Genomic DNA, 72,089 nt, shown 5'->3' on the forward strand with positions numbered 1-72,089 from the left:
TTGTTCTGGAGGTTCTGGGCAGGGTAATTAAGCAAAGGAAAGAAATAAAATGAATTTACATTGTAAAAGAAGCAAAGCTTATCTATTTTCAGATGCCATAATCTTGCATATAGAAAATCCTAAAGAACCACCCTCTCCCCACAGAAACTATTAGCCGTCATACAGGGGCTCGACAGGTTTACAGAATACAAGGTCATATACAAAGAGCAAATATATCTCTATACATGTTCACCACTTGTACAATAAAAACTAGAAAACATTGCTGAGTGAAATTAAAGACAGTCTAGATAAGTGGAAAGGAATCTCAAATTTATGGATTAGAAGACTTACTCTTGTGTTAAGATGGCAAAACTCCCCTAATAAAGCCCCATCAAAATTCAAACTACTCTTTCCCCCCAGAAATCAACAGACTGATCCTAGAATTGTAAGAATTCAAAGGGTCCCGGCATAGCCAAAACAGTGTGGAGAAAGAACAAGTACTTACACTTGCCAATTTCAAAACCCACTTCAAGGCTAAAATAATCAAGATATTGTGGTACTGACATAAGGATTGCTTATAGACAGATAACAATAGAATGGAGATGGAGATGCAAGAAACAAGCCCACATCTCTATGGTCAACTGATTATTGTGAGGGGTGCAGAGGCCATTCAGTGGCAAAGAAGAATGTTTCAACAAATGGTCTTGGGATAACTGGATGTTCACAAGCAAAAGAATCAGTTTAGACCTATTCCTCACACTATATATAACAATTCACTAAAAATTGATCAAAACCTAAATATAAGAGCTATAACTATAAAGCACTCAGAAGGAAACAGAGATGTAAATGTTAATGTTGGATTAGGCAATGATTTCCTAGATATGATACAAAAGCACAAACACCAAAAGAAACAAAAAGAGGCAATTTGGAATCATCAAAATTAAAACTTTTACCCTTCAAAGGACACTATCAAGAAAGTGAAACATCCTGGGCACTTACTGGATGCTGGCAGGGAGACTTGAATCCCAGGTGGACCAGAGGAACACCGGAGCACCCCTGTATGGCATGGTGGGGGGGGAGGTGAGCAAGGGGAGAGGATACATGCAGGCTATTTGGGGTCAGTGCTCCTGAGGGGCAGCTAGGGGAGAAAAGGTCTTCCCACACCTGGAGAGACACTCTTACCCAGAGGAGATCAGTGGCGATGGGGAGGGACCCTTGGGGTTATAGGAGAATGCACCTGGTGTTTTTGTCCCCCCTCCCTCCATTCATCCCTTGCTGAGGCCTGGGATCTACTCCTCTGTACCCTGAAACTGGAGGCACTTTGGGGCCTCCTCCAGGCCACAAAGCATAGGCCACAGCCCTGCCTAAGCCCGCCCAGTAAAAGCTTTTTCTACCTTTCTCCCCCCTATTTTGCTATTGTAGTTGTGTCTTACCTTCCAGTGATTGTTTCATTTAATTTTTCTAATTTACCTGTTAGTTTTCTTATTTATTTTATTTTTTATTATTTGTCACTGTCCTCCACCTTTTTTTTTTCTTTATGTTTTGGTGTGCCATGCAGCTTGCAGGATCTTGATTCATGGGCCAGAGATAAGGCGTGAGCTCCTGTGGGGGGAGCACCGAGTCCACATTACTGGACTAACAGAGACACTCAGACTTCATGGAATATTATTTGGAGTGAGGTCCCCTGGAGGTTCACATCTCAACACCTAGACCTGGCTCTACATAACTCTGCAAACTCCAGTGCTAGAATTCTCAGGACAAACAATCAGTGACAGAGGAACACAGTCCCATCCATTAAAAAAATGATATGACAAAAATATGTTACAGACAGAGGAGCAAGGTAAAAAATTATAAGACCACATAAATGAAGAGGAAACAGGGAAACTACCTGAAAAACAATTTAGAGTAACGATATTAAAAATAATCCAGAATCTTGAAAATGCAATGGAGGTATGGACTGGAAAAATACAAGAAATGTTTAACAAAGATTTAGAAGAAATAAGGAACAAACAAAGATGAAAACACAATAACTGAAATGAAAAATACACTAGAAGAAATCAATATGAGACTCACTGAAGCAGGAGAACAAATAAGTGAGTTGGAAGACAGAATGATGGAAATAACTGCTGAAGAGCAGAATAAAGAAAAAGAATGAAAACAATTGAAGACAATCTTAGAGAATTCTGGGACAACACTAAAAACACTAACATTCAAATGCTAAGCATCGTAGAAGAAGAAGAGAAAGAGAAAGGGTTTCAGAAAATATTCAAAGAGATTATAGTCAAAAACTTCCCTAACATGGGAAAGGAAATAGCGACCTAAGTCCAGGAAGTGCAGAGAGTCCCAGGTAGGCTAAACACTAGGAGAAACACACTATGACATATATTAATCAAACTAACAAAAATTAAATAAAAATGAATATTAAAAGCGGCAAGGGAAAAGCAGAAGATAACATAGAAGGGAATTCCATAAAGCTATCAGCTGATTTTTCCACAGAAATTCTGCAAGCCAGAAGCGAGTGGCAGGATATATTTAACGTCCTGAAAGGGAAAAACCTACGACCAAGATGACTCTTCCTAGTAAGGATCTCATTCCAATTCAATGGAGAAATCAAAAACTTTAGAGACAAGCAAAAGCTAAGAGGATTCAGCAACGTCAAACCAGCATTACAGCAAATGCTAAAGGCAGGGATCACAAGAGAAGTAAAAGACCTACAAAAACGAACCCAAAACAATTAGGAAAATGGTATTAAGAACATACATACCAACAATTATTTTAAATGTATGTGGATGAAATGCCCCAACCAAAAAACACAGACTGCCTGAATGGACACAAAAGCAAGACTGGTGTATATGTTGCCTACGACAGACCCATTGCGACTGAGGGACACATACAGACTGAAGTGAGGGCATGGAAAAAGATATTCCATGAGAATGGAAATCAAAAGAAAGCTGGAGTAGCAATGCTCATATCAGATAAAATAGACTTTAAAACAAAAACGGTTGCAAGGGATAAAGAAGGACACTACATAATGATCAAGGGATCAATCTAAGAAGGAGATATAGTAGTTTTAAATATTTACGCACCCAGCATAGGAGCACCTCAGTACATGAGGCAAATGGTAGCAAGTATTAAAGAGGAAATCAACAGTAATACAATAATCGTGGGGGACTTTAACAGCCCACTTACACCAATGAGCAGATCATCCACGCAGAAAATTAATAAGGAAGTTCAATCTTTAAATGAAAAAAATAGGCCAGATTGATTTTAATTGATATTTAAAGGACATTCCACCTGAAAGCAGCAGAGTACACTTTCTTCTCAAGTGCACATGGCACATTCTCCAGGAGAGACCACATCTTGGGTCACAAATGAAGCCTCAGAACATTTAAGAAAATTGAAATTGTGTCAAGCAACTTTCCCAACCACAGTATCATGATATTAGAAAATAATTATGGAAAACCTGTAGAAACCCAAGCACATGAAGGATAAACAGTGCATTGCTAAATAACCAAGTGATCACTGAAGAAATTAAAGAGAAAATTTAAAAATACATAGAAAAAATGACAATGAGAACACAAAGACCGCAAACCTGTGAAACCCAGCAAAACTTGTTCTAAGAGAGAAGTTTATAGCAATTCAATCTCACCTCAAGAAACGAAAAATCTCAAATAAACAATCTAACCTTACCCCTAAAGCAACTAGAGGAAGGAGAACAAAGAAAACGCAATGTCAGTAGAAAGAAAGAAATCATAAAGATCACGGCAGCCATAAGTGAAATAGAAATGAGGTAAACAATAGCAAGGATCATTAAAAGGAAAAGTTGGTTGGTTGAGAAGATAAGCAGTGCTGAAAAATCTTTAGGCAGACTGCTCTGAAAAAAAAGGGAGAGGACTCAAATTAATAAAATTAGAAATAAGAAAGGGGAAGTTATGACTGACACCACAGAAATACAAAAGATCACAAGAGAATACTACGAGCAACTGCATGCCAATAAAATGGACAACCTGGAAGGAATGGACATATTCTTAGAAAGATACAACTTTCTAAGACGGAACCAGGAAGAATTAGAAAGTATAAACGATTCAATCAGAAGTAATGAAAGTGAAAGTATGAGTCACTCAGTCTTGTCTGACTCTTTGCCACCCCATGGACTGTAGCCCCCCACTCTCCTCTGTCCATGGAATTCTCCAGTCAAAAATACTGGTGTGGGTAGTCATTCTCTTCTCCAGGGGATCTTCATGACCCAGAAATTCAACTTGGGTCTTGGGCATTGCAAATGTATTCTGTACCATCTGAGCCACCAGGCAAGCCCAAATGCAAGACTGGACACTATAAAATTCTTAGAGGAAAACATAGGAAAAACACATTTGTACATAAACCATAGAAAGACCTTTATTGACTCACACTCTGGAGTAATGAAAATAAAAACAAAAACAAACAAATGGGACCAAGTCAAACTTAAAAGCTTTGTGCACAGCAAACTAAATCATAAACAAGATGAAAAGACAGCCCTCAGAATGGCAGGAAATATTTGCAAATGAAGCAACTGACAAGGGACTAATCCCCCAAATATACAAGCATCTCATGGGGCTCAAGATCATAAGTACAAGCAACCCAATAAAAAAATGAGCACAAGACTTAAAAAGACACTTCTCCAAAGAAGACATACTGATGGCACACAAACACATGCAAAGGTATTCAATCTCGTTCATTACGAGAGAAATACAAATCAAAAGTAAAGTGAGATATCACCTCACACTAATCAGAATGATCAGCATGAAAAAGTCTACAAACAGTAACTGCTGAAGAGGATGTGCAGAAAAGGGAACCCTCCTGCACTGTTGGTTGGAGTGTAAACTGACTACGGAGTGTAAAGCCACTATGGAAAAGAGTAGGGAGATTCCTATAAAATCTAGCATGAAGTTAAAATATGACTCAACAACGCCATTATTGGGCATACACCCTGAGGAAGCCATAACTGAAAAAGACACATGTAGCCCGATGTTCATTGCAGCACTATTTACAATAGCCAGCACATGGAAGCAACTTAGATGTCTCTCGACAGATGAATTGATAAAGAAGATGTGGTACATATAAACAATGAACTATTACTCAGCCATAAAAAGGGATGAAATTGAGTCATTTGTAGTAAGGTGTGTGAAACTAGAGCCTATTATACAGGGTGAAATCAGTGAAGAAGAAAAAATCCAATTTGGTATACTAACACACATATGTGGAATCTAGAAAAATAGTGATGAAACTACAGAGAAGGAATGGAGATGCAGACACAGAGTGGACTTGTGGACACTGCAGGGGAAGGAGAGGGTGGGATGAATTGAAAAAGTAGCATTGACATATATACACTACAACGAATAAAGTAGATAGTAGGAAGCTGCTGTATAACATAGGAAGCCCAGCCCGGTGCTCTGTGATGGCCGAGAGGAGTGGGATGTGAGTGGGGATGGAGGCTCAAAAGGGAGAGTATATATGTATAATTATGGCTGATTCATGTTGTTGTACTGCAGAAACCACCATAACATTGTAAAGCAATTATCTTCCAACTTAAAAAAAAAAAAAAGCCCTACAATAGGTTATTACCTCACAGCAGTCACAATGGTCATCATGAAAAAAAAAAAAAAAAAAAAACAGTAAATGCTGGAGAGGATGTGAAGAAAAAGGACCTCCCTTGCACTATTTGTTGGAATATAAATTGATACAGCCACTATGGAGAACAGTATGGAGGTTCTATAAGAAACTAGGAATAAAATTACTGTTCGACCCAGCAATCTCACTACTGAACATGTACCTTGAGAAATCCACAATTGAAAAAGAAACATGCACCCAATGTTCATTGCAGTGCTATTTATGATAGTCAGGACATGGATGCAACCTAGATGTCTATCAAAAGATAAATGGATAAAATGTTCGGTATATATGTACAATGGAATATTACTCCGTCTTTGAAAGGAATGAAATTGGGGCATTTGTAGTGGTGTGTATGAGCCTAGAATCTGTCATACAGAGTGAAATAGGTCAGAAAGAGTAATCAAATATCATATATTAATGGGTATATATGGAGTCTAGAAAAATGGTACTGATGAACCTATTTGCAGGGCAGAAATAGAAATGCAAAATTGGACAATGGACTTGTGGACATGGGGTTGGGGAAGTGAGAGGGTGGGATGAATTGAGAGAGTAGCATTGACATATATACACTACCATGTGTAAAATAGATAGCTAGTGGGAAAGCTGCTATATAGCACAGGGAGCTCAGCTTGGTGCTCTGTGATGACCTAGATGGGTGGGATGGGGGAGTGGGAGGGAAGCACAAGGGGGAGGGGATATGTGTGTGTGTGTGTGTGTGTGTGTGTGTGTATACACGTATCCATGTTGTTGTGCAGCAGAGACCAACACAACATTGTAAATCAACTATACTCCAGTTAAAAAATAAATAAATAGCAACAGCTAAAAAGAGTGAAAAGACAACCTATAGTATGGTAGAAAATTTTTGCAAATCATATACATAATAAGGGACATGTATCCATAATATATAAAGGAATCTTACATCTCAATCCAAAACCAAGAAACACAATTAAAAATGGGCAAAAGTCTTGAATAGATCTTTCTCCTAAGAAGATATACAAATAGCCACTGAACACATGAGAAGGTGCTGAACATCATTAGCTTCAAAAAAATGAAAGTCAAAGTCACAGTGAGATACCAATTCACACCTGCTTGGATGGCTACAATAAAACAGCCAAATAAAAACAAGTGGATCAATTAGAAGCCAGATACAATGCTGGTTGGAGTGTAAAATGGTACAGCAGCTTTCCAAAATAATGTAGCAGTTTCTCAAAGTTAAACAAGAGTGACCATATGACCCAGCAATTCCTCTCCTGGGTATATATGCCAAAGAAATGAAAGCTTATGTATACTCAAAAAACTTGTATATGATGTTCACAGCAGCATTAATCATTATTTACTAAAAGCACAAACAATAGAAATATCCATGAGCTGACAGTTGGATAAGTAAATATGGTACATATATACAGTGAAATGTTCAACAATAATAAAATATGAAATACATCATGGATGAACCTCTAAAATATTTTTAAGTCAAAGAAAGCAGTCATAGAGAATAATATACTGCATGATTGCATGTATATGCAATGTTGAGAACAGACAGAAAGTACATTGGTAGATGCCTAGCGTTAGGGTTTCCCATTTGGGTGACTAAAACATTGTTAAGTTTTGTTGATGGTTGCACAGTTTTGTGAATATACTAAATATCACTGACATGTTCACCTTCAAGGAGTCCATTGTATGATTTAGAAAGTAAACATAATTTGCAACAATTTATTTATAACAATAAAACTTTTAAAATTGATTTACATAAATAAACTAATAACAGTTCAGTCCATATCATCGTTCAGTTCAGTCGCTCAGTCGTGTCTAACTCTTTGCAACCCCATGGGCTGCAGCACGCCACACTTCCCTGTCTATCACCAACTCCCAGAGCTTGCTCAAACTCATGTCCATCGAGTCAGTGATGCCATCCAACCATCTCAGCCTCAGTCATCCCCTTCTCCTCTTGCCTTCCATCTTTCCCAGCATCAGGGTCTTTTCACTTTGCATCAGGTGGCCAAAATATTGGAGTTTCAGCTTCAGCATCAGTCCTTCCAATGAATATTCAGGACTGATTTCTTTTAGGATTGACTGGTTTGATCTCCTTGCTGTCCAAGGGACACTCAAGAGTCTTCTCCAACACCACAGTTCAAAAGCATCAATTCTTCAGCACTCAGCCTTCTTTATATTCCAAATTTCACATCCATACATGACTACTGGAAAAAACCATAGCTTTGACTAGACAGAGCTTTGTCAGCAAAGTAATGTCTCTGCTTTTTAATATGCTGTCTAGGCTGGTCATAGCTTTTCTTCTAAGGAGCAAGCGTCTTTCAATTTCATGGCTGCACTCACCATCTGCAGTGATTTTGGAACTCCAAAAGATAGTCTCTCACTGTTTCCATTGTTTACCCATCTATTTGCCTCGAAGTGATGGGACCGGATGCCATGATCTTAGTCTTCTGAATGCTGACTTTTAAGCCAGCTTTTTCACTCTCCTCTTTCACTTTCATCAGGAGGTTCTTTAGTTCTTGTTCACTTTCTTCCATTCCCTCAATCTTCATCTGGCTGAAACTGCTTACCTTCAACTCTCAGTTTACACTTATCTTTCTCTAGGGAGCATCTCTGCCCCTCTGAAATTAGATTCTTTCCTGTTATGTACAGACAAGTCCATATAATTACCTTCTCTGTGATAGAAAGCATTTAGCCAGTTCCTTGTCAGAGCTTGTCTTATTGAACATCTCCCAACAGACTAGGAGTCACTGAGGGTAGAGACTGTGTGTGTCTTTTTCACCCTTGAACTCCAGAACATAACATAATCTAGGAGACACTATTTGATGTATTCAGTGTCATAGTTCAGTATCAGATGTTAGAATGGGGAAATAATCAATTATAAAATCATCCATCAAGTTCCTGTTCATCCAACACGGGTTGAATCTGAATGGAGGCAAAAGCCCTAAATAGATATTTCTCCAAAGAAGACATACAGAGGGTCAAGAAAAACATGAAAAGATGCTCAATTGTCACGAGTTGTTAGAAGAATGCAAGTCAAAACTACAGTGAGCTATTATCTCACACTGGTCAGGACGACCATCACCAAAAGAAATCTACAACCAATAAGCGCTAGAGAGGTTGCGGTAAAAAGGGAACCCTACTGCACTGTTGGTGGGGATATACACTGGTACAGTCACTATGGAGAACACTCTGGAGGTTCCTTAAAAAACTAAAACTAAAACTGCCATGTGACCCACAACTGGGCATATACCCAGAGAAAACCATAGTTCAAAAAGATACATGCACACCAATCTTCACTGAGGCACTGTTTACAATAGCTAGGATATGGAAGCAACCTAGATGTTCACTGAAGGATGAATGGATAAATAGGTTGTGGTACATATATACAATGGAATTTTACTAAGTCAATGAAAGGAATGAAATTGTGCCATTTGTAGAGGTATGGATGACCTAGAGGCTGTCATACAGAATTAATTTAGTCAGAAAGAGAAAAACAAATATTGTATATTAATGCATATATGTGGAATCTAAAAAAATGGTATGGATGACCTTATTTGCAAAGCAGAAATTGAGATGCAGATGTAGAGAACACATGTATATACACCAAGGGAGAAGGGCCAGTGAGATGAATTGGGAGACAGGGATTGACAAACATACAAGATTGCTACTATGTATAATATAGATAACTAAAGAGAACCTACTGTAAAGCACAGGGAACTCTACTCAGTGCTCTGTGGGGACCTGAATGAGAAGGAAATCCAACAGAGATGGGCTATATGTATAGGTATAGTGGAGTCACCTTGCCATACAGCAGAAACTGACACAACATTGTAAAGAATCTATACTTCAATAAAAAAATCTGAATGGAAGAGTTCCGTTAATAAATTTGATATTTTTAATTTTAATGGGTGGAACACGACAGAATTTCATTATAAAACCGACAGATATATCAACATTTACTCAAGTTCAGAATGGGCTAAGTGTAAATGCAGTCTGAGGTCTGGGTATATTGGGGAAAGGTTCCTTTGGTCAGAATAGGACACATACAGCAAGGGTCAAGCCCTTGTTTCCATTGAAGGTTGTTGTGTCTGATTACGGTGCCTGGAAGTGTGGGCACAATTTTGTTACCAAGAGGGGACTTGGGCCTAGGAGAAGCCCATCCAGTAAAGATGGAAACCCAGAAATATGAAGCTGGTTACTCTATGGTTACTAAATTGGCCATGCCTGGAACCACTCTGCCCAAGGACTTTTGTTATATAGATAATTTTCATCATGACTTAAACCAGTTGAGTCATGTTTTCTGCCATCTCAAGATTGTGTCTTAACTAAGTTACCCTAGCTCTGCCTAGTGATTCATTCCTGGTCCCTCTTTGTCACCCGAGAGACAAGGATGAGTCCTCTGCTGGCTCCTGGGGACACTCCCTGGGACTTTGGCAAACCTTATCCATCTCCCTGGACTCCCCTAATACCCACCCAGGCTGTTGCCATTCTTACAATGGCCATGTAGAGGCTGGGACCCCACAGTTGGTACCCTTGGCTATAGAGCAAACAAGAAGAGTTATTTCCATATCTTTACAACATGTAATTTTTATCTCCCCTTACACAACCCCTGAGAAACCTGTATGTGGGTCAAGAAGCAACAGTTAGAACTGGACATGGAACAACTGACTGGTTCAAAATTGGGAAAGGAGTATGACAAGGCTGTATATTGTCACCCTGCTTATTTAACTTATATGCAGAGTACATCATGTGAAATGCTAGACTGGATGAATCACAAGCTGGAATCAAGATTGCCCCGAGCAAGATCAGCAACTTCAGATATGTGGATGATACCACTCTAATGGCAGAAAGTGAAGGAGAACCAAAGAGCCTTCTGATGAGGGTGAAAGTGGAGAGTGATAAAGCTGTCTTGAAACTCAACATTGAAAAAAGCTAAGATCATGGCATTCGGCCCCATCACGTCCTGGCAAATAGATGGGGAAAAAGTGGAAGCAATGACAGATTTTAGGTTTTTTTGGCTCCAAAATCACTATGGATGGTGACTGAAGCCATAAAATTAAAAGACATTTTCTTCTTGGATGGAAAGCCATGACAAACCTAGACAGCATATTAAACAGCAGAGACATCACTTTGCTGACCAAGGTCCACCTACTGAAAGCTATGGATTTTCCAGTAGTCATGTACAGATGTGAGAGTTGGACCATAAAGAAGATTGAATGCTGACGAACTGATACTTTTGAACTGTGGTGCTGGAGAAGACTCTTGAGATTCCCTTGGAATACAAGGAGCTCAAACCACTCAGTCCTAAAGGAAATCAACCCAGAATATTTGTTTGAAGGACTGATGCTGAACCTGAAGCTGCAATTCTTTGGCCACATGATGCAAAGAGCTGACTCATTGGAAAAGATCCTGATGCCATGAAATACTGAAGGCAAAAGAAGGGTGCCGCAGATGATGACATGGTTAGATAGCATCACTGACTGAATGGAAATAAACCTGAGCAAACTCTAGGAGACAGCAAAGGAGAGGGGAACCTGGTGTGCTGCAGCCCATGGGTTGTCAAGGAGTGGGACACGACTTACTGACTGAACAACAACAACAGAAGAAGTCACCTGACGATACAATGATGTGTGTGCCCTGGTGTGTAAGCTACAAGAACAGCATAGAGGACTTCCCTGATAGTCCAGCGGTTGGGAGTCTGCCTGCCTATTCAGGGGTAATGGGTTCTACCTCTGGTCTAGGAACATTCCACATGCTGTGGGGCAGCTAAACCCATGTGCCACATCTACTGAAGCCCACATGCGCTGGAGCCTGTGCTTTGCAACAAGAGAAGCCTCCCACTTGCCGCAACTAGAGAAAGCCTGTGCACAGCAATGAGGACACAGCGCAGCCAAAATAAATTAAAAATGAAAGAACAGCAGGAGCAGTGAGCGGCAGCTGTGCAGCACTGGAGTGGCAAGTGGCTCCATAATACACAGAAGAACTGTGCAGAAAAGATCTTCATGACCCAGATAATCACGATGTTGTGATCACTCACCTAGAGCCAGACATCCTCGAATGTGAAGTCAAGTGGGAATTAGAAAGCATCACTATGAACAAAGCTAGTGGAGGTGATGGAATTCCAGTTGAGCTATTTCAAATCCTGAAAGATGATGCTGTGAAAGTGCTGCACTCAATATACCAGCAAATTTGGAAAACTCGGCAGTGGTCACAGGACTGGAAAAAGTCAGTTTTCATTCCAATTCCAAAGAAAGGCAATGCTAAAGAATGCTCAAACTACTGCACAATTGCAGTCATCTCACACACTAGTAAAGTAATGCTCAAAATTCTCCAAGCCAGGCTTCAGCAACATGTGAACTTCCAGATGTTCAAGCTGGTTTTAGAAAAGGCAGAGGAACCAGAGATCAAATTGCCAACATCCGCTGGATCATCAAAAAAGTAAGAGAGTTCCAGAAAACATCAATTTCTGCTTTATTGACTATGCCAACGTCTTTGTGTGGATCACAGTAAGCTGTAGAAAATTCGGAAAGAGATGGGAATACAAGACCACTTGACCTGCCTCTTGAGAAATCTGTTTGCAGGCCAGGAAGCAATGGTTAGAACTGGACATGGAACAACAGTCTGGTTCCAAATAGGAAAAGGAGTACATCAAGGCTGTATATTGTCACCCTGCTTATTTAACTTATATGCAGTGTTCATCATGAGAAACGCTGGGCTGGATGAAGCACAAGCTGGAATCAAGATTGCCGGGAGAAATATAAGTAACCTCAGATATGCAGATGACACCACCCTTACGGCAAAAAGTGAAGAGAAACTAAAGAGTCTCTTGATGAACAGTGAAGGAGGAGAGTGATAAAGTTGGCTTAAAGCTCAACATTCAGAAAATTAAGATCATGGCATCCGGTCCCTTCACTTCATGGGAAATAGATGGGGAAACAGTGAAAACAATGGCAGATTTTATTTTCTTGGGCTCCAAAATCATTGACGATGGTGACTGCAGCCATGAAATTAAAAACACTTGCTATTTGGAAGAAAAGCTATGACCAACCTAGACAGCATATTAAAAAGCAGAGACATGACTTTATCAACAAAGGTGCATCTAGTCAAAGCTATAGTTTTCCCAGTAGTTATGTATGGATGTGAGGGTTGGATTATAAAGAAAACTGAGCACTGAAGAATTGATGCTTTTGAACTGTGGTGTTGGAGAAGACTCTTGAGAGTTCCTTGGGCTGCAAGGAGATCCAACCAGTCCATCCTAAAGGAAATCAATCCTGAATATTCATTGGAAGGACTGATGCTGAAGCTGAAACTCCAATACTTTGGCCACCTGATTTGAAAGAACTGACTCCTTGGAAAAGACCCTGATGCTGGGAAAGGCCGAAGGCTGGAGGAGAAGGGGACGACAGAAGATGAGATAGTTGGATGGCATCACCAACTTATGGAAATGAGTTTTAGCAAGCTCTGGGAGTTGGTGATGGACAGGGAGGCCTGGTGTGCTACAGTCCATAAGACCACAAAGAGTCTGACACTACTGAGTGACTGAGCTGGTCTGAAAATCATAGTTAAGGCAGCCATGTCTGTACTGAGAGGCCTTTCCTAGGGGAACTTTTCCTAGGGCCTTTTCCAGGCAAGATTACTGGAATGGGTTGCCATTTCCTTCTCCAGAGGATCTTCCCAACTCAGGGATCCAACCCAGGTCTCTTGCACTCCAGGCAGATGCTTTACTGTCTGAGCCACCAGGGAAGCCCAGGGGAACATGTACAGTAAAAGAGAACGTTGTATCAACAAGCTCTGGGGATCAAAAGGAAATCTTGTTAGATCAGTGACATACTCTCCAAAGTCTGCAGTGCAAGAAACCTTCAGTTGTCCTTCCTTTCTTTAACAAGGGGCAATTATTATCCACAGAGCAAGATTATTCTATGAAGGCTGAGACCTGCTTTACTTCCCTTTTGATGCCATCCATTGGAACATTACACTAAGTATAAGTAAGTAAGAGAATAAATAATTTTGGATAGAATGAGAGATGACAGCTACTTTCACACACTCCTGGTAGGACTGGGAGGCAGCTAGAGTATGCATCAAGATTTGAATATAAGCACTGTAGAATTTGTAGATTTTATTTTTAAAATGTCCTCTGATCAAACGGACAGATGTACAATGACTATTAAAGATATTTATTGCAGCTATATGTGAAAATGTGCAAAACTGGAAAAAAATATACACCCACGAATATTTGGTTGTATGTGTGCTATGTGTGCTAAGCCACTTCAGTCATGTCGAACTCTTTGTGACCCTATGGAGTCTAGCTCACCAGGCTCCTCTGTCCATGGGATTCTCCGGGCATGCCCTCCTCCAGGGGATCTTCCCGACCCATGGATCAAATGCGCATCTCTTATGTCTCCTGCATTGGCAGGCAGATGCTTTATCACTAGCGCTACCTGCAGTAGATTCAAGGGATTAGATCTGATAGACAGAGTGCCTGAAGAGCTATGGATGGAGGTATGTAATATTGTTCAAGAGGTGGTGATCAAAAACATCCCCAAGAAAAAGAAATGCAAAAAGGCAAATGGCTGTCTGAGGAGGCCTTAGAAATAGCTGAGAAAAGAAGAGAAGCTAAAGGCAAAGGAGAAAAGGAAACATATACCCTTCTGAATGAGAGTTCCAGAGAATATCGAGGAGAGATAAGAAAGCCTTTTTGAGTGAACAGTGCAAACAAATAGAGGAAAACAATCGAATGGGAAGGACTAGAGATCTCTTCAAGAAAAGTAGAGATACTAAGGGAACATTTCATGCAAAGATGGGCACAGTACAGAACAGAAACGGTATGGACCTAACAGAAGCCAGAAGATATTAAGAAGAGGTGGGAAGAATACACAGAAGAAGTATACAAAAAAGATCCTAATGACCCAGATAACTACAACAGTGTGATCACTCACCTAGAGCCAGACATCCTGGAGTGTGAAGCCAAGTTTGTCTTAGGAAGCACCACTAGGAACAAACCTAGAAGAGGTGATGGAATTCCAGCTGAGATATTTCAAATTCTAAAAGATGATGCCGTTAAAGTGATGCACTCAATATGCCAGCAAATTTGGAAAACTCAGCAGTGGCCACAGGATTGGAAAAGGTCACTTTTCATTTCAAACCCAAAGATGAGCATTGCCAAAAAAATGTTCACACTACCACACAATTGCACTCATTTCATGTGCTAGCAAAGTGATGCTCAAAAGCCTTCAAGCTAGCTTCAGTGGCATGTGAACCAAGAATTTCCAGACATACAAGCTGGATTTAGAAAAGGCTGTGGAACCAGAGATCAGATTGCCAATATCCGTTGAAACATAGAAAAGGCTAGAGATATAAAAAAAAAAAAAAACCCCACATCTACTTCTGCTTTATTCACATCACTAAAGCCTTCGAATGTGTAAATCACAGCAAACTGTGGAAAATTCTTAAAGTGATGGGAATACCTGACCACCTTACCTGCTTCTTGAGAAACCTGTATGCAGCTCAAGAAGCAACAGTTAGAATCGGACATGGAAGAACAGACTGGTTCCAAATTGGGAAAGGAGTATGTCAAGGCTGCATACTGTCACCCTGCTGATTTAATTATATGCAGAGAATATCATGCCAAATGCTGGGCTGGATGGAGCACAAGCTGGAATCAAGATTGTTGGGAGAAATATCAGTAACCTCAAATATGCCATAACACACCCTTATTTGCACAAAGTTAAGAGGAACTAAAGAGCCTCTTGATGGAAGTGAAAAGGAGAGTGAAAAACCTGTCTTAAAACTCAACATTCAAAAAATGAAGATCCTGGCATCTGGTTCCATCATTTCATGGCAAATGGATGGGGAAACAATGGAAACAGTGACAGACTTTATTTCCTTGGGCTCCAAAATCACTGGGACGGTGACTGCAGCCATGAAATGAAAAAACACCTCCTCCCTGGAAGAAAAGCAATGACAAACCTAGACAGCATATTAAGATGCAGAGACATTACTTTTCTGACAAAGGTCCGTATAGTCAAAGCTATGGCTCTTCCAGTAGTCATGTACGGAGATGAGAGTTGCACAATAAAAAAGGCTGAGTGTCCAAGACTTGATTCCTTTGAACTGTGGTTCTGGAGAAGGCTCTTGAGAGTCCCTTAGACTGCAAGGAGTCAATCCTAAAGGAAATCAACCGTGAATATTTGTTTGAAGGACTGATGCTGAGGCTGAAGCTCCAATGCTTTGGCCACTTGATTCAAGGTGCCAACTCATTGGGATAGACCCTGATGCTGGGAACGATTGAAGGAAGGAGGAGAAGGAGATGACAGAGGATGAGGCGATTGGGCGGCATCACCAAATCAATGGGCATGAATTTGAACAAACTTTGGGAGATGGTGAAACACAAGGAAACCTGGTGTGCTGCAGTCCATGCAGTTGAAAAAGTTGGACACAACTAAGCAAGTAAGCCGAGCGCAACCTACAGCCCACCAGGCACTTCTGTCCATGTGGATTCTCCAGTCAAGAATATTGGAGTGCCATGGCTGATTCATGTCAATGTATGACAAAACCCACTGCAATGTTGTGAAGTAATTAGCCTCCAACTAATAAAAATAAATGAAAAAACAAAAGAATGTTGGAGTGGGTTGCCATGCCCTCCTCCAGGGGATCTTCCCAACCCAGGGATCAAACCCAAGTATCCCATATTGCAGGCAGATTACTTACCCTCTGAGCCACCGGGGAAGCCCATTTGATTGAATTTGTTGTTCACTCCCTCAATCATATCTGATTTTTGTGACCCCATGGACTGCAGCTTGCCAGGCCTCCCTGTCCTTTACCATCTCCCAGATCCTGCTCAAAGCTCATGTCCACTGAGTCAGTGATGCTATCCAACCATCTCACCCTAATAAAGCTGTCTAATTCCATGCATGAAGTGATATGAATTTAAAACTATAAGTATGCCTTGAAATCTTCAGGCCACACTCACTAAAACACGTGGCCTATGTATAGAAACTCTTAACATCACAAACAGCATAACCCAGTATTTTTTGGGGGGGTTATTAGAGTATTGTACATATGCTTTTTGTATCAGTCCAGACCCATAAAGGAGCTGATGCCAAAGCAGAATTCCAAATGCAAGAAATTTATTAGCAGAAGTAACTGTGAGAGAAAGTGATATTTCAGGGGAAGTTGGGAGAGCCACTGCATTCAGATCCTGGTGTGAATGCCAGTGAAAGAGAGACAAGGACTAATGCCTGGGTGGAAGCATCTTAAAGGGTGCAACACTTCTCAGTACAGTTTGCAAGGTCACTGGGGAGTCTTTGAGTCAATGTTGGCCATCAACTTCTGCTTCCTGCCAACCCTGCAGAACTAGTGGTAATGTCCCACTTGTGACAATCAAAACCCACCCTCCATATATGAAACAATGGTTGGCAAATCGTTGTACATCAGGCAATGTGAAGGACAGTGATCCCTGAGAGAGAAGAAACAAAAGAGGTGTGAACAGTGACTGTCCCAGCTTACTGCCTAGAGTTTTTAGTTTGCTGCCGCACATGGAGGGGAACCTAGCTGGAGTCAGTGGAGACCTGACTTCAGAAGACAGAGCTGAGGTCTCAGGAGATGAAGGCAACTAGGGGTCAATGGGTGCCAGACAGGAGAATGCTACAAAGCGAGAGAACCCCAGGGATCGTCAAAGTGTCATGTACTCAGCCCATGCATGTGAGGCCAGGGAAAGTACATCTGAAAGAAGTAGAGAGAACACTGCCTCGTGCTTGGACTCAGATGGTCATAGTGCCTTTCTGAGTCAGCCAGAGTGGAAAACCTCAGGATTCATGGGACACTGGGTTAGGACTCAGAAGGCGAGTTCAGTTCATTCCATTCAGGACTCAGTAGTGGGAGTTGAGTCCAGTTCAGTCACTCAGTCGTGTCCGACTCTTTGCAAGCCCATGGACTGCAGCACACCAGCCTCCCTGTCCATCACCAACTCCTGGACCTTGCTCAAACTCATGTCCATCAATTCGGTGATGCCATCCAACCATCTTATCCTCTGTCGTCCCCTTCTCCTCCTGCCTTCAATCTTTTCCAGCATCAGCGTCTTTTCCAAGGAGTCAGTCCTTTGCATCAGATGGCCAAAGTGTTGGAGGTTCAGCTTCAGCATCCGTCCTTCCGATGAATAGTCAGGACTGATTTTCTTTAGCATTGACTTGTTTGATCTCCTTGCAGTCGAAGGGACACTCAAGAGTCTTCTCCAACACCACAGTTCAGAAGCGTCAATTCTTCTGCGCTCAGTTTTCTTTATGATCCAACTCTCACATCCATACATGACTACTGGAAAAACCATAGGTTTGACTATGCTGACCTTTGCTGGCAAAGTAGTGTCTCTGCTTTTTAATAGATGCTGTCTAGGTTGGTCATAGCTTTTCTTCCAAGGAGCAAGCATCTTTTAATTTCATGGCTGCAGTCACCATCTGCAGCGATTCTGGGGCCTAAGATAATAAAGTCTGTCACTGTTTCCACTGTTTCCCCATCTATTTGCCATGAAGTGATGGGACAGGATGCCATGATCTTAGTTTTTTGAATGCTGAGTTTTCAGTCTGCTTTTTTACCCTCCTCTTTCATTTTCATGAGGAGGTTCTTGATGAAACCTCTTGTTTTATCAAGTGATGAAACTACTCCATGGAGTGGGAGTAATGAGTCCAGTTTTGAGCACTGCTCCAGTTTTCCCTAACAAATAAGATTGAACGTAAGGAAATGGATAATTGAGTCATCAAACAGACAAACAAGCAAATAAGTAAGTGAATAAGTAAATAATATTGGAGAAGAGGGTAATGCTTACTTTCACACAATGCTGGTATCAGCTGGAAGCCAGGCTAGGAATATGCATCAAGATGGAAGTGGCTTTGGAATGGGGCAGCGGGGAGAGGCTGGAAACATTTGCAGATGGTTGATAGAAAAAGTCTGGACTGCCTCAAAGAAACTGATGAGAGAAATAGGAATACTGTGTTTTTGCTGAGGTCTCAGATACGCTTCCTGACACTAGTGGTAAAGAATCCTCCTGCCGATGCTGGAGACTCCTGTTCCATCCCTGGGTCAAGAAGATCCGTCAGAGAAGGAAAGGGCAACCCACTCCAGTTTTCTTGCCTGGGGAATCTCACGGACAGAGGAGCCTGGCGGGCTACAGTTCATGGGGTAACAAAGAGTCGGACAGGACTGAAGCCAATTAGCACACAGCACTGGCCAAAGAACCTAGCATGTCTGCTACCTACCTGTTTAAGAAATGAATTCTAGGTAGTTTCTAAAAGAACTAGAAGATTTAGAAAAGTTAATTTAATCTTAATTTCTGAATAATGATTTACTGATTGAATTTAACACATGATGAATAAGAGAAATGAATAGCTTTTGATATTTTTACCCTGCACAATGTTAGGTATGACTAGGTATTTAATAAGCATAGCATATCATGACAAAAATCATTAAAGACAACTAACTTCCTAGTTCTCTTCCATCCAACCCCCAGTGCTGACCATGTCACCTTGAATGGGACTGTATTGTAACAGGGGTCATCGAGGACGTCACTGTGGACTTCAGCAGGGAGGAGTGGCAGCACTTGGACCCTGTGCAGAGGTGCCTGCGCCAGGATGTGACACTGGAGACCTACAGCCAACTGTGCGCAATGGGTCAGTAAGCACGGCTGCCCTCTGCACCTTCCAGGGGCCTCAGAGAGGCTGCTTCCGTTCTCAGCTGCTGAATGCTCTGGGGCATCTGAAGTGTATAATGGTGTCATCTTTGATTTGCCCGAATACTTCAGTCCTTTTACACTTCTTTATTACTCTATTCCCAGGGAAATGGGGTTACTTTCCTGAAGAGCAAATAGGAGCGTGGTTGAAAGGCCCTGAAACCCAGTTAACCGGACCCAATCCCGTATCATGTCCTGTTCACAGGGAACCAAGCTCCCAAACCAGAGGTCATCTTCAAGCTGGAGAAAGAAGACGGCCCATGGACACTGGAGGAGGAAACCCCACATCACGGCTGCTCAGATGTGTGACCTGAGTAGCTGGGGGACGTGGAGTAGATCTGTTTTTCTAGGACAGGCTGATGCCTTTGAAAGGCTCTGCAGATAACCTGTCTTGAAGGTTCTAAGAGCGCCCGGGATTCCTTTCCCAGAGTTCTCCGCGCCATGACGCGCCCGCCTGGAACTCGGGGCACTTTGTGTTGGCTGCAGCCATTATAACAAGATGGCAGCGCCGGCGGAGTGACCAGGGGTCCCTCCTGGCGGGAGCCGGTGGCACTGGTGGCCATGGTATCGCCGCCATAACTTCACGGCTCCCCTTTACCAGCCCCCGAAGTCGCCGCGGAAGCGAGGCCACGGCCACCGCCAGAAGCCAGAGGCTCAGCCGGCTAAAGGTGAGAACCCCCTCAACGGTCTGCGGGCTGGTGAAAAGAAACCGGACAGTAGCGGTGGTCAGGTTCCCCTTGGCCGATTCTGGGCCCTGTAACGCTGAGAAACAGCCAGCATTCCCTGGTTCCTGCCTGCCTTCACAGTCTTGCCCCGTGGACGAGCCCTAGGGGCATCCATCGTCCCCTTAGAGGTGTCAGAGCTTAACCTCAACTCTATCTTTGTCTCTCAGGATGGAGAGCATCAGCCGACCCAAGACTGATTTCATTGTTGGAGGGAGATATAAACTGGTACGGGAGATCGGGTGTGGCTCCTGTGGGGACGTTTATTTGGCGATAGACCTCACCAACCACGAGGAGGTGGCCGTAAAACTCGAATCACAAAATGCGAAGCATCCCTGGTTGGTACATGAGAAGGAGCTCTATAATATTCTTCAAGGTGGGGTTGGCATCCCCCAGATACGGTGGTATGGTCAGGAAACGGACTGTAAGGTGCTAGTCATGGACCTTCTGGGACCCAGCCTTGAAGACTTGTTCAATTTATGTTCAAGAAAGTTCACAATGAAAACTGTACTTATGTTAGCTGATCAGATGATCAGTAGACTCGAATATGTGCATACACACAATATGATACACAGAGACCTTAAACCAGGTAACTTCCTAATGGGTACTGGGAAGCACTGGAAGGAGTTATTCCTTATCGATTTTGGCTTGGCCAAGAAGTACAGAGACAGCAGGACAGGGCAACACATATCGTACAGAAAGGGTAAAAGCCTCACTGGCACACCTCTGTATGCTAGCATCCGTGCACATCTTGGTAGTGAACAGAGTCGCCGAGATGACATGGAATCATTAGGATATGTTTTGATGTATTTTAATAGAGGCAGCCTGCCATGGCAAGGACTAAAGGCTGCAACGGTGAAGCAAAAACGTGAAAAGATTAGCGAAATGAAGAGGGCCACACCTGTTGATGTTTTATGTAACGGATTTCCTGTAGAATTTGCCATGTACTTTGAGCATTGTCGTGGGCTGTCCTTTGAGGAAACCCCGGATTACACATACCTGAGGCAGCTATTCCGCATTCTTTTCAGGACCCTGAATTACCAACATGACTATGGATTTGATTGGATAGTGTTAAAGGAGAAAACAGCACAGCAGGCTGCCTCTTCAAGTGGAGAGTGTCAGCAGGCCCAAACACTTACATTCAGTCAAACTGACAAAACCAAAAGTGAAGTAAAAGGTTTCATAAGCATGAATCAAGGAACAGAGGAGACAGAACAGGAGACTGGAGCATCAAATTCATTTCCCTCTAAACTGGCTCTGGTTAGCAGAGATGGTCTCCTCTGAGTTGCAGGCTTTGTCCTTGGTCAACATGGTACCAAGTTTTCCATCTCACTTGTTCAAGTGGAAAAGTTCACTAAATGCTTGACACACACACATTGGTGGGAAAATTGTGCCTGTGCCAATTTTAATTAAATTCTTTTATTTTGAACTATACTGCTTTGAGAGATCTCATTTCAGAAGAATAGCCTGTACAGTTGCTACTGTTGTTAATGCATTCTGTGGGTTTATCCATCCCTGGGGTTTGCAGGTTGTTCACTTAAAACATTCTTAATATGGTTGACTTCGTTTGCCAGCCAGCTGATATGGTCGTAATCAGTATTCCAAGTCTGAGCATATGAACGACTCTGCTTGCTTACTTGAGCTGGAAATAACAGCCTCTGAAGTGAAAACTTAAGAAAAACTTAGTGACCACTAGATTATCCTTAGGATTTGGCGTTAACTCTATAATGTTCTTGGTATTTAAAAAACGCGTGTTTGTCACAGAATTTTAGTTAACATCTTAAACTGAACATGTATACATGTTGCTTACATAAACGTAGTCACTGTAAACATCTACATGACCTGGGATTTGTTTTTATTTTGAAATGGAAGCTTTTTGGCTTACAGATTCATTAAAAATTGTAAACTGTTTCTTGAAAAACAAAAAAAACAAGCTCTAAACTTTTAGAAGTGCTTAGACAGGGTTAAGGGAAGCCCCTTTGATACTTAAATGCCATCTCCTAGTATGACCCTTGCCAACATCCACTGTCTTCTCTGCTTGGCTTTTTGGCAGGAGAGCTATCTGCCCTTCCCCCATCCCTTTAGTCTAGATCAAGGTGCTACCGTCTCAAGCACCTTGCTTTCTTAGTTATTTTTTTCCTTCCCTAATATTTTGTGCTTCTTCTGTCCTGCCTGCCCCTCCCCCGCCATAGATTTTGTCCTTATGCAGTGGGAATCCATATATCTGCTTCCTTTCAAAACCGCCAATTCCTGCTTTTGCTCCTGCCAATCCCTTTCCATTTCCTCTCCAGCTTCTCACCTGTCATGTAGAACCAGTCTCATTTCATTTCACACATGTCAAGAGTGACATCAGATTCTATACTCTTGCTCATCACCCTATGTCTCATCCTCAGCTGCTAACTTCCTGGTGTTTGCGCTTCAATTTCTCTTATAATCAGCTACTTTGAATGTTAATTGTATCTGTTATCCATGTGGAATTCCATTCTTTGGGGTGCTTGTTCTTATTGTTCTATCCATTTGTAACTGTAGAGTTTTTGTGTTCTCTTTGTTGATGAATACCTTGTTTTCTTTTTACAGACTTTTTTCCTTCCATTCCCTCTAACCGAAGGGCCCTGTCTACTGTCCTCTGCTCTTCCCTTCCTTAAGGGAATCTCCCATCCATTCTGAACACGTTTTATTTTCCTATTCTACTGACTCATATAGTGATACCTTCAGTCCTTGCATTACGACTGTACCCTAGTACCAGAATTTACCTATGTAGAGTGACATTTCTCAGAGCTGTGCAGTTCCTTCATTCTCAATATATTATTAACTGAAATCATATTGCCCAAATCAGATATTTTTCTCCAATATTCTTCACCCTGCAATTCCTCTTTTTTTCCTCTTTTTGAAACTATTTAAATGCCCCCCGCTTTTTAAGTTTCACCTGTGTCACCACAAAGCAAGTCCATGTTTTATCCTGGATTATTCTGTTCTGAATGGGATTAATTGATTCCATTTTTTAACAAGTTCATTTTAGGTGCTCCTGACAGATTTCATTACCTAAACCATGACATTTATCTTGTACTAGCCTTATGAAATAAAATTGCAGTTACTCCCAGTTATGTAGTACATGATAATGAAACCTTCCTCTTAATGACAACAGGCCCCTTGTTTCCAACTGAAACTTATCTTCCAACACTCATGTTTAACTCCAGTTTTCTTAATGCTTCCTACATAGGAAATTTCTGTGTCTAGGCTATTGATTATTTAGGGCTCTATTTAGATACAGGCTTCACCTGTTCCGTAAAATTGGGCCCTTCATCACTCCAGTATCTAATATTCTTTTCCTTTTCTCACCCCCATCATCCCATAGAAACTCAGAACAAATAAAAACTTTTTCCCCTTTTATTTTAATTTTTAATTGAAAACTTTTGGAGAGATGATACATTCACAAAGATTGAAATTCAGAAAGTGTGAAAGAGAAAAATCTCACTCTCACATCTACCCCCCAATTCTCTTCCCTGGGGACTACCAATGTTAATCATTTTTTACTTTCTTTCCAGAAGTATTTCTTTACAAGTAATGCTTTTAGATTGTCTGGTGTATGATTATTTTCCATCCTATATCTATGAAAAATCTTTAAGAATAGAGAAATAACATTTTATCCTTAAATTTTCTAGTGGAAAAATGGAGAAATCAGGTCAAGTACTGACATTAATAGTTTTGTGTAGATGTTTCAGTGGGTTTTTTTAAAAAGTGTGTCAAAAAGAGTTCAAAGAATCAGATTGTTAGTAGGAAGGGGTGAAATGGCTTGAGAACAAAACAGAAATTCAGCCTTGTTCATTAATCACTCTAGTGAAGCAGACAACTCTCACTCAAAAAGCATCAAGGTGGGCAGCATAGTGTCTTCTTTCAAAATTCAGAGAAAATTACATCTCCCTAAAGTTGTGGTGCCACTGGACTAATTTTCAGAGCATAGTGCTCTTAACTGATCTATGAATCATATATATATTTTTTGAACTGGCACAACAGAGCAGAAAGAGCCAGATTAATGGAAGAAGTGTATGTGAGTAATTATTGGATTGGGGAATATGCTGGATTTTTTGAGGACATGTTCATGACTAGCAGAATGCAAACTCACATCCATAGCTATGGTTCCAGACTGATGACTCTACTTATGTGCTGATAAGGAAGTCTGTGGGCTCAGAAATGTTAAAGATAATTATTTTCAGCACAGGCATTAACTTTTTACATTGAATAGTGGTAGCTGTAACTAAATATTATTGGCTCTAGTGAATTTTGTACACATATACTAAATGAAGTAGAAAGTTGGAAAAAGTTCTCAATCCATGCCTATGAATCAGGATGCTTAAGATCTATAGAATAAATGAAATGAGGCTTGTGGATATACAGAGCACAGCATAGGAGTGAAAGAATAGTGAAGTCTGGCAGACATAAGACAAAGTTCTAGATTTCACTATTTTAGCCTAACCAAAAGAAGAAAACAAACTGGATTTCATGATCTGATCAGGCTCAGTATTTTAAAATTTGGCATAATGGGATAACAGCATAGCTCATTCATTCTATTTAATATTAAAACCTATTGTATTTCATCTTCTGTACAAAGCATCCGTGATTTCCCCTTCCAGCTGAGTTGGTACTTTACTTAGGGTAAAAATGAGCTGCTGGAGGAACTAAATGGGTACCAGATCGTCTATGTAAGTGGAGACATGCTGTCTTGTTTTAATCTCTCCGGCATATGGCCCATGTCACCTTGGGAAAATTATATACCTGTTCTGGGCTTTAGTTTCCTCTTTTAAAAATAGGTATAATAGTATCTAGCACATGTGGTTTCTGGGAGAATTAAATGAGTTTATATGTGTGTACATACTTCTGTGTCACTTAGAACAGTGCCTGGCATGTCCTAAAAGCTATTTAAGTACATAGCATGTAGTAAGAACCATACGAGTGTTTTCTGTCATCATCATCGTCATCATCATCATCTGGTTTGCCTGTGTCCAACCTGGATGAGTTGCATGTAACTCCGCCATATTTGGCTAACTGTTTTAAGTTTGAATTTTGCCTCCTTTTTCTCCTTTTAAGAGAGAAACATGGGATTGAAATCATACACTCGATAACTACTGTAAAAGCTTTATTTCACAATGAGAAACTAGATGAACTCAAGAGGAATTATTCACTGTTTCTTTTAATTAAAATGGTTACTCATTTTAAATAAAATTACAATATTGTAAAGTAATTAGCCTCCAAGTAATAAAAATAAATGGAAAAATAAAATAAAGAACAAAGTTCTAAAATAAATAAATAAATAAAAAACTGTGACAATATGATGCCCAGATAAATATAAGGAAAACCAAAATAGACCTTTGTGTCATGTTGCTTTCATCAATAAGAACACATTGAGTAAGTATAGAGATTATGAACATAAGTACACTGGAAAAATAACTTACATGATCCCATAGTTAGTTCATAAGAACAACCCCTTAAAATGATACATTTGGGAATGGTTTGAAGTAGACCTTGAACTTACAAGGTCTAATATAAGTAACATAGGAAAACCTTGAGAAGATTATTGGTTGTAGTCAAATTTTACTTATTCCTTTTCCTATACCATGTCAGTTCTCATCTAAATGAGAAATTCTGTGAACCTAATCAGTGTGGGAAAGCCCTCAGCCAGAAACAAGAACACATTCCTCATTGAAAATTTCTTACTTCATTTGAATCAGTTCTAATGAGATGGATGAAACTGGAGCCCATTATACAGAGTGAAGTAAGCCAGAAAGATAAAGACCATTACAGTATACTAACACATATATATGGACTTTAGAAAGATGATAACGATAACCCTATATGCAAAACAGAAAAAGAGACTCAGATGTATAGAACAGACTTGTGGACTCTGGGAGAAGGCGAGGGTGGGATGTTTCAAAAGAACAGCACTGAAACATGTATATTATCTAGGGTGAAACAGATAACCTGCCCAGGTTGGGTACATGAGACAAGTGCTCGGTCGGGCCTGGTGCACTGGGAAGACCCAGAGGGATCGGGTGGAGAGGGAGGTGGGAGGGGGGACTGGGATGGGGAATACATGTAAATCCATGGCTAATTCATTTCAATGTATAACAAAAACTACTGTAATGATGTAAAGTAATTAGCCTCCAACTAATAAAAATTTTTAAAAAAAAAAAAGAATATTTCTTACTGGGAAGGTAGCCTATGTATGCAGTGAATGTGGAAAGGTCCTCACTCAGAAGCCACACCTCTTTGTCCATCCGATTAGTCATTCTGTGGAAAAACCCTCTGAATGCAATGAATGTGGCGAAACTTTGATTCATCAGAGGCTGCATCAGAGAATTCATTCAGGAGAGAAACCCTGCATATGCACTGAATGTAGGCAGGCTTTTATCCCAAAGACCCACTTGGTTGCACATCAGAGAATTCATAGTGGAGAGAAGCCATATGAATGCAGTGACTATGGGACATCTTTCCCTTCCAAATCACAACTGCATGAGCATAGCAAAACTCACACAGGGAAAAAACCCATACCTGCACAAGATGTGGGAAGGTCTTCTCCAAAAGATCAAACCTCCTTATATACCAGAAGACTCGGACTGGACAAAGAGCTTATGTTTATACTGAATGTGGAAGGGCCTTCACTTACAAGTCAGTCTTGATGACACATCAGAGAATTCATACTGGTGAAAAATGTTATGAATGCAGTGACTGTAGTAAAATCCCTACGCAGAAGTCACACCTCACTGTGCACCTGAATGTTCATCCCACCACTGGGTGGCGTCTCTGTGCTGGGGCCAAAGATTTTCTTAGCCCATTCAAGGACAGGACTGTACTTTTCTCCATGCAGATTTTCTCTTTTTACATTTAGATATTTGTCTAAGTTTGTTGTTGTTGTTCAGTCACCAAGTCGTGCCTGAGTCTTCACGACCCCATGGACTGCAGCATGCCCGGCTTTCCTGTCCATCTCAACATCTAACAATTTAATTTTCCAGATTAATTGAAACATTGAGTTAATTTTAATAATATGATTAGCACTGATGCACCTACCACCCAAAAGAAAAGGTATGGCCTTAACAATAATTCCATCTAACCACGTGTTTCCTCAATTCCTGGCCCTGCCTGTCCTCAACTGAGGTAAACATCATCCTTAATACCAAGTTCACCAATTTTTTATTTCCTTTTAATATAATTTTATCACAACTATACAACATCCTAAATAATTCTTTTTAATTTTATAAAAGTGTGTTACGTTTTTTATACTATTTCGGGAATCACAGTTTTTTTTTCCCCCCCTTAAATTCATCCCTATTTTTGGGTACTGTTCTGGTTCGTTCATTTTGACTCCATTCACTTTTGTTTCCAGGTTTTGCTATCGTGAACAAGATACCATGCATATTCTATGTTTCATGTGCAAGTGGTTCTCTTAGATATATTCCTAAGCATGGACAGGATAGAATGTGCGGACTGGAAATATTCACTGCAGGAAGAAACGCCAACTATCTTCTGAAGTGGTCACACTGATTTACATTCCTTCAACAGGGCAAGAAGATCCTGTATTTATATATCCTCTCCAACAGTCTGTTTTGTCAGACATAATTTTTGCAAGTTGAATGGGTGTAAAATGTTATCTCATTATTTGTATTTCCTGATCACTAATGACTTTGAACATCTCTTCATATGATTATTGGCTCCTTCTTTCTTCTCTGAAGTAGTCTACTAGACTTAGCTTTTTAAAAACATAACCACAGTACTATTATGACACTGACATTAACAATGATTCCTGGTGCTGTATTAGACTAGTATGCATACCAAACATGCTTCCACTGATTCCATTTCTTCTTTCATGTATTCATTCAACAAACACCCAGACCAGGACTATAGGGGCAGAAAGAGACTCTGGGATAATCAGAGACTCTAACCATCTAAGAAAGTAAAAATTAGCTAAGAATGTAAAAGGATGCTCTGCCATTCATAAGGCTGGGGGAACAGACACAGATAAAGTCAGATGAAAATTAATAGGAAATATTATTTCTTTCAAGGACGTCCTGTATCTGTAATACCATAAAGAACTCCTGCTTTGAGGGACTGCTGCTTTTTTACTCACTGAGAAACTTTGTTCTCTACAATCATAAAGTATCAGAAACTGTTTGATATCAGTACAGATAAAACATCACACTCTTGCTGAAGATTTTAAGTCACTTACACACAAAAGAGCAGCTAAGGTTTCCAACCCCAGTGCAGAGACAGGGGGTATCTAGATAGAAAATTCCATATCTATCTTAACTTTATGGTTTCCAAGGAAACAGGATTCTGAATTCACTTTATAGTCCACATACAGCCCTGCTTTGCTTTGAGTTTACCAAAACACTGCTTCATTCACAGTTCATCTGAACTTCACCATTCCTCAGAATTTCATAACTCCATTTTTCCTTTTGTTTAGTGAACCACTCCATGGTTCCTCTGGTGTGTGGTCTCCCTCACTGACTGATAAATTTGTGAGACTACAGATTAATCCCAGATGTTCTCAGGCTAATTGGAATAGGACACCCGTATATTCCAGATTGTTAAACCGAGGCCCAGATGGAATGCCACTAGACTGAGCGCATCCAGCAAGTTCACACCTGGGCTCTTCGAAACACCTTCCTTACTTGAGGATTCAGAAGGGCCTGCAGTGGGATACAGAGCCCTCTACCTCTGTCAGGAGGATTCCATGAAGGAGATATTGGAGCTTGGTTTTGAAGAATACGTAGGCATTCCCAGGAGAAAGGCAGCATGACTTCTTCTTCATCTGCCCCAGTGACATCTCCCAGAGGGCAAGGGCATCTCCAGGATTTCCTTACTCGAGGTGACAAGGGGCAACAAACTGGTTAAAGGGCAGAAGCGGTCTTGTCTTAAAGCTACATTTGCAAAGTAAGGGCACTGTTACTATACACATTTTATTTTTTTTTATTTTTTTTTACGACATATATTTTATTACAAAAAGCTCAGTTGCACGGCATTTTAGAAGGAATAGAACATCTCAGATGGCTTTCCTTTTTTTTTTTTTTTTTGCCAATACATAGGAGAGACTAGTAAAAGTCTACCAATAAGACTAGGATTTTATGCATCCTTAGGTCTTGAGGCCACAAAACAACTGATGGCATCAGGGGCTCTGAGAACCCCACCTGGGTCTCACCCCCATGTAATCATCCAGCCTCTTGTTCAGCTTAATTCATGACATGGGCATGTCCTTTCTGCAAAGCTGGTCATCTTTCCTACCCACAATGCAGGACTCCAGGGAGAAAGTGAAGGCATAACTTATTTTCTTTTGGAAACAAAACAGTCCTAGTGGAAGCAAAACAAAGCCATGATCTAAGCCAGTTGCTACGTATCCTTTCCTAAGTAGAAGGAGTAGTATTGTCCCCAGCAATTCAATGTCAAGGAAGGACAAAGGGGAAGATGCCGGCACTGCTTCCCTGGATGGGGTCACAGCTTCACAAGATCTGAGGCAGCAGCTCTTTCCAATGCACCTGTGACTGGAGGTCCTAAGGACCGCAGAGTCACTCCCCAGTCCTAGAACGCCCTCAGCTACTGGCCCCATCCAAATAGCTAAGTACACACCTGGCCCCTCCGCTTCTCAACTGTGGCTGAAGTGGCTTCATTCAGGGTCTGTTGGTGCAGAGGACGAGAAACAGGAGGGAATCCGCCTGGGAGGGGCCGTCAGTCGGGGGGCCGGGCGTCAGGGGCCTTCTCCTGGACCTCATCATACTGTGGGGGGGGTGTCAAGGGCTCGATGGAGGGAGGAGGCACATTTTTGTCTGGCAGGTTGATCCTAAAGTCTTTGAGGTGAAGCTTTTCGGATTTTATCCTTCTCACTTTCAGCGGCTTCAGGCGTTTGGACAACTTGGAGTTCTGCCTGTCGGGGGGGTTCCCTGGGCTGGTCTCCACGTCGGCCCTGGTTGTGGTGGGGCTCGTCTGATCCAGCCCCGTCAAGGACTCGTACGAGGGGAGAGAGATGCTCATCTGGGGGTTCTGGTCCACGTCCCTTGCTTCCGAGTAGTTTGTGTTCATCACTTCCTCGTAGCTAGGGACGTAGTACCGTGAGGAGGCCTCCTCCTCCTCCTGCTGGCTGTCCTCCTCGTGGGCGTGTGGTTCAACCCCCGGGTGCTGGATGTGTGCCAGCTCCTCGCCCTGCCGCTGCTTCCTCTTGTCCCGGATACTCAGGCAGATGGAGAGCAGGAGCAGCATCACGCCGGCCCCGACCAGCACGTAGGCCACAGAGAAGGTCTTGCTCTTAAGGATGCCGCTTCCTACCTCTGTCTTGTTCCCCTGAGCCGCCGGCTTTTCCGCAGTGCTGAACCCAGGGACCAGGTTCCACATGGCCATGATGACCCCAAGGACCAGCATCCCAAGGCCGATGGCGGTCAGCGCATAGTGCGAGCCATTGGCTTTGGACTGGGCCATCATGCCAGCAGGAGTGGGGCAAAGTCCAGGTTCAAAGAGAGAAAATAAATAAATAAAAAGTAGCAGCTGCAACAAAACGAAAGCCTGAACGAAAGCCCTAGTGCCACACTAAAACAACGGCAGCTGGGCTCTCGAGGGATGGTTGCAAGCCAACGTGAGGCATCCTGTGTGGACGGCTGTGTCCAGGAGGCCTGTGGTTAGCTGGGGAGACAGGTCTGACAACAACTCTTCATGCTAAAATCTTGTGTTAAGGACCCATCGGTGCGGCGGCGGTTCCAGCTTGGTCTCCGTCGGGAGGCCGGGGGCTGGGGGCTCCACGACCCCGGCCCCCTCCCCTAGGCTGCCTGCTTAGGGTGCCACGAGCCCGGGGCTGGGGGATCAGGGGAGGCTCGGTCAAAGGAGCACGGTGGCAGAGAGCGCGCCGCCAGCTCTCGGACTCGGATGGATCTATATACATTTTATTTTATGAAAAAATAAAGGCAATTTTTCCTAAAATACTTTTATTGACATACTGTATTAGAGTAAGGGAAATTTATTTTTAAAATTGGTATAAACTTCTTTTAGCTGGGGTGGCTGGAGTGGGTATGTCGATAATGTCGATTTGGGAGCATCCAAATCCCACAGCCAACCCCACAAGCCCAGCAGAGGGGAAGCTTACACTGGCTCCTTCCCCTTTTCCTCCAGTGCTATATCCTAGGAGGGCCTGTAGGTCCCTGAGTTCTTCCCTTTCGCCCCTCGTGGTATGTTCCAGGAGGAGCCTGCAAGCAGTCCGACTTCTCATCCCCTGTTATCTGCCAGGAGATAACAGCCACTGGCATCTCTGTGTCTTCCCAGAGGCCTCTCAGCTTCTCTGAACATCATTACACAGATCCATAGACTTCAGAGCCAAACATCCTTTCTCCAAGAAGCCCGCCAGAGAAACGCCCCCATTCTTGCTCCCCACCACCCGTGAGACAGGGCCACCGCTCCGCAACGTTGAGTAGAGGCTTCCTCATCCTCCGTACGGAATGGACACTCCTCCAACATGGCGTACCCCACGGGGAATCGCAACTCTGGCGCGGCCACGTTCCCAGCCTGACAACGCTGCCGAGGGGCACTGAATGCCCCAAAACATCGACTCCGTAACAGGGCGGTGTTGACTGTTGGCTGACTGCGGCTTCGAACGCGGTTTTGCGCCTGTGCAGAGCCACGCCCCTTCGTGTGAACCTCCCACCCAAACCCCGAGAAGGGGCGGTGCTAGGGCTGGTGACCGGAAGCGGCTGCAGTTTTCAGCCGCGGTTTAATAGTTGTTGTGAAGAGGATCCCGCTGCTCTGTGTCCGAGCGGCGTGAAGGTAAAGGGGATCCGGGGAGGGTGAGTGTTGGGGAATTCTGTCTGGTCAGTGATGGAGTCGTTGTCTGGCTGTAGCTGGATGATTCGCTTTTTATTTTTCAGGCTTTCCTCTTTTCTCATATCAATGTTAAGGTCTTAAAGTTCACTCTGAGACCCACAGGGTTCGGTGCTTTATATTCTAAGTGTTTTCTAAGAGTGGATTTTTTTTTTTTTTTTTGGGTCCATGGATTATTTAGAAGTGCGCTTTCATTTTACAAAAGTTTACCTTTTTGCTAGACTTCTAAGTTTTCTCTGGTTAGAAAAATGTCTGCATGAAGCTCGTTTCTTGAAATCTGAGGGGACTCATGGCCTAGTCCTTGGTGAATTTTCAATGAATGTTCCATGTATAATTCGAAAATAATATTTGTTATAGCTATCACTTGTGTTGTACAAAATTTGTACTTTTTTGTTTGCTTCTTCTCTTACAGAGAAAGGAGAGATTAAGTCTTCACTGTGATAATGATTTTATTCATTTCTTCTTCCGCTGTCCATGATCCAATTTGAGTTGTTTTGTATGAAGCGGTGAGTCTTAGATCGAGGTGCATATATTTGATGTTCAGTAACTTAAGCACTGTTTGTTAAAAAGACTGCAGTTCCTCCACTGACTCCTTTGGTACCTTTGTCAAAAATAAATTTGCCATACTTTTGTGCAGCTACTTCTAGATTCTTTGTTATGTTCCATTTGTCTATGTGTCTGTCTGCTTTTATGGTGAAAGTATGTTGAATTTTGTCAATACCGTATGAAGTGATACGATTTTTCTTCTTTAGCCTGTTAATATGGGGGAATCCCCTTACTGATTTTTGAATATTGAACCAGCCTTACATTCCTGGAATAAACTTCACTTGCCTGTGGTGTATAATTCTTTTTTTTTATATTGCAGGAATTATTAATTAATGCTTTATTTGAGGATTTTTGTGTCCAAGTTTGTGACAGACATTGGTCTGTAGTTTTCTTTTTCTGTCCTGTCTTTGGTTTTAGTATTAGGATAATAGTTATCTCAGTAACTGAGTTAGGAAGTGCTCTCCTCTTCTATTTTCTGAAAGAGATTATGTAGATGATATTTTTTTCTTTTATGTTCAGTAGAATTCTCCAGTGAAACCATCTGGGCCTGGAAATTTCCTTTTGGAAGCTTTTGATTATGGCTTCAATTTCTGCAGTAGTTAAATAACTGTTCAGGTTATCTGTTTAGTGTCTGTTCAGAGTACCTACATATTTAATAGTGGGTAAATTGTAGGAGTCTATGTTTTGTGAGAAAATTGGACTATTTCATCCATGTTGTTGAATTTATGTGCATAAGGTGGTGTGTGATATTCCCTTACTTTCAATGACTGCAGAATCTGTAGTTATATCTCCTGTTTCATTTCTGATATTGGTCATTTGTGTCTTCTCTCTTTTTATCTTTGTCAGTCTTGCTAGAGGATTACCAGTTTGATTGTCTTTTCAACAAACCAGCTTTTAGTTTCATTGATCTTTCTCTATTTTCAATTTTATTGATTTCCACTCTTAGATTTATTACTTGCTTCCTTCTGATTGCTTTGGGTTTTCTTTGCTCTTCTTTTTCTAGTATCTTATGGTGGGAGCTTACCTTATTGATTTAATACCTTAATTCTTTTCTAATATAAACATTTAGGATTGTAAATTTACCTTTCAACACTGCTTTATCTGCATCCCAAATTGTGATATGTTGTATTTTCATTTTCATTCATTACTTTTTAATTTCCCTTGAGACTTCCTCTTTGATCCATGGATTATATAGAAATGTATTGTTTAATTTCCAAAGTTTGGCAACTTTCCTGTTACCTGTTATTGATTTCTAGTTTGATGCTATTATAATCAGAGAACATAAGCTGTATGATCTCAGTTTGTTAAGGTTTGTTTTATGACCCTGGAGAGTGTCACACAGGTGCTTGAAGAGAATGCGTATTCTGTTAGTGTTTGGCTGGAGTAGGATGGATATACTGAGTTAGGACTCTTTTGTTGGTCCTTTGATTAAGGGGTGCAGGCTTTTCTTAGAGCTTTGTTGTCTGTGCCTGTTGATGGTTCTGAGTTATAAGCTTCTCTAGTGGCCTGTTTGTGATACATGTGAGGGAAAAGGAAACCCAGAGAATTCACTACAGTTGTTCCTTAGGCCCTGAGATCTGTGGACCGTGCCTTTTCTTTTTAACTTTGAGTCTTTCTATTTGTATTTGTTGTTATATGTCATTTCCCTGCGCCCCACCCCCTCCCCGGTCTCTTCCACATGCATTATTCTGTTCCATCTGTATTTTCCTGTATTAAGTTTGTAAATTTAAATTCTGCTAGGGAAGCACCTGTTTCACATCAATATAAACTATGTTGCTATACAGTTATGCATAATATCCTACAATAACTACTTTGAAACACTGCCTTATCTGGGAATGATTCGCATTCTGTCTTCTCTCTCTGTATATGTGTGTGTGTGTGTGAATATATATGTCTTTTAACTCTTCTTTATCTCATTTGCTAGGGAGTTATCTGTGACATTGGTCGTTTTAAAGGATCAGCTCTTTGTTTTCTTTAAACTCCTATTATATTCTTTTGATTTATTTAGGGCTTTTCTTAATTACTGTTTTCCTTTGGGGGGGTTTCTTAATTGTGTTTTTTTTCCTATGTTTTAGAGTGAATACTTAGCTCTCTTTTGTTCTTGTTCATTTTTTCTTATTTATTATTTTATTGAAGGGTAATTGCTTTACAGAATTTTGTTGTTTTCTGTCAAACCTCAACATGAATCAGCCATAGATAGGTATACATGCATCCCCTCCCTTTTGAACCTCCCTCCCATCTCCCTCCCCATCCCACCTCTCTAGGTTGATACAGAGACCCTGTTTGAGTTTCCTGAGCCATACAGCAAATTCCCATTGGCTGTCTATTTTACATATGGTAATGTAAGTTTCCGTGTTACTCTTTCCATACATCTCACCCTCTCCTCCCCTCTCCCCATGTCCATAAGTCTATTCTCTATGTCTGTTTCTCCATTGCTGCCCTGTAAATAAATTCTTCAGAACCATTTTTCTAGATTCTGTATATGTGTGTTAGAATACGATATTTATCCTTTCTCTTTCTGACTCACTTCACTCTGTATAATAGGTTCTAGGTTCATCCACCTCATATACACTGAGGATACCAGGGTTGAAAAAGACATGTGTATCTCTTTTGTTTTATGTATTTGTATAGAATATTTACTTTGTTGGTCTTTGGGGGCAATTTGATACATCACCAGTGTATTACAGCTGAGCCATTAATCTTGTGGCTTCACCACTGTTAACTGGTTCATTTTTACGACACTGCTGAAAAATCAGCTGTTTCTGTAGAGATTAAAGATAAAAACTTTTTGAGAAATGTGCAAGCTCCTTTTGTATACCTACAGAAGATTTTCCCACTCTATTAGATTTTTCATCTCTCACAATATTTATTTTCTTTAAATTAGTGGTAACTGGTTTTGCTGTATTTTTTACCTTAAAGTTTTTTGGCTGGCTCTATGGAATACATTCTTGGACTTCTGCCCTCTTAGTTTGTCCATGGCCATGGTCTTTGATACCCTCATGCAGCTGCTCAAGCTCCAGGTGATGCCATCTGCACCTGTTATATTTATTTTTAATTAAAAATAAAGCCATTAAAATATATACATCTCACTCTGTATACAACTTTAGCATGTCCCATGACTTCTGGTAAAAGTTGTGTAGCCTTTGTATTGATTTCTGACTTTGATCCTGGGTTATTTAGGAAAGTGTTCTTTTTCTTTTTTCTTTTTCCCTTGTGGCTCAGCGGGTAAAGAATCTGCCTGCAATGTGGGAGACCTGGGTTCGATCCCTGGGTTGGAGAGATCCCCTGGAGAAGGGAAAGGCTACCGACTCCAGTATTCTGGCCTGGAGAATTCCGTGGACTGGATAGTCCATGTGGTCGCAAAGAGTTAGGCACGACTGAGCGACTTTCACTTTCTTTTTCTTTTAAAGCAGATTTATTTATTTAGTTCTATAAAAGAGACATACATATATATATATTCAATACCTTAAAATTCATCAATTTGAAGTGTACGGTTCAGTGATTTTTAGTACATTCACAGAATTGTTTAGTCAACACCACAGTATAATTTTAGAATGTTTTCAGTACCCCAGAAAGAAACTTTTCACGCATTAGCAGACATTCATCATTCATGCCACCCTACATCCCCAGCCCTAGGGACCTTCTGATCAGTTTTCTGTCTCATGTGTTTGCCTATTCTGGACATTTCATATATATGGAATCATAAAATATGTGGTCTTTTGTGACTGACTTCTTTCCCTTAAGATAATGATTTCAAGGTTCATTTATGTTATAGCATGTATTGGTACTTCTTTTTTTATTGTCAAATAACATTCCATTGTATGCACACACCAAAATTTGTTTATCTGTTCATCAGTTGGTCGACATTTAAGTGGTTTCCTCTTTTTGGCTACTATGACTAATACTGCTGTGAATATTTGTGCACAAGTTCTGGAGTGGACATGGCCTTTCATTTCTCTTGGTAGATAGTAGGAGTAGAACTGCTGGGTCATACGATGACTGTATATGGGTAGCATTTTCAGGAACTGCCAACCTATTTTTCAGAGTGGCTGTACCATTTAAAAATTTTACCAGTAATGTCTGAGAGCTCAAATTTATTCACATCTCACCAACGTTAGCTACTGTCTTTTTTTTAGCCATCCTAGTGTATATGAAATGGTTTGCTACTGAATAGAACATTATGGTTTTCATTGTATTTCCTAAGGCATAATGACGTTGAACCTCTTATACTATAAGATAACATCTTATATACTATATGCTTATATACTATATATACCTATAGTATATAAGTATATACTACAGTATAACATCTTATACTATAACATTCAGACATCTACCAGGTTTTTTTCTGGCCATGTTATTTGATAGAATTGTGTAAAAAGTTCTATAAGCATAAGAAAAGAAAGCATATTCTCTCTTTCTCTGACACAACGTCATCTTTACGTGTTTAAAATTTAACCTATTCATACTTTTCATTTTATTTTACTTTTTATTTTGTTTACTTTCTTGTTTCTTTTTCATCTTGTTTCTTAACTTCTCTTAAGTTCCTCCTCAGTTTTTTGGTACTTTCCCTTTCCCAGCAAGGATGACTAAATCTGTAGTGCCTGGATTAGTTGATCATAATGAAATTGTGCCTCAGCTTGGACAGGGAGACACCTTCCCCTCCCTAGTTCCCTCAACAGGAGAAACAGTTTTTCCTTCTGGATGTTTTTGTGGTAATTAAAAATTTTAGTCCCAGACTGTTAGTAATTTCCTTATGGCATATATCTTCTGTCTTAAGATAACTTTACTTAATATTTTTTCCAAATTATAATGTTTTCAACATCTGTTTAATAATAGAACCATGTTTATTTTGAGCCTCCCGCATATAAGGTACCATGTGGTATACCACTGAGAATGTGAGCTTTGAAGCCAGGTAGACTGACTTCAATTTAACATCTCAGAACCTCTGTTTCTATATGCATACTGTGAGATAATAATAATTACAGCAGTACACAAAATAATGTGATTGATGTGCACGTTAAATGAGATACCTCCTTCTTCATATTACATGATTCCTTGTAATAACTGTACTTGCTAATATGAATTAAATATTTATCTGGGCCAGTCTGTTGCTGAGTTCCTTAAAAACATCAACTCATTTAATTCTCACAGTCCCTTGAAATAAATATGTTTGATTTGCTTTAGGGAAAGAAAACCTGAAGAAACATTTTCATATTCATATAGCTAAAGGATGACAGAGCTAGAAATGAAGCTTTTGTTAGTTAGTTTTAGTCTAAGTGTCATGGTCACACTCATTCCCTTTTGATGAAGGACTCGAATAGGTCGATGTGAATAGGTTCAATAGGTTGAATAGGTTGATGTGACTGTCTACTCCACAGTATTCCGTGCCATGAACAATCCTTTGGTGCTCTCAGGAAGCACTTGTGGGGTGAGTGCAGGATAACTGACCACGTGAACACTGTCTTTCCAGGTTTCTTGGAATCTCTGCTGAGCCCTTGGGACAGACCCTGTGGTGAAGGCTGCAGGATCTTCCATTTCCAGCATCAGCAGCTGTGGTTAAGTCCACACGTGCCCACCTGACCTCGGGTTCCTGGGAAGAGCAGAGTTGTCAGCAAGAGAACCTGGGGGTAAAGCCCAGCAGGAAGATGCCAGGCAATCGGAGTGATGCTGGGCCGTCCCTGACCCTGACTACAGGGGGACGTGACAACTCCTGTGAGGTAAGGAGTAGGAAGAGGCACCCAGGGACAGAAATTCTCCAGAATGAAAGATAATATCTCATTATTTTAATTTGTATGGCTTTTTTTTTTAAATCAGGCAATGTAATCAGGGGATTTTTATTGCTGATTTATGTATGTGAATTTCTTTCTGTCCATTGTTGATTTATTTATATTAAGTTAAGGATTTTTACAGAGGTTTTTTGAAGAGTAAGGTTAATAACCTTTTATCATTCTTATATATTGGGTTGGCCAAAAAGTTTGTTCGAGGTTTTCTGTACGATGTTATGGAAAAAACCCAAATGAACTTTTTGGTTAACCCAGTATTTCTGTGAATATTTTTTGCCACTTTGTAATTTGAAATTAGCTTCTAGTTTAGTTATAAGTGACAAAAGGTGCCAAAGAGTTCTCAAAGTCTTCTTCTTTTTTTTTTTTTAACCACAAATAAGATCTTTTATTTGTCACCATTAAGAGTCTGCATTTTAAACCGATTCTTGGACTGGTGGTTCGTATCCATCAGCTCGTTCAACTTTAGCACCTGTCTCGTCCCCAGTAGCTTTTCCAGAACTACTACCTTCACCATGTAGCTCCATGAGTTTTCCCAATTCAAATTTGGGCTTCTTCAGCATTTTTACTTTTCTAACGAAGACATCATGGAGCGGATAAATAGATTGGCAAGCCTTTTCTATGTCTTTTCCAATGCTATCTGGAATCAATTTATTGACCACCTCTTTCAAGTCGTTTGTCTGCACCTCTCGGGTCATGATCTCCATCATCTTCTTACGGATCTGGCGCACCTGCTGGTGCTGGGCGTAAGAGGTCTTCCGGATCTGATTGTTGCGCTTTTTAGTAAAACCCACACAGAACAGACGAAGCAAGTAACCATCGGTAGTCTTGACATCAACGTGAGCTTCAATCATGGTCTGCCATTTTTTGACCATGGAGCACATTTTGTCACGGGTAAGATCCATACCATGAAAATTAGTCAGGCAGTTTTTGCCCTGAACATCCTCAGTAATTAGCTTGAATTTTCTAAATGCTACTTCATCATTCTGCAGATCAGCAAGACTCACTTCAAAAACACGACCTTTGAGGCCATCAGACGCGATTTTGGTTCCTTGAGTTCTCGTGACCAATGTTTTCCCAATATTCCTTATATTGAACATAGCTGGTGCTTTCACATCATACCAATCTTTTTTAGAAAATGGGTCAACCACTTTCTTCTTGGCTCCCTTTTTGCCTCCTTTCGTAAGGCGCTTGTTCTTGCCGACCGCCATGGTGCAGCTCAGAGAGCCAAAAGGGTCAAAGTCTTCTTAAAACAATGACTCTTCCCTGATTTGTTTCTCCCAGATTCCAGCTCCCTAGAAGCAAGCTCTCTTAAACTTTTTAATGGATTTCTTTTTAGTTTTGAACATTATCTATTGACTTTCCACTATGGAAGGTAGAGATTTAGCTTTTCCACGCGCCTCCACTCGTATACACATTTGCCTCTACCTATCACTGTTCTGATTATTAGATCTATTGTGTTTATTATTGCAACTGTTTATAGTTGAGTCATGTAGTATCCATGCTCACTGTTTCTTGACAACTTTTACTTTTCCCTGTAATTAATTGTTTTTCAATGGATTGATCATTTCTTTGCTTTACTGTATACATATCAATAATTCAACTCCAAATTCTTTCTAGTTATTGAAATCTCCTCTCTGTATGTTCAGACATAGACGTTAAAGAATCTGCCTGCAATGTGAGACTCAGTTTCAATTCCTTGGTCAGGCATATCCCCTGGAGAAGAGGACTGGCAACCCACTCCAGTATTCTTGCCTTGAGAATCCCATGGACAGAGGAACCTGGTGGGCTACAGTCCATGGGGTTGCAATGAGTCAGACACACACATAGCGACATTACTTGTAAATAATTACTTATAAATACTCATAGCAGGTTTACTATGAGCCCAGCACTGTTAAACACACACTACATCTACTAACTCATCTTTGTTGCAATCTGGAGAAGTAGGTACCATTGCTATTCTCATTTTCTATAAGGGGAAACTGTTGTTTGTTATTTAGTTGCTGAGTCGTATCCAACTCTTTTTTTTTCTAGAATATTAATAACACTTTATTTCCTACCTTTATTTTTTTAATTTATTTATTTATTTTATATTGTAGTGGTTTTTGCCATACATTGACATGAATCAGCCATGGATTTACATGTGTTCCCCATCCCGATCCCCCCTCCCACCTCCCTCTCTGCCTGATCCCTCTGGGTCTTCCCAGTGCACCAGTCCGAGCACTTGTCTCATGCATCCAACCTGGGCTGGTGATCTGTTTCACCCTAGATAATATACATGTTTCGATGCTGTTCTCTTGAAACATCCCACCCTCGCCTTCTCCCACAGAGTCCACAAGTCTGTTCTATACATCTGAGTCTCTTTTTCTGTTTTGCATATAGGGTTATCGTTACCATCTTTCTAAATTCCATATATATGTGTTAGTATACTGTAATGGTCTTTATCTTTCTGGCTTACTTCACTCTGTATAATGGGCTCCAGTTTCATCCATCTCATTAGAACTGATTCAAATGAATTCTTTTTAATGGCTGAGTAATATTCCATGGTGTATATGTACCACAGTTTCCTCATCCATTCGTCTGCTGATGGGCATCTAGGTTGCTTCCATGTCCTGGCTATTAGAAACAGTGCTGCGATGAACATTGGGGTGCACGTGTCTCTTTCAGATCTGGTTTCCTCGGTGTGTATGCCCAGAAGTGGGATTGCTGGGTCATATGGCAGTTCTAATTCCAGTTTTTTAAGAAATCTCCACACTGTTCTCCATAGCGGCTGTACTAGTTTGCATTCCCACCAACAGTGTAAGAGGGTTCCCTTTTCTCCACACCCTCTCCAGCATTTATTGCTTGTAGACTTTTGGATAGCAGCCATTCTGACTGGCGTGTAATGGTACCTCACTGAGGTTTTGATTTGCATTTCTCTGATAATGAGTGATATTGAGCATCCTTTAATGTGTTTTTTAGCCATCTGTATGTCTTCTTTGGAGAAATGTCTGTTTAGATCTTTGGCCCATTTTTTGATTGGGTTATTTATTTTTCTGAAATTGAGCTGCAGGAGTTGCTTGTATATTCTTGAGATTAATCCTTTGTCTGTTTCTTCATTTGCTATTCTCCCATTCTGAAGGCTGTCTTTTCACCTTGCTTATAGTTTCCTTGGTTGTGCAAAAGCTTTTAAGTTTAATTAGATCCCATTTGTTTATTTTTGCTTTTATTTCCAATATTCTGGGAGGTGGGTCATAGAGGATCCTGCTGTGATTTATTCAGCTCTTTGAAGCTCCATGAACTATAGCCCCCCAGGCTCCTCTCTCCATGAAATTTTCCAGGCGAGAATGCTGGAGTGGATTGCCATTTCCTTCTTCAAGAGGAAACTGGGGCATAGAGAAAAACTATCTGGCCCAAGTTAACACAGCAAGTAATAGTGGGGAGTGCTATCTCAACTCTGGGTATCAGTGTCTCCTCTTTGAAAAAATCTCTCCTGGACCTTGTTGACTTGCTGAAGGCTGGTCTGGTTGCTCTCTCACCTTCACGCACAGCTATCATTTTGGTGTCTACTGTGTGCTATATATCAGGAAATCCTTTTTACCTCTGTCTTGTATCAGATTCCCTTCCCTGAGAATCCAGTTTTTTCCTTCCTGTTTCCTAGATCCTGTGTCTTCCTCTTTCTTGGTTTACCCCCTAATTTGGGGGGTGGGGCACATCCTTCAGTATGTCCTTGAAAATGGATGCATGACAAGTGAACTTCACAAAGCTTTGCACATCTGAAAATGTCATGTAAAATGTATTTATGTAATATATATAATTGTATAATGTCAGGAAGCATTTAACAAGAGGCTTCCTGTGTGCTGTTTTGGATCTGTCAGGAACCCTCTGGCCCTTACTGATTCCTGAATATTCAGGAATTAAGAGGAGAGGCACGCCTTTCCCGGGGCTGAGGAATCCAGGCATTTCTCATTACAGTGATAAGTACCCTCTTCCTTTTTATGAGCCAAATGGTAAAAGGTGATTGTTTGCAACTCTCTTTGATAGGGATCATCTTATGTTTTGTAAGTCTGGAATTTTAATCTTTGTCTTTGGTGAGAGTAACCACCTTGTAAGACAGTGTATATGCCCACGCCATGCTGATTAAAACACCTTTGCTCCATCAGAGCTTTGGGCTCTCGCTCACGCTCACGCTCTCGCTAATTCCTTGGAGCGGGGAGGCCAGCTGAGCTCACTTTCTTGCCTGGGCTTCTAAGACCCTCTCGAGAAGGCGCACTGCGCCTTCACCCACTCGAGAGGGCGCCCGGTGCCTCCGCGCAGCAGCGCGAGCCCTAAGAACAGGGCTCTATTGGCTTTCCGCGTAAACCAGGGGATATCAGCCTCTCTTCTCTCCGGACCACCAGGTTCCGGTCCATTAAAGGACCAACAAGCGCTATCAGCCTCTTCCTCTCTCTTACTTTCTTATCGTCGACTCCGGACCACCAGGTTCCGGTCCATTAAAGGACCAACAGTATAAATACCTTTATAGAAATAAAAAGTAATAAATACCATGGAAATATGTTTATTTGGCCCTGATAATAAATTTATTTTTTTGGCTGAGTGTAGAATTCTAGGTTGGAATTTTTGTGTAGAATTTTACAAACCTGTTTCCAGTCTAGTCCTTTTCCCACTCATACACACATTTTTTTTCTGCTTTTCAAAAAATCTGTTATTTCAGTTGTTGATCCTCCATATTTTAAATCCTTTGCTCTACTGATTTCCATTTCTTTCTCTTTGCTCTCCTTCCTAAAAGTTTTTTTTTTTTTAAACTTTATCTCCCAAATCATCTTCTGTGTCTTCTCATTAATGCTACTCTATATTTTTGGAAGATGGAGGGATACTCAAGATACTGGGATGGTATCTTGAGACTGAAAAATGAGGCAGGCAACTCCATATAATCAATGGATCAGTTTATTGTTATAGGTAACTTACTCACAGTGTGGGATCAGGGGGTCGATCAACCAGAAGCATTCACAGCTGCCTCCTACACAGCTGAGGGACGACTGGGACAATTTCACAGTTAACCTAGGGTCTGGGTGGGGTATGTGCATTCCTAAGTCAAGATTTATGAATGGCAAGTAGTGTTATGGGCACTGGGAATACCTCAGTGAAGGTCTTCATTATTATTTAAAGACCAATAGAGCCTAGAGGCCACAGGATCTAATGATCATTAAGCAATATCTATTAACTATCCATACAAAGCCCTTGGTGACAGAGAAGAGACTTACTACACAGTATAGCCCTAGGCAGGGTCAGTGCGGAAGCCCAAGATGGCATCTATTATGATAACAACTATACGTATTTTTTTTATATATAATTTTATTTATTTATTTGTTTAGGCTGTGTTGGGTCTTTGTTGCTTCACAAGGGCTTTCTGTAGTTGCAGCGAGTGGGGGCTACTCTCTACTCGCAGTGCTCGGGCTTGTCATTGCAGTGGCCTCTCTTGCTGTGGAGGAGGGGATCTAGGGTGCATGGGCTTCAGTAGCTGCAGTTCCTGGGCTCTAGAGCACAGGCTCAGTAGTTGTGGCATACAGGCCTAGTTGCCTTGTGGCATGTGGAATCTTCCTGGACCGGGGATTGAACCCATGTCTCCTGCAATGGCAGGTGAATTCTTTTTTTTTTTTTTTTTAATTTTATTAATATTAGCCATGGCAGGTGAATTCTTTACCACTGAGCCACCAGGGAAGCCCATGTTTTTGTTTTAAATAGCTCTTTTTCTTTTCAGAATTTTTGTTTAGTATCTTATCATTCTACTACTAATATACTAATATTATTCAACTACTAATATAATAGTTTTTAAATTTAATTTTTAAATGACAATATAGTCAGATGGCTGAAAAATAAAAATTTTAAATCTATATAACATTTTAAAATATGAAAAGCTATATACAGTTTAAATTCTCTCATATTTTTCCTATCAATTCACATCTCTTTATTTTTTATTTTTATTTAGTTTTTGGCTGCACCATAGGGCATGTGGCATCTTAGTTCCCTGACCAGGGATTGAACCCACGCCCCCTGCAGTGGAAGCATAGAGTCTTAACCACTGGACCGCCAGGGAACTCGCTGTTTACCTCTCTTTAATACATATAACCAAGTTAGTTTTCTCTGCATGAATTTCTTTATGTAAGTAAAAGCATTTGAGTGCACACTGTTATTTTTTCTTTTTTTAGTTCAGGAAAGGTATCCCATAAAACAAATTCTTATCAGTTTTTGGTCATTTTAAATCTTTTGGTAAAATAGAATGTGAGTTATAAACCATGCTGCCATGAACGTTTTTGTTCATGTCATGTATGTGTGTCCACCCTCTCTTGACTGTACTCATAGGGATGGAGTTAGTGGGTCCTAGATTGAGCCTATCTTTTAAAAAATATCTTTGTTGTGAAATATAACATATGTACAGAAAAGTGTGCAAAACAGACATGTACAGCTCAGTAATTTTTCACTGTGTAGGTCTAGAAAATGTCCATCGTTAGCATTCCAGAATTTCCCTACTTCCAAAGGTAATTACTCTCCTGACTTCGATGATAACTTATTTCCATTGAAAAGAGAATCACAAGCCGCAGAGTGGAAGAAGAGACAGACAACAGAGGACTTGTACCCAGGATGCATAAAGGACAGTAGAACAGTAAGAAAAAGCAGATGACCCTGTAGTCAGAGGGGTTATTTGAATAGGTGTGTGACAAAGGAAGAAATCCAGATGGCTAGCACCGCCTGAGACGGTACTCAGGGTAATGCAGGGAAATCAGGGAAAGGCAAAAGTGAAACCACAATGTAATCCTACCATACCTCCACCAGAATGGCTAAAGAGTTTGTATCAGTAGCTCATATAGTCATCTCAGCACATATAGTTGCTAATGTATTAGCTCATATCAGCAGTCCATAGACTGCTGGTGGGAGTGTAAACTGGTACAGTCACTTTGGAAAACATTTTAGCTTTCTTCATCAAAGCATGTGTAGACCGTATGAAGAAACTCTTCTAGAAAATACCCAAGAGAAGTCCTTGGCTAGTGTACCAGGTGGTTGTTGTTCAGTCGCCCAGTCGTGTCCAACTCTTTGACCTCAGGCATGAGGAGGCTCCTGGGCAAAGAGCTGGCAATGTTCTGTTTCCAGACCAGAGTGGGAATTAGGTAGGTATTTGCCTTGAATAATTAGTTAGGCCAAATATTTAGGTTGCATGAATTTTTGTGTGAATATTATATTTTGTAAAAATCTTTTGAAAGAGAATACATGCCCTCCAATTTTGACCTGAATCTCCCATATACCCTTTCCAAGGGCAGCTACAAGGACACACACACACACACACACAGACACACACACACACACTGCTGTATCCATTTCTAAACTTCTAACACTTTTCTCATTTATTAATAAATCTTAGTGATGTATAGATAATTAAATAAATAAATGTAAGAAGTTGCCTCATTCTTTTCAAGGATGAATCTTATTCAATTATATGGATATATCACAATATAACCATCCCCCTGTTAACAGACATTTAAGACATTTCCAGGCTTCCCTGGTGGCTCAGATGGTAATGAATCCACCTGCAATGCAGGAGACCTGGGTTCCATTCCTGGGTTGATTTTTGATTGTTATAGCAAAATGGCCTTCTTTGTGGGTTTTTTCAATTGTATAAGAATGCCTGTTTTCAGCATACTCAAGACAGAACAGCGTCTTGTCATATTTTTCTTTTTGGCCCATGTAATAAGTTAAAACATGGTATCTTACTACAGATCTAATTTGCATGTCTTGTAACACGACTGATGTTGAATACATGTCATTCTGTTTTTTTTTTTTCCATTTATTTTTATTAGTTGGAGGCTAATTACTTTACAACATTGCAGTGGTTTTTGTCATACATTGAAATGAATTAGCCATGGATTTACATGTATTCCCCATCCCGGTCCCCCCTCCCACCTCCCTCTCCACCCCATCCCTCTGGATCTTCCCAGTGCACCAGGCCTGAGCACTTGTCTCATGCATCCAACCTGGACTGGTGATCTGTTTCACCCTAGATATACATGTTTCGATGCTGTTCTCTTGAAACATCCCACCCTCGCCTTCTCCCACAGAGTCCACAAGTCTGTTCTATACATCTGAGTCTCTTTCTCTTTTTTTGCATATAGGGTTATCGTTACCATCTTTCTAAAGTCCATATATATGTGTTAGTATACTGTAATGGTCTTTATCTTTCTGGCTTACTTCGCTCTGTATAATGGGCTCCAGTTTCACCCATCTCATTAGAACTGATTCAAATGAATTCTTTTTAATGGCTGAGTAATATTTCATGGTGTATCTGTACCACAGCTTCCTCATCCATTCGTCTGCTGATGGGCATCTGGGTTGCTTCCATGTCCTGGCTATTATAAACAGTGCTGCGATGAACGTTGGGGTGCACGTGTCTCTTTCAGATCTGGTTTCCTCAGTGTGTATGCCTAGAAGTGGTATTGCTGGGTCATATGGCATATCTATTTCCAGCTTTTTAAGAAATCTCCACACTGTTTTCCATAGTGGCTGTACTAATTTGCATTCCCACCAACAGTGTAAGAGGGTTCCCTTTTCTCCACACCCTCTCCAGCATTTATTGCTTATAGACTTTTGGATAGCAGCCATCCTGACTGGCATGTAATGGTACCTCATTGTGGTTTTGATTTGCATTTCTCTGATAATGAGTGATGTTGAGCATCTTTTCATGTGTTTTTTTTTGCCATCTGTATGTCTTCCTTGGAGAAATGTCTGTTTAGTTCTTTGGCCCATTTTTTGATTGGGTCATTTGTTTTTCTGGAATTGAGCTGCAGGAGTTGCTTGTATATTTTTGAGATTAATCCTTTGTCTGTTGCTTCATTTGCTATTATTTTCTCCCAATCTGAGGGCTGTCTTTTCACCTTGCTTATAGTTTCCTTTGTTGTGCAAAAGCTTTTAAGTTTCATTGGTCCCATTTGTTTATTTTTGCTTTTATCTCCAATATTCTGGGAGGTGGGTCATAGAGGATCCTGCTGTGATTTATGTCGGAGAGTGTTTTGCCTATGTTCTCCTCTAGGAGTTTGATAGTTTCTGGTCTTACGTTCAGATCTTTAATCCATTTTGAGTTTATTTTTGTGTATGGTGTTAGAAAGTGTTCTAGTTTCATTCTTTTACAGGTGGTTGACCAGTTTTCCCAGCACCACTTGTTAAAGAGGTTGTCTTTTTTCCATTGTATATCCTTGCCTCCTTTGTCGAAGATAAGGTGACCATAGGTTCGTGGATTCATCTCTGGGCTTTCTATTCTGTTCCATTGATCTATAGTTCTGTCTTTGTGCCAGTACCATACTGTCTTGATGACTGTGGCTTTGTAGTATAGTCTGAAGTCAGGCAGATTGATTCCTCCAGTTCCATTCTTCTTTCTGAAGGTTACTTTGGCTATTTGAGGTTTTTTGTATTTCCATACAAATTGTGAAATTATTTGTTCTAGTTCTGTGAAAAATACCATTGGTAGTTTGATAGGGATTGCATTGAATCTATAGATTGCTTTGGGTAGTATAGCCATTTTGACAATATTGATTCTTCCAATCCATGAACACGGTATATTTCTCCATCTGTTTGTGTCCTCTTTGATTTCTTTCATCAGTATTTTATAGTTTTCTATGTTTAGGTCTTTTGCTTCTTTAGGTAGATATACTCCTAAGTATTTTATTCTTTTTGTTGCAATGGTGAATGGTATCGTTTCCTTAATTTCTCTTTCTGTTTTCTCATTGTTAGTGTATAGGAATGCAAGAGATTTCTGTGTGTTAATTTTATATCCTGCAACTGTACTGTATTCGTTGATTAGCTCTAGTAATTTTCTGGTAGAGTCTTTAGGGTTTTCTATGTAGAGGATCATGTCATCTGCAAACAGAGTTTCACTTCTTCTTTTCCTATCTGGATTCCTTTTACTTCTTTTTCTGCCCTGATTGCTGTGGCCAACACTTCCAAAACTATGTTGAATAGTAGTGGTGAGAGTGGGCACCCTTGTCTTGTTCCTGATTTCAGGGGAAATGCTTTCAATTTTTCACCATTGAGGGTGATGCTTGCTGTGGGTTTGTGATATATAGCTTTTATTATGTTGAGGTATGTTCCTTCTATTCCTGCTTTCTGGAGAGTTTTAATCATAAATGGATGTTGAATTTTGTCAAAGGCTTTTTCTGCATCTATTGAGATAATCATATGGTTTTTATCTTTCAATTTGTTAATGTGGTGTATTACATTGATTGATTTGCGGATATTAAAGAATCCTTGCATTCCTGGGATAAAGCTGACTTGGTCATGGTGTATGATTTTTTTAATATGTTGTTGAATTCTGTTTGCTAGAATTTTGTTAAGGATTTTTGCATCTATGTTCATCAGTGATATTGGCCTGTAGTTCTCTTTTTTTGTGGCATCTTTGTCTGGTTTTGGAATTAGGGTGATGGTGGCCTCATAGAATGAGTTTGGAAGTTTACCTTCTTCTGCAATTTTCTGGAAGAGTTTGAGTAAGATAGGTGTTAGCTCTTCTCTAAATTTTTGGTAGAATTCAGCTGTGAAGCCATCTGGTCCTGGGCTTTTGTTTGCTGGAAGATTTCTGATTCCAGTTTCGATTTCCTTGCTTGTGATGGGTTTGTTAAGATCTTCTATTTCTTCCTGATTCAGTTTTGGAAAGTTATACTTCTCTAAGAACTTGTCCATTTCTTCCAAGTTGTCCATTTTATTGGCATAGAGCTGCTGGTAGTAGTCTCTTATGATCCTTTGTATTTCAGTATTGTCTGTTGTGATCTCTCCATTTTCGTTTCTAATTTTGTTAATTTGGTTCTTCTCCCTTTGTTGCTTAATGAGTCTTGCTAATGGTTTGTCAATTTTGTTTATTTTTTCAAAAAAACAGCTTTTAGCTTTGTTGATTTTTGCTATGGTCTCTTTAGTTTCTTTTGCATTTATTTCTGCCCTAATTTTTAAGATTTCTTTCCTTCTACTAACCCTGGGGTTCTTCATTTCTTGCTTCTCTAGTTGCTTTAGGTGTAGAGTTAGGTTATTTATTTGACTTTTTTCTTGTTTCTTGAGGTAGGCCTGTAATGCTATGAATCTTCCCCTTAGCACTGCTTTTACAGTGTCCCGTAGGTTTTGGGTTGTTGTGTTTTCATTTTCATTCATTTCTATGCATATTTTGATTTCTTTCTTGATTTCTTCTATGATTTGTTGATTATTCAGAAGCGTGTTGTTTAGCCTCCATATGTTTGAATTTTTAATAATTTTTTTCCTGTAATTGAGATCTAATCTTACTGCACTGTGGTCAGAAAAGATGACTGGAATGATTTCAATCTTTTTGAATTTACCAAGACTAGATTTATGGCCCAGGATGTGATCTATTCTGGAGAAGGTTCCGTGTGCACTTGAGAAAAAGGTGAAGTTGATTGTTTTGGGGTGAAACGTCCTATAGATGTCAATAAGGTCTAGCTGGTCCATTGTGTCCTTTAAAGTTTGTGTTTCCTTGTTCATTTTCTGTTTAGTTGATCTATCCATAGTTGTGAGTGGGGTATTAAAGTCTCCCACTATTATTGTGTTACTATTAATTTCCTCTTTCATACTCGTTAGTGTTTGCCTTACATATTGCGGTGCTCCTATGTTGGGTGCACATATATTTATAATTGTTATATCTTCTTCTTGGATTGATCCTTTGAGCATTATGTAGTGTCCATCTTTGTCTGTTTTCACAGCCTTTATTTGAAAGTCTATTTTATCTGATATGAGTATTGCGACTCCTGCTTTCTTTTGGTCTCCGTTTGCGTGGAATATTTTTTTCCAGTCCTTCACTTTTAGTCTGTATGTGTCTCTTGCTTTGAGGTGGGTCTCTTGTAGACAGCATATATAGGGGTCTTGCTTTTGTATCCATTCAGCCAGCCTTTGTCTTTTGGTTGGGGCATTCAACCCATTTACATTTAAGGTAATTATTGATAGGTATGGTCCCATTGCCATTTATTTTGTTGTTTGGGGTTCACGTTTATACAACCTTTCTGTGTTTCCTGTCTAGAGAAGATCCTTTAGTATTTGTTGAAGAGCTGGTTTGGTGGTGCTGAATTCTCTCAGCTTTTGCTTGTCTGTAAAGCTTTTGAGTTCTCCTTCATATCTGAATGAGATCCTTGCTGGGTAGAGTAATCTAGGTTGTAGGTTATTCTCTTTCATTACTTTAAGTATGTCCTGCCATTCCCTTCTGGCCTGAAGGGTTTCTACTGATAGATCAGCTGTTATCCTTATGGGAATCCCTTTGTGTGTTATTTGTTGTTTCTCCCTTGCTGCTTTTAATATTTGTTCTTTGTGCTTGATCTTTGTTAATTTGATTAATATGTGTCTTGGGGTGTTTCGCCTTGGGTTTATCCTGTTTGGGACTCTCTGGGTTTCTTGGACTTGGGTGGCTACTTCCTTCCCCATTTTAGGGAAGTTTTCAGCTATTATCTCCTGGAGTAACTTCTCATGGCCTTTCTTTTTGTCTTCTTCTTCTGGGACTCCTATGATTCGAATGTTAGGGCGTTTCACATTGTCCCAGAGGTCCCTGAGGTTGTCCTCATTTCTTTTGATTCTTTTTTCTTTTGTCCTCTCTGCTTCATTTATTTCCACCATTTTATCTTCTAACTCACTTATCCTATCTTCTGTCTCTCTGTTATTCTACTCATGGTTCCCTCCAGAGTGTTTTTGATCTCATTTATTTCATTATTAATTTTTAATTGACTTTTAAAAATTTCTTCTAGGTCCTTGTTAAACCTTTCTTGCATCTTCTCAATCTTTGTCTCCAGGCTATTTATTTGTAACTCCATTTTGTTTTCAAGGTTTTGGATCATTCTTATTATCATTATTCTAAATTCTTTTTCAGGTAGGTTCCCTATTTCCTCCTCTTTTGTTTGACTTGGTGGGCTTTTTTCATGTTCCTTTAGCTGTTGGGTATTTCTCTGCCTTTTCATCTTGTTTAGATTGCTGTGTCTGGAGTGGGCTTTCTTTATTCTTGTGGTCTGTGGTTCCTTTTTATTGTGGAGGTTTCACCCAGTGGGTGGGGTTGGACGATTGGTTTGTCAAGGTTTCCTGGTTAGGGAAGCTTGTGTCAGCGTTCTGGTGCATGGAATTGGATTTCTTCTCTCTGGAGTGCAGTGGAGTGTCCAGTAATGAGTTTTGCGATGGGTCTTTGTGTTAGGTGTGACTTTGGACAGCCTGTATGTTGACACTCAGGTCTATGTTCCTGCGTTGCTAAAGAATTTGTGTGGTATGTCTTGTACTAGAGCTTGTTGGCTCTTGGGTGGTGGTTGGTTTTAGTGTAGATATGGAGGCTTTTGGATGGTCTCTTATTCCTTAATGTTCCGTGTAGTCAGGAGTTTTCTGGTTTTCTCAGGTTTTGGGCTTAAGTCTCCTGCCTCTGGATTTCAGTTTTATTCTTCCAATAGTCTCAAGACTTCTCCAACTATACAGCACTGATAATAAAACTTCTAGGTTAGTGGTGAAAAGATTCTCCACTGTGAGAGACAACCAGAGAGATTCACAGAGTTACATGAAGAATAGGAGAGGGAGGAAGGAGATAGAGGTGAGCAGGAGGAGAAAAAGGGGACTCAAGAGGAGAGAGACAGATCTACACAGTTATCTGTTCCCAAAGTGTTCTCTGTAGCCCAGACACCCACAAAGATTCACAGAATTGGATTGGGAAGAGAAGGGGAAAGGAGGAAATAGAGGTGTTCTGAGGTAGAAAACAGAGAGTCAAAAGTGGGAGAGTAATCACCACACTCCTGAATAGAAATGGAAACTGAACATTGGATTCTTAGATGTCCAAAATTTATATCACCTACTGAAAAACAAAGATTAAAAATCTAGTGTTTAGGTTAGAGTCTTTGAAATACAGTATTTAAAAACAAAAACAAAAACACACAAAAAAATTAGAAATGTATGTGAAGTTTGGTTTAAAAATAGGGTTTCTCTCTCTTTTTTTTTTTTTTTGGCAAGGTTATAGTGAAATGAAAATGAAAATTAAGGAATAATAGAGGAGTATTAGAGGACTTTAAAAGGAAATAGAAGAGAAAAACAAGAAAAAGAAAAAAACTTTTTTTTTCCTAATTAAAAAAATCGTAAAAATATATGAAAATGAAAGTTGAGGAGTAATGGGGGAGTAATAGGGAATTTTAAAAGAAAATAAAAGAGAAAAAATAAAAAATGAAAGAAAAAGTTTTTATTTATTTTTATTTATTTATTTTTTTTAATAAATTAAAAAAAAAACATATATATCTAGCAATTCCTCTGGAGTTGTTGCGGTCAGTGTAGGTTCAGTTCAATTTCAGATAGCTCCTCTTTCCAGCTTACACTTCTAAATATCTATAGGCCCCTTCCGGTGTAGTCGATGTTACCTTCAGATTTTAATCTGTTGCACCGGTCCTTTCTGAAGCAGTTCCCTTTGTTTATTTTGGCTTCTCTTCGGTGTCTAATTTCCGCCCTGACACAGGCGGGCGGAGGTGATCTCTTATTTAGGTTCGCTAGTTCAGTTTAGTCCTGCTACGGGGAGGGCGGGGCGCTGCAGACAGATACCTCTCCCTGTGGCTAGCACTCACTGGCCACACTGGGTTTGCCCCGCTCACGGGTGTCAGTGCTTTCCCCGTCTACACTGCTCAGGCTCGCGGCTGCTCTATATGGAGTGGGCCCTGCGTTGAGTGCGGTTCCAGTTTTCTGGTTCTCCACAAAGGCGCGGATTTGGTTGCGCCTGCGTTTTGTGCCTTCCCCGGCCTGAGCGGTTCAGGCAGCCAGAGGCTTGGGCGCACTCTCCCCGGATGCGGCGCGCCTTTTCCCTCCACGGTGAGTGGCTCAGGCAGCCAGAGGCTTGGGCGCACTCTCCCCGGTACGGCGCGCTTTTCCCCTCCGCGGCCCGAGCGCGCGCCGCCAGTCGGATCTCAGGAAGTCTTTAGATAGGAACCGGAGGCCTGTTTGCAGTGTGGGAGGGGGTGGCTTCTCAGGGGCTGAGTTTGCCCTTTTCCCCTCCCCCCTGCCTCCTACCTCCAGCGGGGATGGGCCGGCTCTTTTCTGGGACTTTCTCGGTCCCTTTGTTTTGCGAACCGCAGGCAGTGAGTTCCGGCCGGTTAATTTTGTCCCACCGTTTAAAAAAAGCTCCCTCCGATTGCTCTCAGGGTCTTCAGGCCGTTCCTTACCCTAAGCAATGCCGCCCGCTCCTCTCCGTTCCGCCCACACTTGTTGTTGGCGGGTGCCGGCATCTGGGGTACTTTTCTGCTGGGAGTTGCTTTTAGGCACGTAATCTGTGGACCTTATTTAATTTTTCCTCCCAGTTACATTGCCAAAAACTTCCCCCAGTCCCGCCAGTGCGAGGGTTTCCTGGTGATTGGAAACTTCCTCTATTAAGACTCCCTTCCCGGGACGGATTACCGTCCGTGTAGCTCTTTTTTCTCCCTTTTTATCTTTTATATTTTGTCCTATCTCCCTTTGAAGACAATGGGCTTGTTTTCTGGGCGCCTGATGTCCTCTGCTAGCGATCAGAAATTGTTTTGTGAAATTTGCTCAGCGTTCAAATGTTCTTTCGATGAATTTGTAGGGGAGAAAGTGGTCTCCCCGTCCTATTCCTCCGCCATCTTGGCTCCTCCCCCCGTCATTCTGTTTAGAGACCCATTTATATTACTTTTTCTAAGCTGATTTTAAATTTCCTTTGCCCATTTTTCTATTAGGTTGTTGCTCTTTATATATTAAAGACAGTGGCTCTTCATCTTTTATGTGTGTCCCAAATATTTTCCCTCAACTTCTCAATTGCCTTTGAAAAGAAAAATTCTGACATTTTCTCATGCGATTCACAAAGTTGTGCTTATCAATCTTTTGTGTCCTCCAAGTTTTGTGCCATAAGTAGATGGCGTTCCCTATTGCTCATCTATATTTAAAAATAAAATTACTTCAATTTTCTTTATTTTTCCTTCTGTCTTTTTTTTGGGGGGGGGGGTCATGCCATGTGGCATGCAGGATCTTAGTTCCCTGACCAGGGATCAAACCCATGCCCCATGAATTGAGAGCAGGGCATCTTAACCACCAGACTACCAGGAAAGTCCTGTGCATTTTCTTTTTAGTGCTTTCATGTCTTTGGTTTTGCTTTTACTTCTGTGACTGTCTAGATTTTTGATGGTTGTTGTAAAGTCTTAGGTGGGAATCAGTCTTCATTTTCTTCAACATGGTTACACGTTTGTCCCATCACTATTTGTTGAATAACCTATAGTTTCCCCACTAATGTGCTGCACTTCATCATATAGACACACATTATAATATATAATCGTGTGTGTATTTATGAACCTTATTCTCTTCTATTGATCTAATGATCATAGTCTATATGATTCTAATTCCTTTGCATTTATAGTTTATTCTAATAAATAAGTGGGCTAAGTCTCTGATTACTCTTCTTTTTCAGAAATTTACTGTTTCCTGGACTGTTTTATTTTCCATACACATTTTATTGTCTGCTTACCAAATTTAAAAAGAATCCTCTTGTTGTCAGTGAATTTGTATTAATCTTATATTTTTAAGAGGGCCATTTGTCTCTTTATAATAATTCAGATTTATTACTAAAGTACAATGCATGTCTGTACTTTCTTCAAGTAATCTTTGCCTTTTCGATTAGCATGATAAAGTTTTCTTCAAGTATATTTTTGACCTCAGTGCTTGTTTCTGTTATCTAAATGAAAAATGACAATGCAAATGTATATGAATGTATATCATTACAAATTGGAACTAAAATGAAGAGGGACACATAAGAGGTAGTTGGGGAGTGAGTTAAAGGAAAAGTGAAGAATCTTATGGTTCTCTTATTCTTGTTCAGGAGAACAATATAGATAGACCTATCTACATTACGCATGTTAGAGAAACATGCGTACAGTTATGGTTCCCTTTTCTCCACATCCTCTCCAGCATTTATTATTTGTAGATTTTTTGATGATGGCCATTCTGACTGGTGTGAGGTGATACCTCATTGTAGTTTTGATTTGCATTTCTCTAATATTAGTGATGTTGAGCATCTTTTCATGTGCCTGTTGGCCATCTGTATGTCTTCTTTGGAGAAATGTCTGTTTAGGTCTTCTGCCCATTTTTGATTGGGCTTTTTGTCTGTTTTTTGGTTACTGAGTTGTATGAGCTGTCTGGATATTTTGGAAATTAAGCCCTTGCTGGTCGCATCATTTGTAAATATGTAAGGGAGCCAAATGCCTAATCTCAGTTAATCATTCATGAGACAGATAATGGGGAGTTAAAGGGTCTGTGTCTGGCCTTGTCCACAGATTCAGGCACCAGGAGAAAGCTCTGCATTTGGCCTTGCCACAGGTAAACAAGGGAGTCATTTCCACGTTGTATGGGGTCACGGGAAAGAGTGGACAGCCAGACTGACCTAACTCATGTGGGAAGAATGGTTCTTTGTGGTAAGTCATTTCTCAAAAAGGAACACAGATGAGGGGTGAGGATTTCTTGACTGTGACTGTTTGGGGGGCTTAGGTGAAGTTCAGCATTGTCACAGGTTGTCAGTTCTGTCTGAAAACTTGAGTCTAGTCCTGGATGTCCATGCCATCAGACACATGGCATTCTTCTGCCCCATAGAATTGCTGAGCGATGGCCAGTGGAAATGGTTCAGGAAGACATTCGGAGGTGTTCACAGGTGTTCTGAGTGTTCGATGCAGGAGCTGGGGCCCTCCCTGCTGTTTGTGACAGACTTCTTAGCAAGATAAAGGGGAATGGTGATAATATCCCAGTCATAGGTATTGGAAGACCTGACAGTCAGTGAACTTTAAGGCTCTTGCAATTTGGGGGAGATGTGCCAGGGCATTCTTCTTTGTGAGGAAGGCTCCAGGGGGCGGTTCTGAAAGGCAAAGATCACTGATGCCTTTCACTTTCCTGTACTTCTGAGGTCTAAGGTGTTTCCTCGTCAGGTTCTGTGTTGTTGCTCATCTTCTACTGACACAAAATCATTATGACCCATTCTGGTAGCTACGAAGTCACCTAACCCCCCAATTTTCTCCTACTACTTACCAGACCTTTTATCTGAATGGATCATGTACAAGAGAGACAAGGACAGTTTTCATGAACTCACAGAGATCCGTTAGGTTGTGTACTTGGGCCTGTGTGTGTCGCTGTAGGGGGACATAGTAAGCAGTGTACTGAACCAAGTAGTAATTAGCCTTTCAATCTAGGACAGTGTCCATCCAACGGGAGAATCCAGGTAGCTGAACCAGAATTAAATTTCAGTCTCTCAGGCTCCCCCACTGCTGGCTGGGCTGCCATCCAGAGGGTTAGCAGCCAGGCTGGTCTAGGTCACTCGGTGAAAGAAAGATTATACCCAGGATGTTCACCAGAGGATCCCACGTTGTCAAAATATGTCCCTGTAACCCCTGATCTTAGTTAACTACCCCGGGAGTAGCTGAAAAGAGCTGATTCCTTTCCAGCCACATTCATTGACCCAACTGCCATAATAGGGTGTATGAACCAGAAGTAGGTAAGGGTGGTAGACTCTGAAATCCTTTGGAGTCCATTTAAACATTTTTTAGACATATCAATTTTATTTTTCCAATGATCATTATTATTGCAGAAAGTGCTTAATAATACATAGAAAGTAAAAGCCTCTTTGTAATCTCATCCTGGAGAGTCTGCCAAGGAATTATCTGAAAATTTCCAGGAAATGTTTGGTTGATTCTTTCTGTGATATTAGAGGTGGTTAGCCTGATCCATTCTTTATTAGGTTCCTCATTAGTTTTTTATCTGATGATTGCTTTTTATCATTGCCTAGATCATTAATTCACTAGGAGTTACAAACTCGTAATGTTCTAATTCTGTCATTCCTTCTGGATTTGTTGGCTGGAATATTTCTATAAAGAAGAACTTTCTCTCATCAACTAGCTGTATTTTCCCTTTTTCTTTAACTGATAAAAAGCTCAAGGGGCTTGCCCCCAGCCAGGCTCGGGGTTTATGGATGCTGAACTTCCTCCTGTGTTCCCCTTAACAGGAACCCACTGAATCAGAGCTCTATTCTGGCTTATGTTGTTTTAGCACTGGCATTTGCACTGTGTTGTTTTTATGCATTTCTCGTATCCCCTCAGGCAGCATTTAGTCATACTGAACTGTCTGGGCTGCCATATTTTCTCCTGAGGGTACCAGTTATTGTGTTTAGGGCTCCTACTACGTAGGTTTGATTGATCAGTTCCTAATTTGAGTCCGTTTTTGAGGAGGCCGTTCCAGTGCTTGACCATACCAGATGCCAGTGGATGGTAGTGAGTGTGGAAGTCCGTCAGATACCTTGACTATCAGCCTATCATTACATGACTTTTGCAGTAAAAGGCGTACCACTCTGAGGCTGCAAATAAATAGTCCAGGATGCTGAATACCTGACACTGATTAATTCTAAGGGCCGCAGTGGAGTGGCTGGCGTCAGCTGAGCAGACTGAAATAGCAACACTTCAGCGTGAAAAAATATCAACAGTTGTATGCAACAGCATACAGTGAAATCCCTGAGAACGGGTTCTTGAGATGCGATGCTGTGTGGCAGGAGCAGGCAGGCCCACAGTTCATGCAATGTGCTCTTCCTCATCCCAACAGACCCTTTTTTAGAAGGAGTGACAGTTTGGCCGGTCATGGTAAGTTCTGCATCAGTAAGATATAGTCTTGTAATTTGTTCCCAGTCTGTGATGATGGACGTGTTTGTTGCCACGTCCATGTGATGATGGATGCAGAAAAGCAATAGCAGTGATCTGGGCCCTGAGAGCTCCATCAACAGTATGATGCTAGTCAGTGGCATCAGAGAGTGGACCATTACCATGAGACCTACATAGGTGACCCAGACCATTCAGTTAGCAGCCTCGATTTGTTTCCATGACTCACCATACTAAAGAGGGCCATCCAGCCTCCCAGCCGGTAGTCTTCCAAGTGGGAGACTGAACAACTGGACGTTGGCTGTAGCTTCAGAGTCAATAGATTATCCAAGGGAGTATTGGCCAGAGTTATAAGAATAGCCTTGAGTTCTGCCTGCTGAAGGGAGCACCCACATCTATTCTCAGTTCTGCTAAGGTTGAAGAGCCACAGAGTAAAATGTTAGATTCCAGCTAAGCCCAGTGGTTAGTGGATCAGGTTCAGGCATTTGAGGAATCGTCTATGAATCAAGTGCCCCACAAAGCCCAGCAGCCTTGCTCTATGGTTGGCAGAGTGGGAAATAAATTTTCCCCCAAAGGGATAGCTGTCCCATTTTCCTCTGAAGCCAAGATGCTGCTGGAGCCGGGCCAGCTGTGCTCTTGAATATATTCTTTCCATTTGACAAATGGAGGATTGTTGGGTCCTTCCCGCCTTGTCAGTCATCGAGTCTGAGTTGACCTACCCCCAGATGGGACTATCAGGCTAGATGGCCTCCATGGGTCAGGTGTTCGGTTTGGACAAGGGCCCAGTGGAAAACTAATAGCTGCTTTTCATAAGGGGTGTAGGTAGTAGCTGTGTAAGGGAGAAGAAAAGCTGGTACCCTAAGGAGCTTTTCCAGATGGGCTTCCCTTTGCTACTGGCCCCAACAGGCAACACCATCCGTTACACAGACTGGTAACTCAGCAGGGTCATTGAGGCTTTGAGGACCCTGAGGATAGAGAGCAGAGAATGTGTCACAGCATGCCGGATAGCATCCTACACTGGCCCATTGGTTTGGCCCCAGTCAAAGGACATCGCAGTTTAGCAAATATGAAGGATCTAGTAGAATGTCCAGGCAAGGCACATACTGTCTCCTTTTCCCAAAGAGCCCAGGGTGGTGCTGGACTTCCTTTTTTTGTGTAGGGTTCAAAGAGGTAGGTCTTCTTTGACTGCAAGAGGAATAGAGCATCATGAATCCATCCAGAGGTCCCAGGCACTTTATTTGCATTTTGTCAGGGCTTACCAGCCACCTCTGATGTGGCAAAGGCATGATAATACTATGGGTGGAGCCAATGAGACTGAAGCTAACCAATACCTCACCTATACATTGAGAAGTTTGGACAGCGGAGGGTAAAGGCAGTCTTGCTAAAATCTGACCCACTCACTGGTGGTGCTCTCATTACCCCTGGGAAAGCACTGCCAACGTGTATGGAAGGTCTTGGCATGTGAATGCCAACTGGCCATGGTGCTTGGTGTGAAGAACTGTGAAGGGGCGGAGATTTTAAGCTAACAAGCTGGTGTGCCACAGTTTCAAGTATGCTGACAGAGACCATGAGACTCCTGAGTCAGTGATGGGATACTTTATAGTCGCAGAAAAATCAGGAGCCATAGTCAGCATGTTTGCATTTTAGGGGAAAAAAAGTTAAAGCTCCTGGCAACCCATGAAATCTCTTCAAATATAAAATAGAAAGAAAATGGTTTTGTTATTGAATAAGCATCAAAGCAGGGCTTCCTGGGTAGCTCAACTGGTAAAGAATCCACCTGCAATGCAGCAGACCCCAGTTTGATTCCTGAGTGGGGAAGTCCCCTAGAGAAGAAATAGGCTACCCACTCCAGTATTCTTAGGCTTCCCTGGTGGAAGGCCTGGTGGAGGTCTTTCCCTGGTGGCTCAGATGGTAAAGAATCCACCTGCAATATGGGAGACCTGGGTTCGATCCCTGGGTTGGGAAGATCCCCTGGGAGGGCATGGCATCTCACTCCAGTATTCTTGCCTGGAGAATCCCCATGGACAGAGGGGCCTAGTGGGCTGCAGTCTATGGGGTCACAAAGAGTTGGACACAACTGAGAGACTAAACACAGCACAGCACACAAGCATCAAAGCAGACCACAGTGTGCATCACAAGCAGTTAGCTAAAGAGATTGCAAAGACAGAAGGAAATCTCATTCATCCTTTTCCATGACAGAGCCTATAGAGTCCATTACATGATGGTTTTCAAGACACGTGATAATTTATCAAGTCCTCATGCAAGAGGACTTAACAGGATGATTTGTCCTACATTCTTTTGTAGTTCATCCTGAGTTCAGCTGATAATGGCAGTGGCTATCTGTGCTAGTTAATTGCCTTTATCCAAAGGCAAAATTGAACTTCTCTTTTCTCTATGACAGTCAGAGAGTTCCAGCTTACAGCCATTCACGTAGGATAAGGTGACAGGGAGACAGTGTACCGTCTTCCTTAATGTTTACATGTCAGTGAGGTGGCCCTTAAGAAGACCCTTAAGAAAATGCCAGGTCCTTAAGAAAAACATTCCTGGGTTATTATGCTGACAAAAGGCTTTTTTTTCCCCCATATTATTTTTATTCGTTGGAGGCTAATTACTTTACAATATTGTAGTGGTTTTTGTCATACACTGACATGAATCAGCCATGGATTTACATGTATTCCCCATCCCGATCCCCCCTCCCACCTCCCTCTCTACCCAATCCCTCTGGGTCTTCCCAGTGCACCAGCCCCAAGCACTTGTCTCATGCATCCAACCAGGGCTGGTGGTCTGCTTCGCTCTAGATAATATACATGTTTTGATGCTGTTCTCTCGAAACATCCCACCCTCACCTTCTCCCACAGAGTCCAAAAGTCTGTTCTGTACATCTGTGTCTCTTTTTCTGTTATGTATATAGGGTTACCGTTACCATCTTTCTAAATTCCATATATATGTGTTAGTATACTGTATTGGTGTTTATCTTTCTGGCTTACTTCACTCTGTATAATGGGGTCCAGTTTCATCCATCTCATTAGAACTGTTTCAAATGAATTCTTTTTAATGGCTGAGTAATATTCCATGGTGTATATGTACCACAGCTTCCTTATCCATTCGTCTGCTGATGGGCATCTGGGTTGCTTCCATGTCCTGGCTATTAGAAACAGTGCTGCGATGAACATTGGGGTGCACGTGTCTCTTTCAGATCTGGTTTCCTCGGTGTGTATGCCCAGCAGTGGGACTGCTGGGTCGTATGGCAGTTCTGTTTCCAGTTTTTTAAGAAATCTCTACACTGTTCTTCATAGCGACTGTACTAGTTTGCATTCCCACCAACAGTGTGAGGGTTCCCTTTTCTCCACACCCTCTCCAGCATTTATTGCTTGTAGACTTGACAAAAGGCTTATTTAACGGTTTAAAAGATTTACATATATTTTGATATACATGTAAGTGGCAGAGCAAGCGTTTACAAATACCAGTTTTCTCGAGGAAATACTCTTAAGAAAAGGGAGAAGATCTCTTTCAGTAACAGGGAAAATTCCATTTTTAAAAATCCTTGCACTTTCACTTTTGTAATAACAGCACATTTTTCTAATTATTTCCATTGTAATTTCTACCTTTGTCTGGGCAGTGTGCAGCCACCTAAATATCTAGGAAGTCCGTATAATAGCAAAATAAAGCAGTTAGGAAAATCACCATAGGGTGAATTTTAAAAGTCAGTGCAGCCTTCAGAATGGGAGAAAATAATAGCAAACAAACCAACTGACAAAGAATTAATCTCAAAAATATAGAAGCAGCCCCTGCAGCTCCATTCCGGAAAAATAAATGACCCAATCAAAAAATGGGCCAAAAAACTAAACAGACATTGCTCCAAAGAAGACATACAGATGTCTAACAAACACGTGAAAAGATGCTCAAGATCACTCATTATCAGAGAAATGCAAATCAAAACCACAATGAGGTACCATCTCATGCCAGTCAGAATGGCTGCTATCCAAAAGTCTACAAACAATAAATGCTGGAGAGGGTGCAGAGAAAAAGGAACCCTCTTACACTGTTGGTGGGAATGCAAACTAGTACAGACACTATGGAGACCAATGTGGAGATTCCTTAAAAAACTGGAAATAGAACTGCCATACGACCCAGCAATCCCACTGCTGGGCATACACACCGAGGAAACCAGAATTGAAAGAGACACGTGTACCCCAATGTTCATTGCAGCACTGTTTACAATAGCCAGGACATGGAAGCAACCTAGATGTCCATCAGCAGACGAATGGATAAGAAAGCTGTGGTACATATACACAATGGAATATTACTCAGCCATTAAAAAGAATACATTTGAATCAGTTCTAATGAGGTGGATGAAACTGGAGCCTATTATACAGAGTGAAGTAAGTCAGAAAGAAAAACACCAATACAGTATACTAATGCATATATATGGAATTTAGAAAGATGGTAATGATGACCCTATATGCAAGACAGCAAAAGAGACACAGATGTAAAGAACAGTCTTTTGGACTCTGTGGGAGAAGGCGAGGGTGGGATGATTTGAGAGGGTAGTGTTGAAACATGTATATTATCATATGTGAAGTGGATCGCTGGTCCAGGTTCGATGCATGAGACAGGGTGCTCAGGGCTGGTGCACTGGGATGACCCTGGGGGATGGGATGGGGAGGGAGGTGGGAGGGGGATTCTGGATGGGGAACACATGTGCGCCCGTGGCTGATTCATGTCGATGTTTGGCAAAAACCACTACAATATTGTAAAGTATTTAGCCTCCAATTAAAATAAATAAATTTAGAAAAGAAAAAAACACGAGAGATCATTTACCTTTCTCAGATTGAAAATAGTTGAAAAACCAGAGAGAAAGTTTACGTTTCTAAGGCATCTTTGCACCTCCTGATGCCTCTCTTGCAACAGCTGCAAGGATCAGAAACATCATGTTCTCTTCTGACAGCACCAATATGTCTACTGTTTGAAGGGACCTCCACTATGATAGCTTATGGTACAATACTGTCTGTCCACTCCTATCTTTGTTAACTAAGGTTTTTGTTTACAGATATTGCAGGTGTCAACTAGGTGTAAGGAGGAAAGCTGTATAATAAAGTTTACACTGGGGGTGGGGGGATAAAGAATAAAGTCAGTGCAAAGAACCTACTCTATAGCACAGGGAGTTCAGCTCGGTGCTCTGTGATGACCTAGATGGATGGGATTGGGGGAAGGCTGTGGAAGCGAGGTCCAAAAGGAAGCAGATATATGTATACATATAGCTGATTCAGTTTGTTGTACAGAGGAAACTAATACAACATTGTAAAGCAACTGGACCACAATTTTTTACAAAGTGCAGTATACATGTTGGAGAAAAAAACCTTTAAATATGTCTTACCAGTGGTTATAGCACATTTCTTGATTAGCAATTGTGAAGAAGTTCTCTGTTACTCATATGTTACTTTTATAAATTGTTATGTTATCTTTGTTGCTTGCTCTTTCAAATGATTACTTATTTAAGTACTGCTTTGTAGTTCCTAAAGCACTCCTTTGCATTCCTTAAGCACTCGTTTGAAGGGTTCCTAAGTAAATGGCAACCCACTCCAGTATTCTTGCCTGGAAAATTCCATGGACAGAGAAGCATGGCAGGCTGCATTACAGTCCATGGGGTCACAAAGAGTGGGACATGACTGAACAACTGAAAAAAAAAAAAAACTTATGAAGTCTTACCCAATCCAAGCCCAAGGAGTAGCTCTCTGGAGGCCTGATAGTTAATTTTTAATTGAGTTTTTTCTTATAAGGTCCAATGAATTTCTCCTGAATTCTTGTCTTTCAATAATTAGCATCACACATACATAACTTAGCAATGCAGTAATGGTTCCATCTCCCCAGATAATATTTCCCAGATGCAAAACACAAAGACACCCATAGTCATTTCTAGTATATTATTATGAAGCACTCTTTGAAGGGTACAGATTGAACTTTCAGTGCTTAATGTATTTGGCTTTAATTATTTTGGGGCTTCTCTTATGGCTCGGCTGGTAAAGAATCCGCCTGCAATGCAGGAGACTTGGGTTCGATCCCTGGGTTGGGAAGATCCCCTGGAGGAAGGGAAAGGCTACCCACTCCAGTATTCTGGCCTAGAGAATTCCATGGACTGTATAGTCCATGGGGTCGCAAAGAGTTGGACATGACTGAGCGACTTTCACTTTCACTTAATTATTTTAAGTCTTGAGGAAGAGCCCAGCCTCTGAGCCATTGCTTGCATTAGTCCAAATCAGTAACAGGCATGCAAATCTCCACGAATAATAGGCATCTTCTTTTGTTTATCCGTACCAGGACTGGAGAGAACGTGCATCCTAAAATCAATTCAGTGTCATAAGACCTATGCGCTGCAGTTGCTATCTATAAATGCTTGATTTCTGTTCGTCTATTAATTAGGTGATTTCACACCATCCTTCTATCCCTACTGGTAAAGCCATAGTCTAACACTAATTCACTGAGTGTTTGTTCCTTTGAATATGAATAGTGCTGTAATTCTGAACTAGTGATGCTGTTCTGGAGTTATTTGATAACTAATTGCTTCTAGACTGTCCAGTTGAGTGGCTCTGAGACCTATATGGTGATTTTTGCTCTATTATTACATCATTCCAAACAGTCCAATTCCCATATGTTCTCAATTTTTATTTGACTTGAGGTTCCACAGCTTTTAAACATTTTGCATGACATCCAGTCTGCAGTTGTATTATGTGCTTTTTAAATTATTCCAAAACACTTAAGTTTATTATTCAAAGTCTCACTGTCAAAAGAGTTAGCTGCACCTGTGCCTGTTCCTGTTTCTTCCAGGATTGTATTCTAATAAGTCTCCTTTTGCTCTTGTACAACCCCAAACAGGTCCCTTAAACAGACTTCATAATGAGAGAGCTCAAGAGATACATGTCTGGTTTTGAAGACTGGTAGTAGCCTCAGATATATTCAGAGAAACTATCCACCAATAATCCTGTGGGGCTACTAAAATGGGCTCAGGGCATTGCCATGTTCCATACGTAGTAGGGAGATCTCTTTTATATATATGTATATGTAGATATAGATATAGATATGGGTATGTTGATAGGTTTCTCATCAGTTTGTATGAGGTAAGTGGCTCTAGGAGTAAAGAACCCGCCTGCCAATGCAGGAGACACAAGAGATGTGGGTTCCATCCCTGAGTCGGGAAGATCCCCTGGAGGAGGGCATGGCAACCCACTCCAGTATTCTTGCCTGGAGAATCCCATGGACAGAGGAACCTGGTGGGCTATAGTCCATAGGGTTGCAAAGAGTCAGACACGACGAAGAGACTTAGCACAGACAAGCAATTTACTATGACTGTCTTTACAGCTATCAGTAGTTTTATTGAACCAATCTCCTACAGTAGTAAAGGTGAGAGAGCAACAGTTCTCTTGATTGTAGTATAGTTAAGAGAATTCTTCTACAAAGATCCTTCCAATCAAAGTAGTTAGCAAAAACATTTTTGTGTCAAATTTAGGGCTGGGGTATCTTGATTCATATTAGTTACTTTGCTTTGGTATTATCAAAAATTACTCATGGAGATGGTTCCACCTTTACTCTGCCAACAATTGGGTTGTTTTAAATTTTAAGTCCAGATTATGTCTGTTCTAGGAATACAGTATGGAATTTATCAGAAATATTTAATTGTGGAGACTATTAGTTGGAGCATAGAAAAAAAAAACAGTGTGATATATGTTTTCTAGTAAAATCTGATTCTTAGGTAATTGAAATAATCCTCCTATGACAAGGACAGCAAGGCATCTATGAGAATAGTAATGTTTGCTTGTAGGGGATGAAAAAAAATAACTTTCTTTCCACTCTAAGTTCTTGGCCGAGAGCTCTTTAACAAAAGACAAATTAATATGAGAAAACAAGTTTATTAACTTATATACCTCAAGTATACATGGGCGTTACCCAGGGAACAATGAGTAGTAACTCAAAGCTGTGGTTTACTACGCTTGCTCATATAGCATCTTTAACAAAAAAAAGTAAATTTTGGGGGAGATGACGGGACGAAACAAAGCAGTTTTAATCTTCCAAGGGCAGCATACAGTGGGAAGGTAAATATATGGGAGGAGACTAATGGTAGATAAAGGGTAGTTAATAAAGTTTGTTATGTAGGTGCCATCTCCAGGCTGAAAGGATCTAAAGTTGCCTCCCATGATTAACTTTTTTATTCTTTTTAAAAAATTTTATTGGATATAGTTGCAAAAACAATGTGTTATTTCCTGATGTGTGGCAAAGTGAATCAGCCATACAAATACATAATATCCCCTCTTTTTTGGACTTCCTTCCCATTTAGGTCACCATAGAGCTCCATGATTAACTTTTGTCCTCCTGGTAGAGAAGAGAGACATTGTTGAAAATTTATACCTTTTAAAAATGTTTATTGTAGTATAGTCGATTTACAATGTTGTGTTTGTTTCTACTGTACAGCAAAGTGAATGTTATGCATATACATATGCCCATTCTTTTGAAAATTTTTTTCCATCTAAGTCATTACAGAATGTTGAGTAGAGTTCCCTGTGCTATTCAGTAGGTTCTTATTAGTTATCTATTTTCTAAATAAATAGTAGTGTATATATGTGAGTCCCAGTCTCCCATGAAAATTTTTATCTTGCTTTTAGGCAAATGGGAGGGCAGGGAGCTTTTTCTTGTACCTGCTTCTTCTCAACTGCATTCAGCTCAAAATAATCCTTATGCCAAAGTGGCGTATTCTGCTACCCTTCAGCCTCTTTTCAGTTGAGCTCAACACCAGTATCAATCACTCTAGAACACTTAAATTTCAAGTCCTTTGTGGGAGCAACAGTCCAGTCCTCCTGAGGTCCTGCCTTCACAGGAAAAGCATGGATCCATTTTTTTTTTAACTTGGATAGCCTACATGGGGAATGAGCATTTGGAAAGGTTTCTTCCAGTGTGGGGACAGCCTGTCTTTTCCTGGGACACTTTTATGTAGATGAGATCTCCTTTTTGATAGATGTGGCAGACTTTTTCCAGGGAGTCCTTCCAGGTTTTTATGACTTCATGTCTCAGAGTTTCTGAGGAAGAGAGAAACCCTGTTAAGACCTGAGTGTGATTATGGGAAGATTCAATTAAATTAGGCACAGGACATGGTCTCAGACCAAAATCTATAGACCTGCTATTTATAAGTTCAAAGAGAGTGATTTCATGCTTGCTGGCAAGGGTGCTCTAATTTCTAACAAGCTAGTGGTAAAGCTGTAGGATTTTTTACCCTAATTGGTTACTGAATCTTGGCCACTAAGTTTCTTCAGAGTTAGATTCATTTGTTGTATTAATACGTGTCCACAGGATTAAGAATGATAGGGTATATGATAGCTTATAGAAATCTGAAAACATTTTATAATTCCTGAACAACAGTGGAAATAAAGTGACTTTCTGTCTGATTCAATATGCCTGGTATCCCTAAGGTGTAAATTATATTTATTAAGAGAACCTTTACCATTGCTTGAGCATTGTCTTTTTGAAGAAAGGAAAACTTCAGGCGATTGTGACATCATACACATCATAAGTAGACAAAACCTTCTGCCAGCATCGCTTCTATGAACTCCAGCTACTAGCAGTTCCTATTGGCTAAGTTGCTTGGGGAAGCGTCTGGTGCTTACCATGGGAGTAGCTTGTACAGAATTCTGCTGACAGATAACACATCTCTTTAATACATTTTGAGTAAGTTCACCTTTTTGATAGTTGTAGTGAGAGTCTCATGCCTTTAAAATTGCTCTTACTTAACTGATTTTGTTGATGACACAATGATACCAGCCAAGTATACAGACCATGGAATAGGAATTATATTGTTAGGTACTTTCCATAGTATAGTCAGACTTCTTTTTAGCCTTTTTCTTAACCCATTTGTTCATTTCCTTTTAGAAGGCATATTATTATTATTATTATTATTATTATGGTTTTGAACCTTTAATGAGAAAAAAAATATAATATCGAGCTCAAAAACACTGTGTGTGGTGTGTCACTGGGTCAAGGGTTAGGGATACACAGGATAGGACTAGCAAACAAGATATGTGTAAACAAAGATACACACGGGCATAGAGTGAAAAACCGGTGCCTGGCACAGTTTAAGTCTCAGTTTCCTCATTGCTCAGCAGCATATTGGGGATCCCATGACTGATGGGGAGTAGATGTCCCAACTCTGGACATTGCAGGGTGCCCTCCAACACCTCCACCTCCAGCAGCACGTGGTGCATCTTTCTCAGAAATTCCTCGTTATGCTCATATCCCTGAATCGGCTCTTTAGGCACCTTGATCAGATGCAGGGTGTCCACAACCTCCAGAAGCGCCGCCCACTCCACTTTGGGTATCATGCGCACTATGAAGTCAGGGTTGAACTCCACAGGTCGGTGGCCTGGAGACATAGGGGGAAGCCATGGGGCCCCACCCCCTGCACTTGCAAGCTCAACAGGTTCAGAAGGCATATTATTTAAAACAGAATGAAAGTTTCTTGTTGTATTAGAAGTGGGGTTTCTAAGTTGAATTGGCTGTGTTTTAACAGTGACTTTTGCAGCTCTGTCAGCAAGATCATTGCCTTTAGAAATTTGGTCATTCTGCCCTATGTGGACTCTACAATGGATTACTGATGTCTGAACAGGTAGCTGCGAGGCTGCTAATTACTTGGATATTGATCTTCCATGAGATATTTTAGTTCCCACTGAAGTCAATCCCCCCCCTTTTTCTTTTCAAATTTGTCTCATTACACAACAGACACCAAACACATATTTACTATCAGTATGTAGGCTTTCTTTGGGTCTTGAACCAAGATTTGCAGCCCTAGAGCTGCAAATTAACCTGGCTGTTAGTGCAGATTAAATTCTAGGCAAAACATAATCTTCCAAGATTTATTGAGCAGTCACCCCAGCATATGAAGCCTCGAGATGGACCCTTTTCATCTTGGATGTGTGGCACATCAGTAAACATTATCAAGTGTGCAAATTTTTTTGTCTACACCATGCATCTTGCAGGATCTTAGTTACCCAACCAGGGATTGAACCTTCCCCCCCACCGCCACCCACCCCCCGCACCCCCCCACCCCCACCCCCCGCAGTGTAAGCGCAGTCCTAACCACTGGACCCTCAGGGAATTCCCTCATGTATGCAGTTTGAACAGGAGTATCAGAAAAATTTACTTGCTGCCTAGTGTCTTCTGCTACTACCATTGTATGCTTGTTTGGTCTTTTTTTATTTTGTTTGTCTTTTGGATTTTTGTATGTTTGCCATACTACTCAACATGCGGGATCTTAGTTCCCTGAAAAGGGATCAAACCCATGCCCCCTGCAGTGGAAACTTGGAGTCCTAACCACTGGACTGCCGGAGAATTCCCACCGTTGTACACTTGTGGTCATCTCTTTGGTTAGGAGCTGGTAATAGAGTAGCAGGGTTTAGGAGATTGCATCTTTTGAGCATAGCTGTGGTTGCCAATGGGGTGGGAGTGGGGAGGGAAGAAGGGTTGGAAGTTTGGGGTTAACAGATGTAAATTATATATAGGATGGACAAACAACAAGATCCTCTTGTATAAGACAGCAAAGTATATTTAATATTCTGTGATATACCATAATAGAAGAATATGAAAAAGAATATATATGTGTATAACCAAATCACTTTGCTGTACAGCAGATATTAACACAACACTGTAAATCAACTATACTTTAATAAAGTTTTTTTTTAAAGAAATATAAAAATAGAGATTGCATCTTCCAAGTACAAGATTCAGATTGGATAGTCATGCTTATTCACAGTTAGTCAAATGGCATACTGATAAGTGCTGAATCTTAGGCACCTGTAGGATAGCTGTCACAGCCTGTGAGATGTACACGTAAGTGACCCAGGGCAAGGGTGTGTGTCTTTTCACTAAGTGTGGTGGCTGTTGCTACCAGTTGGAGGCATCCATGCACTCACAGTGTCACAGTCTCCAGAAGAACTGAGAAAGGTGTCTTTGGTCTATAGTCTAATCCTACCTTTTGAGTTAAAATTCCACTAGCAGTGCCTTTATTTTGCTGACAAAACAAGTGGGAAGGTTTTTCAAAATTTGGAATCCTCAAAGCTGGGGGAGAGACTGTAGCCAGTTTCAGCTGTTCAGAAACCTCTTCAAATTCTAGGGGCCAAATCAGAGCCTTAGGTTAGTATTCCACCAAAAGTTTTGCCCTCTCTGCAGAAGCTGGAATCCACTGTCTGCAATGCCCTACCTGTGCCCCAAATTGTCTTAAGTCATTTTATTGTAGTAGGCTCCTTGATCTACTAAATTACAGCCTTACCTGACAACAGATACCACAACTATTTCCCTTGAGTTTGGCAGTATTTGAATTTGTCTAGGGAGGCATTGTGCCTCACTGAAGTAAGGAATTGTAACAAAGCCGAAATGCCAACTTTGTGTTACACTTCAGTTTTGGAGGCTACCATAAAATCATCTACATAATGAATAATTATAGATATCCCTCCATGGGCCAGATTCCCCTAAGCTTTCCTCTGAGTGGCTAGAGAAAACAATAGAGAGTCTTGGAACCCACAAGTAATTCTTTGCCATAAATAATGGAGTCAGGGCTTCCCAGGTGGTATTAATAGTCAAAAACTTACCTGCCAATGCAGGAGACGTAAGAGATGCGGGTTCAATCCCTGGGTGGGGAAGATCCCCTGGAGGAGGGCATGGTAACCCACTCCAGTATTCTTGCCTGGAGAATCCCATGGACAGAGGAGCCTGCAGGGCTACAGTCCACAGGACTGTCCGCAAAGAGTTGGACACAACTAAAGCGACTTAGCACATGTTACTAAGTAAAAGCAAATAAGAATTTACATTCATTAGCTACAGAAACATAAAAAAGAGCAAAACACTGAGAGAAACTTTACAGACTATGGTCCCAAAGTCAGGATAACTGGTAGGGCTAGAAATTGAAGCAGTTAATGGAACAACAGGTTTATTTACTTCTCTAAACTCTGTATGAATCTACATGGTGGTTGTCCATCTTCAAATTTACCTTCCTTCTTTACTGGAAGTATGGGTGAATAAGAGGGTGAATTCCCTTTTTAAAATTATTCCTGGCTTTTCTAATTCTTTTATAACTGACTTTATTCCCTTGAATTGGGCTTTCAACAAAGGATATTGTTTTACACATGGCCATAGCTTATCCTTTTAGTAAGCTTCTGTATCTTTTTTAAGCTTCTGTATCTTGAATTAAACCAGTATCATTGTTCTCTAGGGCCCAAAGTCATATATTGATTTGTTTCCATTTGGGGTAATTTTCTAGCACAACCCTCTTTTCCATCCCCCTTTCCTCTCTGAAGGCACATAAATAACCAAACCAGTTGGGATAGCCATAAGCATTCCATCTTGTAGCTTTTATCTTGCACAGAAAATTTGCAAGCAGATCTCTTGCTAGTAGTTTTACAGGAGAAGGTGAGAAAGCATACTTGTCATCAGAGGACCTGAAAGAAACTGGAAGAAAAGGAGTGAGTAGAAGGCTGATCTGAAATGTCAAACTTCACCACTAGATGGAAAGTGACAAATTTCTCAGGAAACTGCAGAATAAACAGCACCAATTGTTTTTGTATAGTTGCTAAGTTGTGTTGACTCTTTGTGACTCCCTGGACTGCAGCATGGCAGGCCCCCCCGGCCTTCAGTATCTCCCAGAGTTTGCTCAAATTCATGTCCATTGAGTCGGTGATGCTATCTAACCATCTCATCCTCTGCTGCCCCCTTCTCCTTTTGTCTTCAATCTTTCCCAGCATCAGGGTCTTTTCCAATGAGTCAGCTCTTTGCATCAGGTGGCCAAAATATTGGTGCTTCAGCTTCAGCATCAGTCCTTCCAATGACATATTCAGGGTTGATTTCCTTTAGGATTGACTGGTTTGATCTCCTTGCTGTCCAAGGGCCTCTCAAGAGTCTTTTCCAGCACTGATATTTATCAGAAAAGGCAAGCATAGATTAACCTGAGGGCAAGGTATGGAAACTTGTGGTTCACCAGTTTCTACCTCCAAGATTCCTTCAATAAGTTAATTTTGAGCCTTTTGGCTGTTATTCCCTAGCTGAGGGTTTTGTCCTGGCCTTTCCTGATTCCTTATTCCTGCAAGGTCTGCATTCTCAGGAGTCTCTTTCTACAGCCCCTCTTAAGTGTCTTGGCCTCATGTAATAATGGCATACAGGTTTTCCACCTACCTCAGCCCCCTTCACA

At 40.9% G+C, this 72,089-nt stretch overlaps 3 protein-coding genes and 2 pseudogenes across 3 annotated transcripts; 1 reads left to right on the forward strand and 4 right to left on the reverse strand.

The window, feature by feature from the left end:
* Nucleotides 1-19,812: 19,812 nt before the first annotated feature.
* Nucleotides 19,813-21,627, forward strand: LOC110123347 (casein kinase I-like). Its single transcript, XM_020871211.2, has 2 exons — nucleotides 19,813-20,004; nucleotides 20,229-21,627. The coding sequence occupies exon 2, from the start codon at nucleotides 20,230-20,232 to the stop codon at nucleotides 21,340-21,342; it is 1,113 nt and encodes a 370-aa protein (XP_020726870.2). The 5' UTR covers nucleotides 19,813-20,004; nucleotide 20,229; the 3' UTR covers nucleotides 21,343-21,627.
* Nucleotides 21,628-29,358: 7,731 nt separating this feature from the next.
* LOC110123344 (transmembrane protein 51) lies at nucleotides 29,359-31,698 on the reverse strand. Its single transcript, XM_070463185.1, has one exon. It carries the CDS (start codon nucleotides 30,517-30,519, stop codon nucleotides 29,773-29,775), a length of 747 nt encoding a protein of 248 aa, XP_070319286.1. The 5' UTR covers nucleotides 30,520-31,698; the 3' UTR covers nucleotides 29,359-29,772.
* A 3,431-nt stretch (nucleotides 31,699-35,129) lies between these two features.
* LOC110123346 (ribosomal biogenesis factor-like) lies at nucleotides 35,130-35,431 on the reverse strand (annotated as a pseudogene).
* A 3,174-nt stretch (nucleotides 35,432-38,605) lies between these two features.
* On the reverse strand, nucleotides 38,606-39,468 carry LOC110123345 (small ribosomal subunit protein eS1). The gene has a single exon (XM_070463181.1). It carries the CDS (start codon nucleotides 39,440-39,442, stop codon nucleotides 38,648-38,650), a length of 795 nt encoding a protein of 264 aa, XP_070319282.1. The 5' UTR covers nucleotides 39,443-39,468; the 3' UTR covers nucleotides 38,606-38,647.
* A 28,521-nt stretch (nucleotides 39,469-67,989) lies between these two features.
* Nucleotides 67,990-68,342, reverse strand: LOC110142618 (multifunctional methyltransferase subunit TRM112-like protein pseudogene; annotated as a pseudogene).
* Between the last annotated feature and the right edge of the window lie 3,747 nt (nucleotides 68,343-72,089).

This window comes from Odocoileus virginianus, unplaced genomic scaffold, assembly GCF_023699985.2.
Source record: "Odocoileus virginianus isolate 20LAN1187 ecotype Illinois unplaced genomic scaffold, Ovbor_1.2 Unplaced_Scaffold_38, whole genome shotgun sequence".
NCBI lineage: Eukaryota > Metazoa > Chordata > Mammalia > Artiodactyla > Cervidae > Odocoileus > Odocoileus virginianus.

What these genes read in the sequence shown, in the direction of transcription:
- LOC110123347 (XM_020871211.2), top strand. Translation starts at nt 20,230, where the DNA reads ATGGAGAGCATCAGCCGACCCAAGACTGATTTCATTGTTGGAGGGAGA.
- LOC110123344 (XM_070463185.1), bottom strand. Translation starts at nt 30,519, where the DNA reads ATGATGGCCCAGTCCAAAGCCAATGGCTCGCACTATGCGCTGACCGCC.
- LOC110123345 (XM_070463181.1), bottom strand. Translation starts at nt 39,442, where the DNA reads ATGGCGGTCGGCAAGAACAAGCGCCTTACGAAAGGAGGCAAAAAGGGA.